Source organism: Molothrus ater, chromosome 24 (assembly GCF_012460135.2).
Source record: "Molothrus ater isolate BHLD 08-10-18 breed brown headed cowbird chromosome 24, BPBGC_Mater_1.1, whole genome shotgun sequence".
In the NCBI taxonomy this organism is placed as follows: domain Eukaryota; kingdom Metazoa; phylum Chordata; class Aves; order Passeriformes; family Icteridae; genus Molothrus; species Molothrus ater.
The window spans coordinates 6340542-6401957 of record NC_050501.2 but is presented as its reverse complement, the minus strand read 5'-3'; the positions used below and the strand labels follow the sequence as shown (position 1 = coordinate 6401957).

Below are 61416 nucleotides of genomic sequence, written 5' to 3'. Positions count from 1 at the left end.
TGCTGGCTGTGTGCATTTTTGAACTCGTGCTCTTCATATTTCCAACCACAAAAATCCCCAAACCTCGCGTTTCAATGGGGATTTGCTGAGAGCCCCAGGAACCCAAAAATGATTAAAAATCCCCAATATCGGGGTGGCCTGGTGTGCTGAGAGCCCCAAGAACCCAAAAATAATAAAAAATCCTCAATATTGGGGGGGGGGCTGGTGCTGAAAATCCAAAAATAATTAAAATAAAATAATAATAATAAAAAAATAATAAAAGAAATAAAAACCACAGTATCAGGGGGACCTGGTGCTGAGAGCCCCAGGAACGCAAAAATAATTTAAAATCCTCAATATCGGGGGGGGGGGGGGGGGTGGGGGCTGGTGCTGAGAATCCAAAAATAATGAAAATAATTAAAATAATTAAATAATAAAAATAATAAAATAATAATATAATTATATAATAATAATATAATATAATAATAATAATAATAATAATAATAATAATAATAATAATAATAAAATAATTAAAAATTCCCAATATCAGGGGGGCTGGTGCTGAGAATCCAAAAATAATGAAAATAAAATAATATAATAATAAAAAATAATAACATAAAATAAATAAAATCCCCAATATCGGGGGGGGCTGGTGCTGAGAATCCAACAATAATGAAAATAATTAAAAGAATATAATAATAAAAATAATAAAATAATAATAACACAAAATAAATAAAACCCCAATATCAGGGGGGCCTGGTGCTGAGAGCCCCAGGAATCCGAAGATGACGGAGTCACGTTCAGATCTCATATTTAGGGGAAAATGGATTTTTCCCAGGCTGGGGAAAGCTCAGGATTTGTTCTCCGAGGCTCCTGGGCCCTCTCGTGGCTGCCGGGGACAGGACACGAAGGAATTTCCTGCAATTTCCCATTGAACACCCAGATCGTGCTACTGGAAGGAGATTTCTGGGTTTGGAGTGCAGAAAATGCATCTGTTGCACATAAATGTCCTCAAAATAAAATGTTTGGAGCGGCTCCTGGGCACGGGAGTGGCAGGACATTATAAAATAATGATAATGATAAAGAACAATGATATTGAATAATAAAAAATAATAAAATAAAAATAAAAATAAAATAAATAAAAAGTAAAAAAAAAATTAAAATAAATTTGAATAAAAATAAAATTAAAATTAATTAAATTAAAGCTAATTAAACTAAAATAAATAAAAATAAAAAATAAAAGATAAAAATTTTTTAAAATTAAATAAATAAATAAATACAATAAAATAAAATACAATAAAATAAAAATAAAATAAAATAAATAATAAAATAAAATACAATAAAATAAAAATAATAAAATAAAATAAATAATAAAATAAAATAAAATAAAAATAATAAAATAAAATAAAATAAATAATAAAATAAAAATAAAAAAATAAAATAATAAAATAAAATAAAATAAAATAAAATAAAATAAAATAAAATAAAATAAAATAAAATAAAATAAAATAATTGCTCAGGGAAGCCCTGGCAGTGCCTCCAGCCGGATCCTGGGAAAACCCAGGACATTCACCCCAAATCCAACTGCAGGATTCAAAAAAAAAAAAAGATTTTACAACACAGAATGGGCAGAAAGAGAAAGCAGGGAGAAGCTGCTCCTCCTGTGTGGCTGAAAAAGGACAAAGGCCAAATTTCCAGACTCCTGCAAGTCTCAGTAAATTTAAATTTACCTGGGTTTAGAGCCCCCAGGCAGGGGAAGCTGCTGATTTAACACAGGAACCCAAATCCAGCTGCTCTTCCTCTGCTTCACTGCTGCAAAAGGAAAACCTTACCTGGAATAACAAACCAAACTCATCCTTCGTGCTTCCACATCAGGGCAGTTCAAAAAGGGGAAAAAAATTAAAAATATTTCTTTTTATCTGCAAGAAAATGTTTCTTCTTTGTAAACCCCACAGAAGGAAAAAATAAAATAAAATAAAGGATGCAGCCCAGACCAAGTGGGGAACAAGAAGGTGCCCAAGGGGGGGAGCTGGAGATAAAAATCAGGGATAAATTCCATGCTGAGCACGGGATGGGAAAGCTCCGAGCAGCTCCCAGGGGGCTCCAAAAGCACCCACAGCAAATGCACCCCTGGAATTTGGCTTTCCCTGCGCCCCGAGGGCCCTGCTCCTTCTTCTTGTCGTTGTTGTTGTTCCATAATTAAAACAAAGAAATGATTTTCTTTTCAGAACCTCCAGAGTCGTTGTTTGTTTGTGAAGTCCCAAAGCTGGGGCTGGATTTTCTCTTGGCTTTGCCCCCTCCCAACTCCCCCCCCTCCCACCCTGACCCACTGCAGAAATCCCTTTCTGTGGATGCAAACCCACATTTTAAATCTGTGTTAAATTCGAGTGTTTTGTGCAATTCGAGGGTTTCCTTGAAAACTTCTTAATAAAAACCCCAAACCCACATTTTTAATTTGTGTTAAATTCAAGTGTTTTGTGCAATTTGAGGGTTTCCTTGAAAACTTCTTAACAAAACCCCCAAACTCACATTTTAAATTTGTGTTAAATTTGAGGGTTTCTTTGAAAACTTCTTAATAAAAAACCCCAAACTCACATTTTTAATTTCTGTTAAATTTGAGGGTTTCCTTGAAAACTTCTTAATGAAAACCCCAAACTCACATTTTAAATTTGTGCAATTTGAGGGTTTCCTTGAAAACTCCTGAAGAAACACTCCAAAGTCACATCTTTAATTTGTGAGTTTCCCTGAAAACTCCCCAATAAGAACCCCAAACCCACATTTTTAATTGCTGTGAAATTCGAGGGTTTCCTTGAAAACTCCTCAATGAACCCCCCCCAATGAACCTCCCAGGGCCGGGAACCACCGGGACAGGAGGGGAGGCCGAGTGTCAATGAGAGCTGAATAAAACCAAATAAAAACCCCCAGAACTGCAGCTTTTATTGGGCAGCTTTCCAGCGTCTCGTGTACAGAACATTGCACAGCTCCAGCTCCGCTGCCCCAGGGCAGGACCACCGAGGACAGAACAAACTGCAGAGTTTGGAAATGAAACCGAGGATGGAGCCTGGGCCCTGGCCCAGCACGAGCAGCTCTGAGCGAGCCCTGATGCAGAAGCTGGATGACAGTGAAGGGGGCAAAAAAAATCAGTTTAAACCATCAAGTTTCCTCTTGAAAGGTCTTTTCCCAAGGCACTGTGAACCAGGCTGTTCAGCAATTCTCCGTGACTGAAAAAACACCAATGGGGATAGAAATATTTCACACAACAACCACCGTCACATCATCAGCTATTCTTTATTCCTTCCCTTGAACAACGCCCCTGGAATTTGTTTGGTCCTTTGAGGGGGGAAAATCAAATTATCTTCTGCAACATCCACGTGTTTGTATTGAACACATCTATAAATCAAAGCTTTGTTGGGTTGTTTAACCCTTTCACTGGAAAACTGAGGGGTTTTCCTCACTGATGAATCTGCAAATCCAATTTAATAATTAAATAAAAAACTGAGGAGAAAGGGTTCAAAACCAAGCAAAGCCCTGTGGTTTTGTTTTGTTTTTTTTTGTTTTTTTTTCAAGAGGAAACCATGCAAGAGTACATAAAAAGGCAAAATTGGCTACTTGAAAACCAAGAATCGTTTTTAATGCGTTGGCCAAGGAAAATAAATCGCAAAGTTCTGTGAGGTTCCCTAAAAATTTACACGAAAAACCAATGGGCAGTTCTAGCCAATGCTCTTTTCTCCTGCTGGAAATGACAACAAACACAGTCCCACACGAAACAATTTCATCTTGACTGCAAGAGACCCCTGGGGCACGGAGAACCTCGGCATTCCCTCATTTCTTCAGGGGCTGGTACACGGAGGCGTTGGGGTCGAGTCCAGAGGGGCTGGGCTCCACGAATTTGGAAGAATAATGTGGGGACACGGGGCTCAGAGTGCTGGTGGCCGCAGTGTAGGTGATGCTGGGCATCACTGCCATCACCTCTGCAATCTTCTGCTTCAGCTCCTTGATCTCCTGATCCTTCTGCAGGATCTGCCCTGCGAACGGCAAAGCACAGCGGCACTCAGAGCCTGAAAGCAGCACCCAGGGCTCAGAGCCTGCTCTGAAATCAGCACCCAGCAGCTCAGAGAGCATCAACCAGCAGCTCAGAGCCTGAAACCACCAGAGAGCAGCTCAGAACCTGCCCTGAAAGCAGCACCCAGCAGCTCAGAGCCTGCTCTGAAATCAGCTCCCAGCAGCTCAGAGAGCATCAACCAGCAGCTCAGAGCCTGAAACCACCACAGAGCAGCTCAGAGCCTGCTCTGAAATCAGCACCCAGGGGCTCAGAGCCTGCTCTGAAACAACCACCCAGCAGCTCAGAGCCTGAAACCACCAGAGAGCAGCTCAGAACCTGCTCTGAAATCATCACCCAGCAGCTCAGAGCCAGAAACCACCACAGAGCAGCTCAGAGCCTGCCCTGAAACCACCACCCAGCAGCTCAGAACCTGAAACCACCACAGAGCAGCTCAGAACCTGCTCTGAAATCATCACCCAGCAGCTCAGAGCCTGAAAGCAGCACCCAGCAGCTCAGAACCTGCCCTGAAACCACCACCCAGCAGCTCAGAACCTGCCCTTCCCCAGGCTGAGAGCCCTGAAATCATCACTCAGCAGCTCAGAGCTTCCTTTCCCCAGCCTGAGAGCCCTGAAACCACCACCCAGCAGCTCAGAACCTGCTCTGAAACCACCACCCAGCAGCTCAGAGCTTCCCTTCCCTGGCTGACACCCCTGAAATCAGCCCCTGTGCAGCTCCTGGTCTGTGCTCACAGCTGCATTTGGTTGTCTCCAATTGCTACAGAACAAATCTCAGCTCTCCCATTATAATTTTGCATTATTTGGATTCACAGCTGCACCAACCCCAAAGATTAATTCTATTTAATCTCGGTTTTCTGCCATTTTTTTTCTGCCTTTTTTTCATTCCCCTTCTCCAAACTCCTCACAAAAAGCAAATATTTGGTGATAAAAGTTGTTAATTTTCCAAACTCTCCCATTTCCATCATTTCTCTCTGAGTTTCCACACCACCACAGCAATTCCTGCAACCAGGTGATGGAAAAAACCCATTGCTGAAACAAAACAAAACAATTTCTCCCTCTAATTAAATATTTCTGCAGTCAAAGAACCTTCTGCAGGGAAATGAAATGCAAAGTTATTGAGTTGCTCCATGGTTTGCAGAGCTGCAAAGCCTGGCCTGGGTTTGATGTTGGTTTTCTGCTCCCTCTGGTGGCATCACCAGCAGTGCCCACACTCCCCTCACCTGCTCAGGGTTAAAACAGGTTGGATTCTCCTCAAATTTAAGTTCTATTTACTTGAGGAGTAATAAAATATTATTATTAGGATGACAGGAGAGCAGCTCAATAACAGGCTTAATTTAATTTATCTCTTTTAAAGAGAGAGTTCTTTCAGAGCTTTAAAAGATCTCCAGCTCCTTGTAACGGTTTACAAACTGCAGAAAATAACCATGAATTAATTAAAACACCTATTTCAACGTTCATTATCATGATGGGCTGGGAAGGTGAGCTCAGATGGCTCCAGCTCCGCATTCCCAAAGCTGGAAATGCCAAATTCCCTGTGAGAAACCGCAGGATTGCGTGGGATGGAAGCCCCCAGGTACCTTGGGCAATCTCCAGCTGCCTTTTGGCATCTCCCAGGGCAGAGAAAAGGTCCAGCTTGATCCTGGTCTCTGCACTCAGGCTGTTCTCCAGGTGCTGGGTCTTGTCCTGCATGGCCGAGAGCGCCGACATCAGCACCTCGGTGTCCTTCTCGTTCTCCTTGTACTTCCTCAGCTCCTGCAGGGAAAACTGGGGTCAGAATGGAGCAGTGCCAGCCTGGGGGCACAAATGGCATCCTAGGGGGGCAGAAATGGCATCCTGGGGGCAGAAATATCATCCTGGGGGCAGAAATATCATCCTGGTGGCAAAAAAATGTCAGCCTATTGAGCAAATAATGCCATCCTGGGGGGCAAAACAAACCCACCCTGAGGGGCAAAAAAATGTCAGCCTAGGGGCAAAAAATGCCACCGTGGGGGAGTTCACAGAGCAGACAGAGCCAGGAATGTTTCCCCTTCCCCAGCCTGGGCCTGGCATTAATTAAAGTGCTGGATAATTAAGGTTACCTCCACCCTGCAGGTGATTAAAGCTGTGATTAAGCACATTTGCTCTGGGCCTCAGCCCTCCACCCCAAAACCCCAAATCCCTCTCCAAGAGGCAGCTGGGGCAGGCTGGGGTGTGGGAACGTTTCCCTCAGGAAAAGGCTGGAATCACACAAGTGCTCCTGCTGGAAAAGGCCTCAGAGAGCATCAAATCCACCTAAAACACCTCCCCAAGTGCCACATCCTTGGCTTTGGACATTCCAGGGATGTGGATTCCATCCCTGCTGCACAAAAACGTGGAAAAACCTTCCCTAAAGGCCATTCCAAGCGGCTGAATAAAGGGATTGCTTGGATCTCACATCAAACCTCACTGTGCTGCAATGCCAGGAATTAAGGAAAGGGAAAAGCAGGGAGCAATTATCCTGGCAAACTGTGGCTGGGGGGGAAAAATACAGAAATATTCTACACCTTCAAATGGAGGGACAACAGTGCAAAGGGGAGAATATTAATGCCTGCAACAAAAAGCTTCTCTAACAGTCTGAAGATGCTCGTGAAATTAGAAAGCTTAATTAGAGCTGGGTTTAATTATCTGAGAGCCATGCTCAAACACTCCAGGGATAAGCCACACTTGTTGTCAGGGGTTTGGTAAATCCAGGGACAAGGAGGCTGCACCTGTGATTGGGAAACAAGTCCACAGCAGCACCAGGTGGGCTTTGAAAGGGCATTAAAAATCCATTTTCATGCAGATTGTCAGTCTGAGCACATCCTTAGCACAGAAATAAGGGCACACATTTGAGCTCTTCAGCTCTAACAAACCCAACTCTATTTGCTGCACACCTGCCACAAAGTATTTTCAATATTCAGGCACTTTAACACCAAAACAATGGCCTGGCCAGTGCTCCAGACTGCCCTGAATCAGCAAGCTTTAGTGAAATTTATGGTTTATTATAATGAGAGTGTCACAGGCTCCTTGCATGAGGGGTAAAACGCTACTGAGGGGATCCTACCCTCAGCCTACACAGACCAGGGCGTTTGGGGGGAAAAATCCCCATTTAACCAACAGAATGGTCTGGAAGGAGCCTCTGGGCCTACTGGAACCATGGAATGGTTTGGAGCCTTGAACCATGGAAGGGTTTGGATGGACCCTGCTGGATCCATGGAAAGGTCTGGAAGGAGCCTCTGCGCCCTGCTGGATCCATGGAATGGTCTGGAAGGAGCCTCTGGGCCCTGCTGGATCCATGGAATGGTCTGGAAGGAGCCTCTGGGCCCTGCTGGATCCATGGAAAGGTCTGGAAGGAGCCTCTGGGCCCTGCTGGATCCATGGAAAGGTCTGGAAGGAGCCTCTGGGCCCTGCTGGCCTCACGCTCCCAGCCCAGGGCAGGAGCTGCAGGAGCTGTGCTCCCTGGGCATTGCTGTGCTGCAGGTGCAGGGATGTGGGAGGGCTGGGAGCTCTCCCTGGGTGCTGCCCTGAGCCCCTGGAGCTGGGGCATTACCTGCACTTTGATTTCCAGCTCTCTGATCTGGTCCTCCTTCAGTTTGATGTCGATGCTGAGCTTCTTGCACTCGGTCTCCAGCTCGCGGATGCGGCTCCGCAGGGTCTCGGTGCACTCCCCTCTGCAGGGACACAGACACAGGGACAGCTCAGCAGCTGGGACAGCAGCAGCCCTCAGGGAGCACAGGCAGGCTGCCCCTCCTCGGCTGCTTGCAGCACCAACAATTCAAATAAAATAAAATCTGAAGCTTGGAAAGAAGGAGCCAGCTTTGGTGTGCCCAGCAAAGCCATTGCCCTGCAGCAATGCAGTTACTGAGTGTCACACCTCAGCTGCTGGGAGGTTTGGAATATTGATCAAATATTCAATGTTCCAATTGATGAGAGATTCACTCCTTCCTGGGGAGAGCAGAAAAGCAGGAATAATTCCTTTCAGACATTTGGAGCCCTGCAGGTTACAGTGCCCCCAGCTTGTGCTGCTGTGGGAACACAGAACCCCACAGGCAGCACTGCCCCAGCAGGAAAATTGCAGAATTATGGCCAATGTCACTGCACAAAGCCTTGATTGCCAGTTCCCAGGTGAAGGGAGATGCTCCTCTGAACAGGACACAACAGCTCTGAGAGCACACTGCAGGAGGAGCGGGTCATTTAGAGCACACTCCTCCTGTACATGTGTAAATGTCATGGAGGCACTGAGGCTCAGCTGCAGGGGAGGCATCTCCCAGGCCTGCCTTGTTTTAACACAAATGAGCCTCTCAACGCAAATAAAGCTGCCTTTTTTTTTTTTAAATAAAAGATTTTTTAAAGTAAAAGATCAAACCCAGGCTCCTCCCTCCCACCCCAAAGGCTCCCAAGGGCAGAGCACCTGGTAGCAGCAGCAAAGGCCACAGCTCGTGCTGCAGTTGCTTCTTCCAACTTCTTCCTCTTCTTTTCTTCCATTAATTGTTTTTCTACAAAGGTTCGTGCCTCCTGCTCTGCCTTTAGCTTCTTCTCCAGCTGGCTGATCATTTGTTTGTCTTTTTGTTTCATCTGTACAGCGTTGTGCAATCTGCAGGGGGACGGGGATGGGAGAGAGCTTAAAATCTGCCTGGATTTGCCTCCCATTTTAGGATTATTTAACACAAAAATCAAACTGTTGTTCCTACTCCCATATCCTTAAGAACCCCTTAATTTCCAGCTTACAACAATTCCTAATAGTGAACTGTCATTCCTACTCCCATATCTCTGCCTGAGAACCCTATAATGTCCAGATTATAATTCCTAATAATGAACTGTCATTCTTACTCCCATATCCTTGAGAACTCCTTAATTTCTCTGCCTGAGAACCCCTTAATTTCCAGATTACAGCAATTCCTAATGATGAATTGTTATTCCTACTCCAATATCCTTGAGAACCCCATAATATCCAAATCACAATTCCTAATAACGAGCTGTCATTCCCACTCCCATATCCCTGCCTGAGAACCCCGTAATGTCCAGATTACAACAATCCCTAATAACAAATTTATTCCTACTCTCGTATCCCCGAGACCCCCGCAATTTCCAGATTACAATTCCTAATAACCAACTGCTATTCCTATTCACATATCCTTGAGAACCCCATAATTTCCAGATTACAATTCCTAATAACCAACTGCTATTCCTATTCACATATCCTTGAGAACCCCTTAATTTCCAGATTACAATTCCTAATAACCAACTGCTATTCCTATTCACATATCCTAGAGAACCCCTTAATTTCCAGATTACAATTCCTAATAACAAACTGCTATTCCTATTCACATATCCTAGAGAACCCCTTAATTTCCAGATTACAATTCCTAATAACCAACTGCTATTCCTATTCACATATCCTTGAGAACCCCGTAAAGTCCAGATTACAACAATCCCTAATAACAAATTTACTCCTACTCTCGTATCCCCGAGACCCCCGCAATTTCCAGATTACAATTCCCAGTGACAATTCCGTCCTTCCCGGTGCCCCATGGCTGCCTGAGCAGCCCCAACGCCCCAGCCCAGGGGAGGCTGTTTCCCAGTGCCCATTTCCCCCTGGCACGTACTTGTTCTGCAGCAGCTCGTTCTCCTGGCGCAGCTGGCCGGTCTCCGCGCGCGCGCCGCGCTCGGCCGAGCTCAGCGAGCTCACCTGGCTGCGCAGCTCCTGCTCCACCTGCCTGCTGGCCTGCAGGTCAGCCTTCAGCTTCTTGATGTCCTGCTCCAACCTGGGGGCACAGGGACAGCGGCACCGCGTGGGGACGGGCTCCCAAGGGACACAAGGAGCCCCACAGAGGCGGCGCCATGCACCTGACAGCCGGGACCGCGCTCACGGGCGCTGAGCACGAGGGAGAGAGGAGGACCTGACTCCCTGCTTCACAAGGTTTGTTATTTTACGATATATATTATATTAAAACTATGCTAAAAGAATAGAAGAAAGGATTTTAGCTAAGAATGAAAAAGGAAAGAATCATAAAAAAAAGCTTGTGGATCGGACTCTCTGTCCGAGCCAGGTCACTTTAATTGGCTATTAATTAGAAATAACTAACATAAGCCAATCCCAGATCCACCTGTTGCATTCCACAGCAGCAGGTAATTACTGTTTACACTTCGTTCTTGAGGCCTCTCAGCTTCTCAAAAGGAAAAATCCTAAGGAAAGGATTTTCCATAAAAGATGTCTGCGACAGACTCCGTGTTCTCCAGGCTCATTTATTAATTTATTACACTGTATTATTTATTACTTTATTTGGGATAAATAAAGTAATTTTATTTCTATTTTATTTGGGGTAATCTTTAGATTTATTACTTGATTTGGAACCCAGGGAACTCCTCTGGCTGCCCTGGAGGGCTCCAGCCCCTGCCCAGGGGGCTCAGAGACCTTGGCACAGAGCCCAAGCCCCCTGTGCCTTTGATTCAGCCCTTGGAAAAAACAATTACCAACCTTTATATGGAGAATTACAAGCCGTGAAAGTTTAAGTAGAATGACAGTGGATTTATCACAGGGTGAAAAATCGATTTTTGGGGTTTTTAGAATGGGGGTTCAAGGGGCAAGATGGAGGAATCTTGGCACGTCCAGCCTTTCTCCTTCTCCTTCTCGGCCTCCCCATCTTCTGGGTGATGTTGGCACTTTGGGATTGGTTTAGAGTAGAAGCTCAGTGTCTGACACAGGTGATGGGTATTGGGAAGGAATTGTAAATATTGTACCCCTATTGTCCTGCTCCAAAGCAGGACAGAGCCACTCACAGAGATTTAATTCTGTCCTCAAATGCTGATTTGGATTTGCCAGCCAGAGCTGTGAATTGTCACCTCAACATGTTGGAGTTTTCTTGCAGCACATGATGTGCATGCCGAGTAAGAGGATGTGTTAAGTCACCCCCAGCTCAGGAGTCAGTAAATTTAGTTTTAATTGCTCTTGAACAGAGACCATCTGCTCTACACTTGAAATTGCAGCTTTGGAAAGTTCTTGAAGATCTATGTAATCTTTTTAATTAAAATATTGTTAAATAAAAACCACGTTTTGGAGGAGAGGCACTCAGCTCACTTTCACTTTCCCCCACAAATGAGGGTATTGATTCCTAGACTAAAAACACATCACAGGTGAATAATCAACCCCTTTGAACTCTGTTCCACACTTCCTGAAAGCAATACACCCCAGCCATTCTCACACAATCCTCCTCTGCTCTGCCAGCTATTGATTTGAGAGTTTTTAAGTGTCCATAAAGAAGATGAAGGTGGTTTTATTTCCTGGCCTTCCATTCTGAATTGGTGGCAGTGAGACATTAAGATGAGGAGAGCGCTCACAAAAGCCAAAAAGAGCTGCCCTTAGTGACACTCAGCAGTGCAGATGAATGGCTGGAGCCTTCTGATTTCTTAATGAAACATTTTTGGGCTTCAGGGCAGGGAAAACTCAGCCTAAAAGGCACTGAGAGATGAGCAGGGAGAAGATCCTGTGCCACTGAGGGCAGGGAGAACGAACAGCCTGTGCCACTGAGGGCAGGGAGAACGAACAGCCTGTGCCACTGAGGGCAGGGGGGAAGCGTGGGACCCCCAAGGCCGAGGAAATCCAGAGAGGTGGGTCTGGAACACCAAGAACACCCAGAGAGATGAGAGGGGGAATGAGGAGCCAGGAGCAGCCCCAGGGGAGCAGGGCTGGGCTGGGACCCCCCTCCTGCCCCAGCTGCCTCCCCAGGGCCATGGAAGTGCCCTCCCACAAGATGAATTCCTTCAGTGCCCTATAAATGGCCAAAAGCACCCTCAGACAGAAAAAAAAAATAAAAATCAACTTACAGGCAAACAGTAACAGCACAAAGCAAATACCCAGCTCACAGGGAAGTGCACAAATCACTTGGTGCTCTGCTGAGGGCAAGAATTTGCAAACCTGAGCAAATATTCCAACCTCAGCCCCAAAATGGGAACAGCAGCAGCTGCTTCAGGTGAGTGGTGCCACCCTGTGCAGTGTTAAATGATGGACAGGGCAGTTGTTGGGTGAATGAAACGCTGTTTATATAGAATTTATCATTTTAAAGTACCCACAGGGCCCTGAGCTGCTCTCCAAAAGCCCCAGCTCTGCCTGGCACCAGCAGCTCCTGCAGGGAAGCTGCTCCTTTGAGGGGGCAACTGTGGGACTGACAGGCTCTGCCTGCAGCTCCTGGGAGCAGCCTGCACTCCCAAAAAGCCAGGGATCCCAAAAAAAACCAGGGATCCCCCCAAAAACAGCCAGGGATCCCAAAAAAAGCCAGGGATCCCAAAAACAGCCAGGGATCCCCCCCCAAAAAACAGCCAGGGATCCCCCCCCAAAAAACAGCCAGGGATCCCAAAAACAGCCAGGGATCCCCCCAAAAACAGCCAGGGATCCCCCCCCCCCCAAAAACAGCCAGGGATCCCCTGTCCCTGCTGCTGCCATTGCCAGGGCTGGAAATGCTCTGTCCTGAGCTCTCTGCTGCCTGGGGAAGGGGCTGCAGGAGGGATTGGCTCCCACACTCCTCATTTCCAGTCCCAATCCTGATTTTGTGTTCTGTGCCTGCCTCCCTGGGGCAGGACACCTTGGCCATCACCCCCCTGCAGCTGCCACAGGAAACCTTGTGCTGCTTGAACCCAGGCAGGGGCTGAGCAGGAGGCACCAGCCCCTCTCTGCCCATCAGTGATGTCACCAAATTGTACAGCATCAGCACCAAACGGCCACAAATTCACATTAAAAACCTCCCAGTCTGCCTCTGCAGGTAACACCATTTTAGGAAAAGTGAAATAAGCTGTGGCAGAGCAGCTTTTGCTTCCCCAAGAATTTTCCCAGTCCAACTGCCAGAAGATGTCCTCGTTATCTGTGGGAATAATTAGTACATGAGACAGCTTGTTCACCACCTCGTGTGCCAAAGGCAGGACCTCTGTGCATACAGACAGTCCTGCCAAGCTGCACTGCCTGGCTCTCGTGTGCTTTCAGTGCAGGCATTTTAAGGGTGCTGAAAGGCAGAGGCAGGTCAGGGGTTTTGCAGTGTAATGTGCAATAAACAACAACAACAACAACAAAATAATTCTGCAGCAATTACAGCTTGGACTTGTTCCATACATTGAGGCTGTGAATCTGTTCCACCTCAGAAATGACAGGGAAATGGGAGAAGAGATGGATTTGCTCTGCACCTCCTGACAAACAGCAGAGTGCAAAGGGACCCAGGCTGATCCCAAATGGATCCCTCCAGTGGCCCCATGGCCAGGGAGCTGGGAAAGAGGAACTCAGATCACAGATTCACTGATGAAGGGATTGATAAGATTCCAGCACCCTCAGGAGAGGCCTCAGAAAACCCCAGAGGTTCCTGAGCCCCTGGGACCCCTCAGCTCCAGCAAGGATGGGGCAATCCCCAGGGATTTCCTTCCTCCAGGAAGTTCCTGTCCACAAAACTCAGGTTCTGACATTGCACCAGACACAGCAAAAAGAAAAGCTCAGCTTCAAATAGGAGCATGTGTAAAATACATACATAAACCTTAACTTCAGGACCCCTCCACACAGATCACATCAAACATTCCAGAGTCAACAACCCTGTAAAACTCCTGGTCTCCAAAACCTCCTGATCCTGCCTGTCTCCAGCCCTGCTAATCCCAAGGCCCAGCAGCAGAAGGAACATTTCACATTTGCAGAAGGAACATTCCACATTTGCTGCTGGTTACTCAGCCCAGGGCCATCATCTGTGGACACAAAAGGAAAGCAGCTCGGGTCTGCCATCCTGCTGGACACCCAGTCAGAAAAAGCAGCTTTATTTGGAAGCTGAGCAGATCTGAGCTGAGTCTGAACAAATGAGGACTTCACTGAGCCCTTTCCAGGCTCCAGCAGACTGAAAGTTTAATAACAGGAATGAGTAACACTCCTGGAAGTGGAAAAAATGATGAACAAATGCCTGGAACTCCAGGGACGGGATAATTGACAAGGTTAAAATAAAAAAGCACCATGAATTTTTAAATTTAAGTGCATCCATCCCATCCAATTTGTCAGGTGAGTTTATGCTCCCACTGGTGTGGGAGTTGCACAGCCAGGCTGGGCAGAAACAAGAGCAGGAGCTGGGTTTGGTGCTGCTGGGCTGCCTGCACAGGGACATCAGGGACAGGGAACAGCTCCAGGGATTTGTGGCACAACTCCACAGCCACACATCCCAAAACCACTCGCCTGAAGGAGTTCAATTCCCTCTCAGGGCAGAGTAAGGCCCTCCCAGAGTCCAGCTGTGTTCTGTGTCCTTCCAGCAGCTGGAATTCCCTCAGGACAGGATCTGTTTTGTTGTAGGCTCATTTCTGTGATCCCAAACTCACCTTGGGCAACTGGAGAGCACCTGCTCTGAGCTCCCACACAAGGATTTCAACAGGAAACTGTTGAACACAGCAGGTTTAACCCTCAGACCCTGTCCAAGCACACATCCTCAGGCTGGCAGCCCATTCCTTCCCTTCCCTCTGCTCAAAGCAACGTTTGGAACTGCAGCAAACTGAGCTGAGCCCTCTGTCCCTCAGAGAGGAGCAAACAGAGCTCATGAGGAGAGCAGGGCTGGCACTGAGGCAGAGCCACGTGCAGCCCATCCATCCTGCCACAGATCCCACTGGCTGCTGTCTGAACCCACACAGGTCCTATAGAGACATTAGGCATCAATTAGTATGGGTGTTTAATTGGCAGGATCCTGCCCCTCAGTTAATCCAGGTGTTTAATTGGCAGGATCCTGTCACAGATCCCACTGGCTGCTTTCTGAACCCACACAGGTCCTATAGAGACATTAGGTATCAATTAGTATGGGTGTTTAATTGGCAGGATCCTGTCACAGATCACACTGATTGGCTGCTGTCTGAACCCACACAGATCCTATACACACATTAGGTATCAATTAGTATGGATGTTTAATTGGCAGGATCCTGTCACAGATCCCACTGGCTGCTTTCTGAACCCCACACAGATCCTATACACACATTAGGTATCAATTAGTCCGGTGTTTAATTAGCAGGGGTATGTCAATCAGGGAGAGAGTGATTATCAGAAGGCAAGATAATATTTCCATTGAAGTAATTGTGTTCCCACAGCACAAATCCTCTGAGATAAAAGCCCAATTATCAAAGGTACCTGCATGGAAAACAAGCCTGATCTGCCAATTCAGCTGGCCACCGTTGATGGAGTAAGGGATAAGAGACATGGGCAGGTGGGAAATGCTGGAGCAGGGCAGAACTGTGGAACGGTTTTAGTTCCAGACATGTCTCCATGCACAGTCCCAGCCCTTTGCTCACTGCTGCTTCTCCTGGCAGCACATGCCAACACCTCTGACCTCACGGGTCCACGTCCCTGTGAACTTCCAGGAGCAGGCAAAGCTGGGATTTTCCATCAGACCCCAGAGCTGAGCTCAGCTCCACAGCAGCCCTGGCTCTCTGCACTCACTGCCTCCACGCTTGCAGCTGGAGATTAAAGCAAAAGCCAAACACTTCAAAGGAAAAACAAAAGCAAACCACCTGTTCAGGCAGCGAGGAAGCCCAGTGACCTCCCTGGAGAGGCAAGGCAGGAGCTGGCAAGGACACAGGAGCTGATTTTCTCAGGTTTTGCTCCTGCCTTCCACCAGAGCATTTCTGGTGCCTCACATCAGAGCTGTGAGCCAGGGGAGCAGCAGATCCTGAGCCAGAAACGAAGCAACCTGCTCCAGGCTGCAAAGAGAGGCCAGGAACACAGCTCTGCACATCTCCTGCAGATCCTGCCCCACCGCTGCACCATTCCGGCTTCTCTACATGATCACAAATGACATTTTCCTGATCAAAAGCAAATGAAAGCCCCGAGTCCTGCTGGAGCAAGGGAGGATGAGACAAGGCTCAGGCCCAACTTACCTTACCAGTGCATCTGGTTTGCTTAGCTGGTTATTAGGAATACAGTTTTCCATTAAGTCCTTATGTGTGCTCGGGCTCTTGCTGGCACATTTCTGTTTTTTCTCATTTTTGGAGGATGAGGAGGGGATGCTCCCGTTGGTTGCACTGTGGCTGCGGGGTGAGGAGTTCACAACCCCACTGACATTTTTGTAATTTTTGGACGAGGCAGTGCATGAGTCCTCTTTTAAGAGGTTTTCTGTACTTCCTACAAGATCATTATTTAATCTTTTACTATTGATATGGTTTTCCATATATTCAATTTCTTGTATTTTAGAGTCTACAGGTTGCAAAATGTTGTTGTTTATTCCAAGGTTGTGTTTCTTTGCATCCTTGTCCTTTTCTTTCCCTTTTTCTCGATATTCCAGCTCTGGCAACGTTGCAGAGATTTTTTTGTTGGCTGGAATGCCTCCATTGTGCTGCAGGAGTATTGAGGAATCCATATCAGATAATCCTTTGGCTGCTGCAACACCAAAGTGGAAAAAAAAAACCAACTTAGTTCATTAAATCCATCAATACTGTGCCACAGAAAGAAAAAATCATTATGGACACATCCATCATTCCTGCAGGAAACAGTCAGGATTGGAGGCTTTCTAGAAAAGAGAATCCAAAGTCACCTATTTTAAGGCTTTTTGCCTCATTCCAGGCAGGAAAGAGGGATTTAAGAATAAATACTACAGCTACACACAGCACTGACTGGCCAGACTGATGCTAATGAGGAACTGAGCACAGGGGCCATCATTCCCTTTCTCTGTCACATCAACCCCTCCAAAGTGATTTCATTTCTGCCCCCCTGAGCTCACCACCCTCCCACCAAACGGAGCCAGGAGCATTTTATAAAAAATCCTTTTGCCAGGATCTTTTCTCCTGAGAAGCTGAGAAGCTTCAGCTTCTCCATGTTTTGCTGCTTTGGAATGTGATCTGGAGAACTGTTTACCCAGCACGTGAATTGTTTTTACTTGGTGACCAATGGCAGCCACCTGTGTCGAGGCTGTGACAGTCACAAGATTTTATTATCATTCCTTTCCTTTCCTTGCCAGCCTTCTGATGAAATCCTTTCTTCTATTCTTTTAGTAGGCTTTTAATGTATCATTTTCCTTTAATATAATATATATAATAAAATAATAAATCAGCCTTCTGACACATGGAGTCAAGATTCCCATCTCTCCCCTCACCCTGGGACCCTCAAACACCCCCACAGCTCCTCCGGGGTTTATTTTCCCTTGGAGCAGCACAGAACAGAGCACACATGAAGGGATAACTTGCCTTCCTCTGCCTCCCTCTCTTGCCTTTGCAGCATCTGCTGCTCTGGGGGCAGAGCCTGCTGCAGGAGCTGCATGTAGAACTCATTCTCCTTCTGCACCTCCTTCTGCTTCCTCAGCCGCATCTTGTAGCTGACGTAACTTTTAAAGCCAAAGCCCAAAGTCACAACAGGGTAGCCAATGCTAAGGAGGGAAATAAAAAAAAGCAATATTAATCAAATATATACACAATTCATATACACATATTCATGTATGTATGAACAAGGTCCATAGAAACTGATTTATAAAGTGGTTTTTCCACGGGAGCTTTCAGGAAATGCTCGGAATATCCACACTGCAAATTCCTCCCAGCACAGAAAGGTGGCACTGGGCCCTTGTTTACACACATTTCTCATGGAATATTTCATGGCAGAATTGTGAGGGGAAAACTGGACAGCCAAGCCCTGAACCCAAATAAAAAGGCCTGCTTATTCATTTTCCTGGTGAAATAAAGGTTGCTAGGGAAAGGACAGAGAAGCACTCACCAGTGTGCTGCAAATGGACGACAAAGGTCCACGTGGAAGTTTTTTAAATCTTTAAATCTAATGGCTGCTTCAATATAAACAAAAAGTATCCACAGTGATACTGTTGGTAAGCACACACCTCTTTCTGTGGAGAGAAGGAAACAGAGACACTCAGGGACAGAGAACAGGCAGCAAGGAGTTGAGAGTTATTTTTACATTATTTCAGGAGTCTGAGGAAACAAACCTTAAAGATTTTGACCAAAAAAAAGGAAAAAAAAAGAGCAAGTTCCCATCAACTTGGATGAGCACTGAAAATGAGTAATTCCTGAGGTTGCCATGAATTAAAATATTCAATCAACTCAATAGCTACAGCTAAAACTGCCCCATCAGGTTATTCCTTCTAAGCATCAGCCCTGAACACCTTCAGAGAAGGCTTGAACATATTAATACAGCCCCAAAAGCAGCCCCAGATCCTGCAGGTATTTGAAACTGGGCAGCAAGTGGGTCCCAGCCCCTGCCCTCAGCTCCCACCCCGCTGTTATCAGCAGGGACTGAGCTGGCACAGAGCTGAGGGAGGGCTGCTCACAGCACCCTGCAAACCCTGGCATCAGGGCTGACACAACAGCTGCCACAAAGCCCCAGCCCCAACAACCTGGGCAGTGAAAAGTTACCCCAAAAAATAATTTAAATTCAATTTGATTGATTCCTAAAATGTTTTGATTGAGGGAAGGAACTGGAGCACCTCCTCCAGCTCCATTTCCTCATCCAAACCCAGGGATTTGTGAGAACAAACTCAGGGAGAAAAGGGCAGCAGAGGGGGACAAGGATTCTCCGTGGAAGCCTCAAACTGTCAGGGCAGCCTCTGGCACCACCAGCTCAGAAACTGGATCCAGCTTTGCTAACACAGAATTAACTCTGCTCACTGAAATAATCGATATTTGAGCATTGTTAACTAAATTATCAGCACATCAACTGAGTGTGGAAGAACAGAACACTGCCACAGACTTGTGCTGTGTGCTCTGTAATCGTTGAATCACTGCTGGAGAGTTTTAAAGTCAGGAATTTAATTTTCTTTTAACTGCTCTGGAATTCCTGTTCATTCCCCTCCAGTTCCTGCTTACTGGAGATGCACCCCAAGTGCAAAACAAAAAACCAAACTAAAAAAACTGCATTAAGTGAGGCAACAGCAGAGGAATTTTGTTCCTAAAAGATGGGAGATCCTTACTGAGCCCTGGAAGTTGTCAATAGAGAAAAGTTGGAAACAAAGAAGTTATAAATGGGTCAGGAAGTTGTAAATAAAGAATAATGCCCACCTGTGTGCCACACATACTGTACCCACACATAGGTGCTGGCAGCAAAGAACAGCCACTGGATTGGGATGAAGAGCAGACAGATGATGTTGGAGGTGAATGCTACACACACAAAAAATACTGAGAAGGCCTGAAAGAAAGGAGGGAGGGGGAAAAAGAAGAGAGTTTGGTTATTCCAACCCAAATGTAGTGTTTTGTATACATTAAAATACATTTTACATAAAATATCTAACAGCTATATTTTTATAACTCACCAATATTTCTAATGCTACATGTTTAATTTTAATATATTAAAATTTTATATATACTAATATAAATATTTTATAAATATATATATTTATATAAATATATATTTTATATAAATATATAAATAGCAATATTTTATATGGCTATATACATACATTTTTAATATAGACATATATACAGCCCTATATATAGATAGCATATGTCTGTGTATATATATATATACAAAAATATTTTAAAAGTCTATATCAGAGGGTTTTCTTTAAAGTAATACAGAAATTCTTGCCTGTTTACACATACATAATGTTATATAAATTTCTGATTAATTCAAACTCAGCTCAGAAATTTAAACAATATAAGGTTATATATTATTCTGATTAACTCAAACCCAGCTCAGAAATTTGAACATTATTTCTCCGTGGTGAAATTTGGATAAATCTCTATTTCATTTCCACTGGCCATAGATAAAGTATCCATCAGAGAGAAGCCCTGGTGCTGTGAGGGGGCTCTCAGTGCCACTGTCACTGTGGAAAATGGAATATTCCTGTGGAGATTCTGTGCCACTGTCACTGAGGAAAATGGGAATATTCCTGTGGAGACTCTGTGCCACTGTCACTGAGGAAAATGGAATATTCCTGGGAATATTCCTGTGGATACTCTGTGCCACTGTCACTGTGGAAAATGGAATATTCTGTGCCACTGTCACTGAGGAAAATGGGAATATTCCTGTGGATACTCTGTGCCACTGTCACTGTGGAAAATGGAATATTCTGTGCCACTGTCACTGTGGAAAATGGAATATTCTGTGCCACTGTGACTGTGGAAAATGGAATATTCTGTGCCACTCACCAAGCCCTGGTATCGGAAGGAATCGTAAACGCTCCTGATGAAGAGCCAGAAGGGCCACAGGTACTCAAACCTGAACTCCAGCACAAAATCTGCCAGCAGCACCAGGGCCCACACCACCAGGAACTTCAGGTACAGGAAGGTGCTGGGGGAAAGAAAAAGGAAATTTCAGGTCAGGATTTCCAACAGACAAACTGACTTTTTAATTTTTTTTAATTAAAATATTCCGAATTAAAACTAAGGACAACGGTATTACACAGAAGGAAATGTCAGCCAAAATAACTTTATTAAATAAGTTTAGGTTTGGGTTTTTTATTATCCCATTACAGCAGGCCTGGGCTAACGAAGCTCACACTGAAGTGCATTTATTTTCCCCAATAATCAGCAGGGTCACTGCTCAGCAGCACCCATGTCCCTCTGCATTCTCACACAGATTCTCTCACTCATTCCTGCCACAGGTAACTTCTCCCAGCTGCAATGCTCCTTTTCCAGCCCTCTCCTGCCCCTGGTGCTCAGGAACTTTGTGTTCCCCTCCTCAGCAGGCTGCAGATGTTCCCTCATCTAACACAGACTGCAGCACCAATAAACTGAGATGTATTTTAAGCCTACAGCAATTTAAAGACAGTTTGGATACTGAGTTATCGGTGTTAGATTTGAAAACATTTCTATGAAGGCAAATGGATCCCTTAAACACAAACAAACAAACAAAACCCCAGAGAAATGGAAGCACATGAGGCCTGAGACCAGGCTAACTTCTATTTTTAATGATTTCTGAGCCACATTCCCATGTTCTGAGTCTTGCATTTTGAACCACTGATGATCCTTCTTGGCAACAGAGCTTAAAAACATTCTGAGCTCATACCCAAGTAACACTTGAGGCATCAGCCCAATCCATTCTTCCAAAAAAGAAGCAAAACTCCTTTTTCCCCCAACCCCACCACCCCAGACACCTTGCTGCACTCTATTAGGTTACAGCAACAACAACAAGGGGGTTAAAAATATTTTTCTCACTTAAATCAAATGCAAATTGTCCTTTTAGTAACTTGTTTTCCCTCCTCTGCCACCCTGCCAGCACAACCAGCAGAACTTTGCCCTGGAATGTTCAGAGGGAGGTGCCAAGGGTTGGCACCTGTGCCAGGCAGGGTCGAGTTTCTGCCCTGCTCGGGGCTTTTTTAGGAACTGGCTCAGAGCTTTGGGGAAGAGACAAAACCCCAAATTTCCAGGGAAAGAGCTGGGTACCAGCAGAGGTTGGGAAATGACCGAACTTGTGCAATTCTCACCCAAGTTCAGGTGCAATGCACAGGGCTGGGAACATTCCTGGGTTTCTTGGGAGTCAGAGGTGGATGGCAGGTGCCTGAGAGTGCCCTTATCAACTGAACTGGCTGGGAAAAAATACAGCAAAAGGCTCCAGGAAGCACTTCAGTGGAATGGAAACAAAATGAATGGCACACACTTGGAAAGTTCAGGAAGGGCTTCCAGTGTTCTCAGTTCTGAGGGACCCAGCCCCAGTCACAAATCACTGTTAGAGAAGAATGGAACTGCAGTGAGTACTGCAAAACCCCTCCAACCCAAAAAACATCCCACAGCAAACCCCCTCCAATGGCCACACTGTCCTGGTGCTCCCCCAGGCTGCCTTTCCCTGCCTGTTCACAGTTCAGATCCTCACCAGAAATCTGCAAAAAGCAGCTGCATTCAGGGAATGTTCGACGCTAAAGGCGACTTTTGGGTCCAGATCTGAGGAATTCCATAAAAGCACCACAGCCAGGAATTCCCTGCTCAGTTCAGTTGTGCTGTGGAGCCTTTTCCTGGGTTACTCTCGTGGCTTTTGTTTATTTTCCTGCCACTGGAAGGCAGAGGAGACCCCATTTTTCCCAGCCAGCGAGGGCTGTCAGGACTAATGCTGCTCAAGCCTGAAGTGCCACTCCAAGAGAAAGCATTTGCTGAACAAGAGTTCTGTACCACAGCCATTAAAGTGATTTCTGATATTAAATTCATATCAATCCAAGGGCCCCGCTGACACTTAGCACCTTCTAAAGTGGAATTGGAACAATGCAACACTTGTAAGGAGGCTTTGCCAACAGCATTAAAGAGCCTATTCCTCATTGTCTGAAGGGCTCCAAAGCCACTCAGAATTCCAGGAGTTCAGGAGAGTCTCAAAGCCTCAGTCCTTGGGCTGGCCCCAGCAGGGAAGGGGCCCAAACCTCAGATCCTGCTGCCCCTGAGGTGCTGCACAGCCAGGTTTGTGTTCAGGCCAGCCCCAGCCCAGCTGAAACACATCCCCAGGAATTAAATCCCCCAGAAAACCTGTTTATTGAACAGGCTCGAGTGTATTCCACAAGGCAAACTGGAATTCTGAGGTGGATCCCAGTACAGGGAAGATTCTTGCAGATAAATCCCTAAAATCTGGGTTATCCAATTTCCTGACACATGTCAGAGGTTTAGGGCCAGGGCACAGCATATGGAGGGTGAGAAAGGAGGAAGGAAGGATGGACACATCCACGCCAGGAGAGGGCACAGGGCAGGGAGGAGCAGGGATTCCAGAGCTGCAGTTTCTCTGAAAGGTCAATTGATGGCTAATGTACACTGAATAGAAAGATTTATTCATAACCCTGCCGTGCCTCTGCTCCCCCTTTGAATTTGCAAATAAATAATTTTCCTCCTTATTCTTCCTCCCCCTGCCAGTGCCAGATGCCATTTCCTCCCCCCCCTTTTTCTTTTTCCCTCTCTTGTTCTTTGTTCTCCTTTTACTGCCCTGCAGAAGCAGATCCTCTGCCAGCTGTAAGGTAAAAACACAGCCAAAAATCCCTAGAAAAAGACCCAATCGTGCACCCCAAACCCAAACTGGGGGTGGATTAAGCCTTAATTCCACCCCACCATTATCAGCGAGGCCCCAAGGCTGGAAAGGCAATCCTGGCTTGTTCCAGCCTGACTCATCCAAGACAATGGAGTGGGAGGCATCCCCAGCCTGGCAGGGAGCCAAGGGCACAGGTGAGCTTTAAAAAGGTGAATTTGAGCATTTGGGTGAAATCACCAAATAATCCACGACCCCCCCACCTCAGGGTTAGGCAGCAGCCACAACACCAGGCAGGCTGAGTGGAGATCAGCAAATATCAAAGCTTTATCTAAAGAAACACACAAACAGACAGCTAAGATTATTATCAGTGGGCAGGAGAAGGGAAACACAGCGAGTCTGAAAGGCAGAAAACATCACTGCTGGCACTGACCACGTCAAACACCTGCCAGCTACGGGTTTGGAAAGGAACAGAAACGTGAGGAAGGCCAGGAAAGCTCCCTGAGCCCTGCTTCAGTGTCCTGGCAGGGCACAGAGGGCACCCAGCCCTGAGCTGGGCAGGAGGAAAGGGAAACAAATCCCTGCAGGGCACACAGTCAGCACCCAGCACCGTGGGGCTGGGACAGCAGCACTGCCAGCTCTGGGCTCAGCTGTGAACCCCAGAATTCCAAAATGCAGCCACAGGAGCCCCTTCAGCTGCAGGGAGCGAGAGCCAGGGCACAGCAGAGCACGGTAAATGTAGGATAAATGACACTGGAGCCCTGCACCGGAGTTCAAGTCATAAAAGGCAGCGCTGCTGCTTTGTTCCAGACCTCCAGAAAATGCTTCACCCTCTATAGGAAGCTGGTAAAATAAATGAGCAGGGGGAATGATTCTGGATTTTCAAGAAAGGCCTAAAAAAGGCCACATTCCTGGAGGTAGTGCTGATGTTTTCCTTCCAGCTTCTTTGGCTGTCAGAAACGCAGCCCTTGGAATTCAGCCCTGTCGGGATTTGGGTGGCAGAGGGAACCAGGAGCATTTCTGGGGCCGTGGCACCCAGGGACCCTGTCCTGTGCCACCAGGGCCACCTGGAGACGAGCCAGCCTCCCCTGCCAGGCACCCACCTGGCTGCCAGCCCACGGAGTGCCTGCCATGAAGGGCAATTTACAGCCCAGCTGAAAAAGCCCTGCTCTGAAGGAACATGGAGTATTTCAGGACCATTGTCAGGGAATCCATGAGACAGCATCCATCAGCTGGTGTGACAGCACAACTTCAAGCAGGGATGTGTGGAATTCATCTTGAAACTTCCCCAGCCAGGAAAGGGGGACCAAGCAGAACCACAAGCAGCAATACCAGCAGTGCAGCTGGAGGATTTTAGCCAGATCAAAGATGGGGACTGGGGAGACTTAGGAACAAGCAGGAACAAATAAACTTTAATTGCTTAACTGATGACAAGCTGCAATGAATACTTTAATTAACAATTAGGGGGTTAATGCGTGCACACTGCCAAAGGTAGGAGATGTTAAATCACTTCAGCATTTTTAAACTGCTGCTATTGTTTTACACAGGAGAAGGCAAAATTTGGAACATAAAGTGTGGAAATAAGAGACCCTCCAATTCCTACCATGACTGTGGTGGGTTTGGAGGTTAGTTGAAAGCAGTTCTTTTAAATTATACTAGAATTCTTTCCACAGATCCTGCAACACTTCTAGAGAGCATAAGTCACTGCAAAAGTCAGCATTCACAGATCATCCACACCTTTCAGTGCAGCCCAGGATTTTACATTTCTAACTCTGCTCTGTTTTTCTATCACTTCTCATAATCTGCCTCAGTTTTACACGTGCAATGAACTCTGCCACCAGAGCTTCCCTGCAGGACAATTCCTTCCTTCCCTGCTCCACCTGCTCCAAAACTCCTCATTTTCCCAGCTCTCACTCACAGTGACAGCTCTGCCGTGCTCACATGCCAAGCTGGGCAGGAGGCTTAATTTAAAATCAGGCTTAATTTAAAAACCCAACAAAACAAAGAGTTAAGTATCCCAATGCTGCTGTTTGCTCAGCCTGGCTGCTCTGCCCATAAACCCAGGATGCTTCCTCCTGATAACTGCATTTACTAGGTCTGTGTAAGCTGATGGGGACAATTAAGATAAGCTGAATAAATAAGTGCAGTAATTACAAGAATTTAGACAACTGTAGTTCTGTGAGAAGTTACCTGTATGTGACCACTGAATTATGGAGACAGAAATAACATTTAAAAAAAAGAGAAACGTCCCAGATCCATGTAGAAGAACCTCCCTCTGCTTAGAAGGGAAAAGCCTTTTCACTATTTCTCCTTTTCTGTATGACAACACTCTGAGCACACTGCTTGTTTCTGTTTAGCAAAATGCCACGTGAAACAAAGGCTAAGGATCCATTCCTGAACCAAAGCATCCCAGGAGAAGCAAAGGCAGAGGCGCCTCAGCTGCTCAGAGACTCCAGCAGCTCTCCCTGCTGCACACCCAGCTCCTGGAGCTCCTCTGAGCTTTCCCTGATTTCCCCTCCTTCTCTCAACCCCACCTTCCCTCCAGTAACCTCAAAAGCAAAGCATTTGGAATGACTTTTGAAATCCAGTTATAAGCAATTTCTTATATATTTGAATTATTCTTCACCTTGAATAATCATTTCTACACAAGGGATGCTTTTCTCTACCATTCCAGGCAGGGTTTTCCCAAAACTTGAAAGTCTGAAGCAAGAAGCTCTCTACTCTCACAGATCCACTACAAGTGGGATAAGCAGCACACTGGGACAATTTTATTCCTGTCACAGCTCCCCAGCAGCTGCTTCCCTCATGCAAAGTTAACATCTGAATTGTATGAGCTCGCTCAGGTTTCCAGGCAGTGCATTCATCAACCCCACTGAACTAGAAACAGAAATGGGACAGCAGCACATTTACTACAGCTCTCACCAGCTCCCGAGCCTCTCCTGACCCAAACTCCTGCTGACTGAGAAATGCACAATTCCTGCACCCCACAAAAACCTGCCACACTCGGGAGAGCAGAGCTGGAATCACTCCTTACACAGACACCAACCAGCCCTGGGACACAAACTTGTGAGCACCTGGAAAACACCAGTTTAGAACTGGAGCATCACATCCCTAGGACACAAACCAGCCCTGGGAGCACCTGGAAAAAACACAACCCACGTGCATCTCCCTTGAGCGCTGCCTGGCTCCGCGCCGCCGGGGTCAGGGCTGAGCCGGGCACCTGCTGTGTCCCCGGCACACCGGGCTGGGTCCCCGGCACACCGGGCCGGGTCCACACCGGGCCATCCACCCCTGCTCCGGCAATTCCCAGCCAGCCTCCTGCTCCCGTGGCTCTTAGGGCTTCCCGCCGGCAGCCCCACCAGCACGGCAAGAACAACTCTGTGAGACCCCGAGTGAGCAGCCGGGCCGGGCAGTTCGGCACCGCTGCGAGCCGGAGCCTGGGAATGCCCAGCCGGGAAAGCCTCCCCGGGCAGACCCAGCTGGGGCGGCAGCGGCAGCTCGGAGCTCCGGCAGTGCCCAGCTGTGAGACGCGGCCGGGAAACCCTCCCCAGGCGAGGCTCGGAGCTCCGGCACCACCGGGGGTGACCCAGGGCGAAGGCCCCAGCGCTGGGCGCGCACCCCAGGGCCGTCTCCGGCCGCTCCCTCCCGGCAGCACCGGCAGCACCTTGGCCAGCAGCAGCCCCGGCCCCGCGGAGTCCCGGAGGGCCCGGGGCGGGGCAGCGCCTGAGGGGCGCCGGGGCGCCATGACGGTGACAGGGCCGGGGGGCGGCCGGGGGGCCCAGGGCCGCGAACCGCCCGCTCCCGGCGCCGCGGCGGCCGCTCGGTACCTGCCGTAGATGCCCTCGGTGATGCGGTTCCGCTTGAGCGGCCGCCGCAGTTTGCTGCAGTCCGCGCTCCGCCGCTTCATCCCGCCGGCCCGGCCCGGCCCGGCCCGCCCCGCTCACGGCAGCACCATCCGCCCCCGCGGGGGGTTCCCGAGCGCGGGGCTTTTTTTTGGGTTTATTTTCTTTTTTTCCCTTTTTTTCCTTTTTTTTTCCCCGGGAAACAAAGAAATAAAAATAATTCCTGGTCCGTCCCTCCCCGCCGTGTCCCCCCGCGCAGCCGCCGCGCAGCGCCCCGCCTCCCCGGCGATCGCCAATCAAACGGTTGATCCCACCTGAGTGACAGCATGTCTGACCAATCAGCAGCGAGGAAAGGCAGAAAGACGGTAGAACGGACCAATCGCAGTGTCAGAAAGTTGAACCCGCCTCGTGCCGTCGCGTGGCACGCCCACCACTGTGAATGACGGCCCTACAACCCAGTCAGAGAGGATTATTTGTGATTGATGGTCTATCAACCAATCAGAATGCAGATTCTGGTCTCCTCCTGCCTACTGTGCTGCGGGCTGATTCCCGCCCCTTGCGGTGACCGACAGCAAAATTGTCCAATGGAGGAGAAACAGAGAAATAAAAGGACAGCTCAGCCATCCACTCGGAAACGGAAGAAGGAGGGCTCTATTTCCTCTGTCACCGTAGCACCGAGGTTCCACCTCTCCCGCTTGATTGACAGCCTCGCTGGCAAATGGGCAGTTGGGGAAGGGGACACCCCGTCTCAGGTGCAGAGCCAGGCAGTGACAGTTTGTGACGCCCGGTGCCTCCCCCACAAGGCGGCCTGCACTGCCGCTCACCGGAGAGCAAAATAACCCCCACCCTGACAGACAGGCCGCGCCAGCCAATAAATAGTGCTCCTATCTGAGTGACAAGACACTAGACCAATCACAATACAGGACGCGCGGCCCAAAGACGGCCGGTGCTTGAGATAAGCCAATCAGAGGTCAGGAGGAGCTGCTCTCGGCCAATGGGAGGGCAGTCCCTAAGGGCGGTCTGTGGGGGAGGGGGCGGGCATTCAGTGAGGGCCGGGACTGGGCGGGTCCCGCCGGCGCTGCCGCCGCCGGGGGCTGCCGAGTCACGGCCCGGCCCGGTGTTTTCCTTGTGGTGGAGTTATACTTTACAATTGGAGCATCGCGGATTTTTTTCGGTTGGAAGAGACCTTGAAGATCGCCTCATTCCATCCCCTGCCGTGGCAGGGACACCTTCCACTGTCCCAGGCTGCTCCAAGCCCTGTCCAACCTGGCCTTGGGCACTGCCAGGGATCCAGGAGCAGCCACAGCTGCTCTGGGCACCCTGTGCCAGGGCCTCATCACCCTCGTGGGGAAGAACTTTTCCCTAATAAAAGTTACTTTGTGCTTCACCCTGTCAAAGATCACCAAGCTTTGGTCCCAGTTTGGAAACATAAGCTGTGAATCCGAGCATCACCTGTCCAATGTGCCATCCTGAGGGAAAACAGGTGAATTCCTCACCTTTGGAGTGTTCTCCCTGGATGTTAACACCGATGGGACTTAGTAGCACGTAGCAAAAAAGCCTCATTGTGCCAGCTAAATTAACTCCTAAATTGCTGCTTGAGCTGTTGCCCTGTTTGGAAAAAGTTCAACAGGTTTGGCTCTGTGTGGATTACCTGTGGGTTCACAGGATTGCCAGAAAAAGGACCTGGATGTGGCTGTGGCTCTGGCTGTGCCCATGGCTGTGCCCGTGGCTGTGTCCACAGACACTCTGAGCTCAGCCCATGTGAGCCGGACTCCGTTTGGCTCCTGCCACAGCCCAGATAAGGAGCTGCTCCCTGCTCACGCCTCTCAGCCTTTTTATCTCTCACTGAGCTCCCATTGCTGGCCTCCACGGCTCCTCTGCTGCTGGTGTGAGGGCGCAGGGACAGTCCCACAGGGCACAGGGACAGTCCCACAGGGCAGAGGGACCAGAGGAATCTCTCCTGAGCTGCTGCTCCATGTAGTGCACGATGCCTTCCCGCTACCTCAGCTTCCGCTGCAGCGTGCCCTGGCTGATCCTTCTGCTGCAGGCTCTGCTTCTCCTCCGCTCCTTCTTTGGCTTCCCAGGTGTCAGTGACACCTACTCCTTTTCCAACTCCTACCCAGGTAAGCCTGGCACCCCCCTGGGGAACAGGGGGCACCCCTGTTCCCTGCACACAAGGATCTGGTGGTGAGGAGCAGAATGGTTTTATTGCTCTTTGAACTTGCCAGGAGTGCTGGGAGTTTCTTTATGTCACGGGTGTGATGGGGATCCAAGACTAAATTGTAATTTTGGTCAGTTTTCTGTTGGGGTTTTCACCTCTCAGCCCCCATCCTGATCCATTTACACATGCTGATCCATTCAGATCAGTGTGTAAAAATAAATTCAGCATTGAGGGTATTTTTTCTCTGATTATACATTGGGAAGAAAGCTCTGGAATTCTTTGCAAGCTCTAAACAATAGTGGCACTTAAATTCTTATCTGAAGGCTTGTTAGTTCATTGTAATTTTTTAATTGTTTTTTTTTTTTTTAAACCAGAAATCTGTATTAATAATTTCACTGCTTGTCTTGTTCTTTTCTGTCCTGCAGAATTCCAAGATGTCAACCACATGGTGATTTTTGGATTTGGCTTCTTCCTGATGGTTCTGAGAAGATATGGCTTTAGCAGCACTGGGTTCAACTTCCTGCTCGTTGTTCTTGGTGTCCAGTGCTCTGTGCTGGCAGAAGATTTATTAGTTTTCTTTAGGGGAGAGCAAAATGAACTTGGTTTGGGAAGGTAATGAGTTCATGTTAGAGCTGGGCTGGTGCAGAACTGCTGATTGCTCCCTGTGGGGCCCTGGGAGGGATGGGCAGAGTCACATTTGCAGGCATTTTAGAGGGCTTTTGGTTTTTGAGTGCCTTGCTCTGTGTAATTCCTTTTTACTGGCCCTGGTGTCACCCTGAGACTGAGCTGTTGTTCTTTCCTCTCTTTCTTGCAGTCTAGCGAGGGCTTTTGTGAGCGTGACTGCTGTGGTCATCTCCACTGGGGCTGTCCTGGGCAGGGCCAATCCTGTGCAGTTAATTGTGATGACCCTGGTGGAATTAACCTTCTTCTCCGTGAGCAGATACATCAACGAGACATTCCTGGAGGTACCCTGGAGGGATTTGCAGAAACGTGGGGGGAAATGTCGCTGGGGCTTTGGAGCAAAGGCTCTGTGTGGCCTGGCTCAGCCCACGATAAGCTGTGGATGTTGTGTTGGGGCAGGTCCCAGAGCACCTCACTGGGCTGCACGTGTACCTCTTTGGAGCCTACTTTGGCCTGGCACTCGCCTCCTGCTTCCCTGAGCCTCCCCCAGGGCTGGACAAGAACAGGAGCACCCCGAAGTCAGAGCTGTTCTCAGTGCTGGGTGAGTCCTGCCTGCCCTGCCCCAGCTGCATGAGGGTGGGCTTGGGGGTTTAGATGCAAAATGCAGCTCTGGACGCAGCCAAGCACAGGAACTGCTGCTGCTTGTGACAATGGCCCCTTTCCTGCCTGGCCCAGAGGCCACTCCTGCCACAGCTGGGGCTCAGTTTGCTTTGTCACCTCAGCATAAAGGCTGCTGCAGCTCTTTCTCCAGGTTCAGCACTCCCTTTCCTGGCCAGGTTGTCCCCTTGGCTTGTGGTGAGGGGCTGTGTGCCAGAGCTGAGCACATAACTTGTGTTTGAGCAGAGCTCAGGCTGTTGGTCCAGGTGGTGCACAGAGATAGAAAAGGGCAGTCCCTGCTGGTAAGGGAAATAAGGAGATAAAGCCTGGTGAAGGGTGGGGAGTGTGATACAGGCAGGCCCACCAGAGAGGAGCTGGGGAGGGACAGGCTCAGTGCCTGGGACTTTCATTCCTTTTCTTAGGGGAGCAATTTGGTGTCTTTATTATCACAGAAGTGCAACTGCCACCAGCTGAGCCCAGAGCTTCCTGCAGGGGTCCACAGAGTCTCATTCCCAGTCAGTTTGTGCTCAGTTTGGGGAATACAAAATTTCAATGCTGCTCTTTTGTGTCCCTTGGGTTCTTGTTTGCTGTTTATTTCCAGAGCTGAGCAGATCCTCATAAGAATGCTGCAGAGGATTTTGTATCTGTATTTATGACTGACTGACTGCCTGATCAATGGGAATAGGATGAATCATCTCACAAGCCCTCAGTGCCACCTTAAGTTTAGAGTTGCTGAAACGGCCTCTCCTGTCTGAGGCAGGGTTATCTGTGCCTTGGTGCACTGAAATCATGGATAGTAGCAATGGAAACTGGATTTGTGCCTCATAGTGACAATGCCTGTGTCACCTGTTAGGGGTCTTGGACAAGAGCACATCAAATGTCACTGTCAGGTGCATTGCACCAGGGTCTGGCACCTCCGAGGGGTGGGGAACACAGCATCGGTGATGGGAACAAAGCACAGCAGCTGGGAATGCCAAAGGAGCCGAGCTTGTGTTTGTGCTGGAGTCTGTGCACAGCCCCGGGCCACAGGGCCGGGTGGGACCAGCCCGAGGTGCTCTGAGGCCACTGAGGTGCCTGTCCCTGTGTCCCTGTGTCCGTCTGTCCCTCTGCTGGCTGGAATCGGGTGTGTGCCGTGCTGCCCCAGGCAGGTGAGGAGCGGTGCCTCCTGCCAGGCAGGGCCCTTGCTCCAGGAGCCTGTGCTGCCCAAACGCTGCCCATGAGGAGCAGAAGGAGCTGTTTGCATTCCTGCCAGAGGAGGTGTGACACTGCCAGCTCCTCACCGGCAGCGACCTTGGAGCAGCTCTGCTTGGGGAAAGGTTTGGGAATTACAGGGGATGCACACACTGTGGGCTGGAGCCCTCCAGAGACAGGCAGTGATGGTTCCCTGTGCTTCAGAGCAGCTCTGAGGGTCTCTTTCCTTGTCCCCAAGGCACGGTGTTTGTCTGGGTGTTCTGGCCGAGCTTCAATTCTGTCCTGCCTTCCTTCAAGATGCAAGCAGTGCTCAACACTTACTTGGCCCTCGCAGTGAGTGCTGTGGCTGCCTTCATGTTGTCTGCTCTGACCTCCAAGGATGGCAAATTCAGAATGGTAAGGATGAGGGAAAACCCTGCGTGGGGTTTTTCTCTTCAAAGAGACTTTGTGGTACTCTCAGGAAGTGAAACCTTGTCCAGGGTCTGACAGTCACAGACTCACTGAGGGGTTTGGATGGGAAGGGGCATCAAAGATCACCTCATCCCACCCCTGCCATGGCAGGGACACCTCCCACTGTCCCAGGTGCTCCCAGCCCTGCCCAGCCTGGCCTTGGGCACTGCCGGGGATCCAGGGGCAGCCCCAGCTGCTCTGGGCACCCTGTGCCAGGGCCTGCCCACCCTCCCCGGGAACAATTCCCTCCCAACATTGCATCTGCACCTTCCTCTTCCAGTGCAGAGGCACTGCCCCCTGTTGTATCCCTGCCAGCCCTCTAAGGAGTCCCTGCTCGCTGTGCTTGCTCTCCCAGGCTCAGATCCGCAGTGCAGTGCTGGCTGGAGGGGTCGCCGTCAGCTACACCGCCGAGCGCATCCACCAGCCCTGGATTGCCATGCTGCTGGGGCTGCTGGCCAGTGCCATCGCCATCCTGGGGTCTCACTGTGTCCAGGTAAGGCTCAGTCCCCTAAATGCTTCTTGGATAAGCTGTGGCAGGTTTTTTTGCAGTGCAGGATACCCCAAGGGAAGCCTCTTTTCCAAACTAGGAAACCTGCGGTGTTTTGAGCAGAGTGCAGGATTGCAGCTCCTGAGAGCAAATTCATCCTCTGGGTCTGCAACAGCTGATCTGCAATTACCAACTTGTGTTTCTGGGTGTAATCAAACCTTTTCCTCTTCCCAGAGGTGCTTTAATCCTGCCTTGAAGCTTCAGGATACTTCTGGAGTTCATTTCACTTTTGGTTTGCCTGCTGTGCTTGGAGCTGTGGCCGCCGTTGTTCTCAGAGTTGTGGAAGATGGGATTGACACACGATGGAATGAATTATCCAGGTACATAAATTCTTGTATTAAATAATGAAGATGAATAATCCTCACTGCAGTGTGCCCTGAGAAGAGTTGTTGGACATCCAGAGAGCCTGAATGTCATCACAGATACATTGTTTTATATCAGGTAACCCCTGATAACCCTGAAGTCGAAAAACAAAACCAAAAAAAAGTCATTAAAAAGGAATCTGAGATTTGAGCAGACTTTAGGTCCTGTTTTCTGTCTCCCTTTTTGCTTATGTTAAATACAGCAGACACAGGAGATGAAGGCTGGGCATGTGCCTCCCTGCAAGGCTCACTCTAGGGTTTGGGATGTTTTGAGGAGCTCAGGAGGGAGGGAGAAATGAGAGTGCAGCATGAGGGCCTGGCACTTCTCATCGTGTTCTTAATGAAACATTTAAAGAAGTTTTAATACCAAAAGAATGGAGAAAATAAATCTTCTGAAGTCTGCATTAGGCTTTGGTATGTTCCTAAAACATCTCACTGCAGCTGCAGATTTGAGAATTACAGCTTCTATGAGAGATTTTGATAGCTGCAGATTCATTCACACTGGTAATGTTAAATAAAAGGTGCAACACATCTTTTGCTTTTCAGACTGGGTTATGATGCCTTTGTTTATATTGGTGCCTTCTGCCAGACCATCTGCACTGCCTTGATAACAGGACTGATTACAGGTCAGTACTGAAACATCCCAGGAATCCCTTCATTTCCTTGGAGCAGCTCTGGCTGAGTCATCTGTGGGACAAGTGAGTGCCAGGGGCTCTTCCCAGCCAGAGCTGTTTTGCACAGAAATAACCCAGCAGCACCATTCTTTCAGTGCTGAAATCCTATTTTAACCAAGGTTTAACAGCTGCCTTCAACCTGCAGACAGGAGAGGTGAGAAGATGAAAATACTTCCACTTTTGGGTCTTGTCTTATTGACAGAAGATGCCCCAATCTGGGGCTTGTCACTTTTTAGGCCATTTGGAGCAAATGTGCAAAGTTTCAACAACGTCAGGAGCTGCCTCAGCCCAGCTGCAGCCCTTTGATCAACCTTGATTTGGGATTTTTGGGACTTTTTGCTGCTTTGGGAGCATCAGCCCTCACGTGGCTTCTGTGGGATGCTCTGGTTTGTGGCAGCTGCTGCTTTTCCCCAGCCCCTCATTCTGTCTGGGGCAACAGAGAAATGGCCAGTGAGAATTGCTGGGAAACACACCCTACAGTGATTTTGGGGTGTTTTAATTTATTTAAACCTCACACCCTACAGTGATTTTGGGGTGTTTTAATATATTCAAACCTCACACCCTACAGTGATTTTGGGGTGTTTTAATATATTCAAACCTCACACCCTACAGTGATTTTGGGGTGTTTTAATTTATTTAAACCTCACACCCTACAGTGACTTTGGGGTGTTTTAATTTATTCAAACCTCACACCCTACAGTGATTTTGGGGTGTTTTAATTTATTTAAACCTCACACCCTACAGTGATTTTTGGAGTGTTTTAATTTATTTAAACCTTTGCATTACTTTAAGTGTAATGAAGAAGGAGCAGATCTTTAGAAAACATCCAGCTGAAATAACCAAACGTTCAGTGTTTAACCAACTGTTCAAAAATCCAGAGATTCCTATCAGAGTGCTGATAAGGCAGATTGTGTTTAATACACAGGCACTCCTCATGCTAGAAACTCATCATTTTGATGTATTTTCATAATCTAGCAGCTGTTTAACGGGGCTTTGCCTAAAGCAATTCATTTTTAGTATCCCTTGATCCTGGCAAGCCTCTTTTTGTATTTAAGGCCAGCTTGAGTCAGGGGGGCTCTGCTGGAGGATTTAGGTCTGAATTTGTGTTTTGATTTGTTACATTGGGATAAATGTTGCCAAGAAACTCCTGTTCCACACAATCCTCCCCTTGCCCTGCTGTTTGTGTTTATTTTGGATCTCTCTCTTTTTACCAACAGGTTTGATCCTAAACATCAAACTGCTGAAAGCTGTGCATGTCTCCAAGTACTTTGATGACCAGTTTTACTGGGAGGTGAGTTTCAAAATGATTTCAGATTCTCTCTGGAGGAGTTCATTCAGCACCTTGATGAAGAACTCCGGGTATTTGAATTGAAAATATGGGGAATAAGGAGTTATTCCTTTTCCCAGCACATTTTGATGCACAAACAGTCCTTGGGCACCCTTAGGTGCTGATGTGAGGCTGTATCTGAATTACAGGATTAACAAATGGGTGAAAATAAGCTTCTGATCAGCTTTTCCATTGGTTTTGGGGGTTTTCCTGTGATGATTTGATATGTTCTGATACAAGAATGTTTGTGTTCACAGTTTCCCCACTTGTCTGTTGGATTTTGAGTGGAGGGTCCCAGCTGACAGACAGGACCAGGACAAGATTTTCCTCTTTATCACCAGAAAAACTGAACAGCTATGATGGGTTCAAAGAGCACTGAAATACCAATTCTCAGGCCCACAGAAACCACCCCAATGGACACTCAAAAATGCAACTGTTCCAGTTATTCTTGAAAGATACAGGGTGTGAATTCACAGATGCAAACTTCAGGTGCATTCAGCTTTTCTGCTTTGTTGGCCTTACCTTAAAACATTTTTGTAAGATATGCATTCATGGCTTCTCAATCCAAATGCTTGGAACCATTAAACTATTTTTAACTCCCGAGTTTACCAGGCAGAATGATGGATTTGGAAGTGTCATTTCTCGAGGAGCACTTCTTATCTAGCAAAGCACTCAAGTTTTTAAGCTGAATTGATTCTGCTGAAGGCCTTGACAAGCCAGGATTGGATGAGTGAGCTGGAGCAGGGCCAGAACTCCTGGAAAAACCTGGATATTGGGAGGTTCTGCTGGCCAGAGCTCAGCTGTGGGTGGTGTTCCTGAAAGCCCTGGGTGTAAAACACAGACAGAGCTCAGAGCAGCTCGGGGGGACAGCGCAGGGGAGGGGTCTCAGTGCTGCCAGCAGCCGTTCTGGAGAGCAGGACTGTGGGGACAGGGCATCCTCTGCCAGCCAACCCTGCTTGGAAGGGGATTGGTGATTTAAGTGGATCCTCAGTGTTTCTTTCTCTCAGAAATAGCTGATGTAGAAGATCTTTGAGCAGTGCTTACCTAATAAAGAGTGAAAACCGAACCGTGGCTGTTTCCCTTCCTGCAGCAGCCCGGGAGCAGTGAGGGAGGGAGCTGGTGACAGGCTGAGCCCTTTGCTGCGGCTCCCTGGCCTCATCCACTCCCTGCTGCATCAGCAGATCCCTGCAGCTCCCAGGGAATGCTCCCAGGTCTCCTTGTTCCCAGCTCCCAGAGAGCCAGCAGCAGTTCAGCAGCTGCCCAAAGCTTCTACACACAACTGGGAGTTGGTACTTCCCAGCCAGCTCCTCTTTATCACCACAGGATAAAGGAAACACTCAGGGATGGAGGGGAAAGAAAAATCCCAAACCACCACAGTTCTGAATGACACAAGAAAAGCCACACACCAGAAAGTTTTGAAATGGAAGAAATGGTTATATTGCCCAGATATAGGAAATATTTAATAAATATCTGTTAAAAGGTTGTTTAAATGCATTTTTAATAAGTCTAGGAGCGTAAATAACATCATAGAAAGAGCTGGTTAAATACATCCATATTCCACTCTCCTTTTATTTGTAACAAACATCATTTTAGAAAAGTGACTCCACTGCTGTTTGTAGGAATTTTACATTTCTCAAAAACACCACAACACTGAAGTGGACGTACAAGAGTAAAAAAAATAACCAGAGTAGAGCTGGATTTAGTGCTTCCAGCTTTCCTTGATTTCTCCTCAGCCACGATGGAAGGTTTTACAAAATGGTTTTCCAAAACTTGGGGGGTGCAGGTAAAGCCCAGGGCACTCCAGGGGCTTCACTGCCACAGATCCTCTGTGCGCCCAAACTTGAACACCAGGCCCCTGTGGGAACACAAAGGGACACCACAAATCCAGCCCCTCCTGTTTAAAACACAAGGATTCAAGGGGGATTTGCTAATGCAGCTCCTGTGCAGGCACATCCCAGTTTATTCACACAGGTGTGCTTACAAAACAGGACTTTAGCACCAACCAGGTCACAGCAACTTTCAGGGTTTTATCATTAAAATTAAATGGGAAACAAATAAAAGAGGTCAGTCTTACCCAAAAAAGATGAATGCATTCTGGAAAAACACTGCTATTCCTGGATACACCACTGGTTTTTCTAAGAGAAAAAAAAAATCTCCATAAATTTTTTGAAGCAATTTTTGAGCATATCCCAATTCTGAAATGCCATTTCCCTTGGGCTGATTCAGCAGAGAGGCTTTGGGAGCAATCTGCAGGAGCTCACTCAGTAATTTGTATTCTGGGAATAAGCCTTCACCCAGGGAATGATTCCCTTAAAACTGCAGCACTTTAATTATATCCATGGAGTTCCCAGCTGGGTTTGTAGAGGAAGTTTGTACTTAGATCAAATCCATCCCAATATCAGTAAAAATATGGGAAAGTGGAGTGTAGGGCAAGATATTCAAACTGGGCCTGCCTAGAAACCCTCTGAACACCAGTTCTAAAAATCCAGAAATCATTTAAAACACCTTAAACTCCCCAAAACCAGGCTCAGCTCTTACCTTTAACCACATAGCCCCCAAAGAGGATCCACATGGAGGCAATGAGGGAGCCAAAAGCCATCATGAAGCCAATGAAGAGCCAGATGCGAGCCCCTGCAAGGGGATGGGGATGTGCTGTTATATATAATGTACTGTATAAATTACATCACATAATATATATAATATTAATATAAATTATAAAGCAATTTTATAAACTATTTTCTATATTATATTTTTAAATGCTATAGTAAAACTATACTGAAAAATACACAAACAAAAAGCTAGAAGATATTAACAAAAACTTGTGGCTCTCTTTCCAGTCTGACACAGCTTAGCCCCTGATTAATAAAAACAATATAATAAATAATAAATATATAATAATAGATATCATACATATAATATATATAATAAATATATAATCATATATAATCAATATAACCCCTGATAAATAAAAACAATTTACAATAAAACAATCACCTATTAAATAAACAATCTCCAAAACAACAAAACACGAGAAAACCAAATAAGATAATTATGGTTTTCATTTTTTCTCTGAAGCTTCTCAGCTTCCCAGAAGAAAAAATCCCCCCAAAAATAATTTTTTTTTTATTTCAGAAAATATAAAATGAACAGGGACCCCCAGCCCTGGTACCTGTCTGGCCCAGGCAGCCCTCGCTGTAGCTGTCCCCCCGCACCTGCCCGTTGGACACGGCGTTGATCCTGGGCAAAAGGGGACAAAAGTGACATTAAAAATCTCCTTCTCTCTCTCACTGCCCTGCTGGGGTGGGGCCTTGTGTGCTAAGTGCACATCACGAGGCTGTCACCCTGATTTTTGAAGATTTTCTAAGCCTTCTGATGTTTGCATTCGTGGGATGAACTTTCTCACACGCTTCATGTAAATAACTCATTGGTTTGCGTTCTTTCACAGAGAAGGAGAAATTTGACAGAGTGTTGGTTTGTCCAGTGTCGTTGGAGAAAATAATTTATAAATACAATTTATAAATAATTTATAAATACGTTTTTAAAATTATTAAATATACTATCTAAACATACTATTAAAATAATTTATAAATATGCTATTTTATGACTTTTAAAATTTTACAACTTTTTCACGCTCACATGAGGAATGCAATGGTGGCTATCACCCCACAGGCGTGGTAGGAATGGTTGAAGTCTTCCACCTGAGGGTATTTCACAGCAGCATCGATGATGATCCACCAGCCTGTGAAAAACTGGGGGGAAAAAGAGCTTAAAATGCAGACAAAGCTTCAAATACAGAGCTTAAAATACAGATAGAGCTTCAAATACAGAGCTTAAAATGCAGATAGAGCTTCAAATACAGAGCTTAAAATGCAGATAGAGCTTCAAATACAGAGCTTAAAATGCAGATAGAGCTTCAAATATAGAGTTTAAAATGCAGATAGAGCTTCAAATATAGAGTTTAAAATGCAGATAGAGCTTCAAATATAGAGTTTAAAATGCAGATAGAGCTTCAAATATAGAGTTTAAAATGCAGATAGAGCTTCAAATACAGAGCTTAAAACACAGACACAGTCTTTGCTCAGCCTGTGAGATGGCTCTAGAAAAACATCAATATTTGAGCAGCCTGACAGCCTCCAACCCAGACCAAACCGTGACACCATCGGTTTGGGATCAAGCTGTCTGCAAGGGCAGGGATTTGCCCACTCCAGCAGTTATTGTCACATCGTGAAAAATGTGAAAAACGGTGAAATTTAAAAAACGGACGGAGGAAACCAGGCTGGCTTTTGTCAGTAACTCTGCTGCTACACACAGGGACAATGTATCCCTGTTCTTCCTTTCCCTGGAACCGCTAAGGCTGGAACAGCTTCTAAAATCATCGATTCCAACCCACCGTGGTTAAACCATGTCCCCAAATGCCACATCCCGGTATTTTTTAACCATTCCCAGGGACAGCGACTCCAGCACTGCCTGACCACCCTTCCGCGCAGAAATTTCCCCTTTTACCCAACTGGCACAACTCGAGGCCGTTTCCTCCCATCCTTCCGCTCGTAACGCGGGACAAGAGGCTCCCAAACCACTCCTGATTTTTATCTCGGGACAGAAACCCCCAAAGGAGCCCAAAGCGGGGAGCAGGGCGGGGCCGTACCAGCACCCCCGCGGCCACCGAGGCAATGGTGTTGCGCTTCTCGCCCCAGTCCACGCACTCCGAGCAGCGCAGGCTCTCCAGGAATCCGGACATGGCTCCGCGACTGCGGGAGGAAACGGCGGCTCCGTCCGCGCAGGAACCGGGGCGCGGCACCCCCGAGCCCGGGGAGCACCGGGCACCGGGCACCGCCACCGGCGGATCCCACCGGGGCACCCCCGATGCGCGCACCCCGGGCGGCCACGGGGCGCGCACCGCGCATCTCCCGCACCCCGGTCACGCATCCCCCGCACCCCAATCCCTCCATCCCTCGCGCATCCTCCGCACCCCGGTCACTGCACCCCGCGCATCCCCCGCACCCCAATCCCTGCATTCCGCGCACCTCAATCCCCGCGCATCCCCGCATCCCAATCCCTGCACCCCGCTCACCCCCCGCACCCCGGTCCCTGCACCCCGCTCACCCCCCGCACCCCGGTCACTGCACCCCGCGCATCCCCCGCACCGTGCGCGCCCCCGGCCCCGCGCGCTCCCCGCGCATCCCTCGCTCACCGTCACGGGACGCGGCGGCGGCGGCCGCGCGCAGGCGCAGCGCGCGCGCGCAGGGGCGGCGAGGGGCGGGGCTGCCGTTCGTGGGGCGGGGGGCGGGGCGGGGCCGGCGCGTGCGCCGCGAGCGCGGTTGCGTAACGGGGGGGACGTTCTGGAAGGTTCTGGGGCCGCGTTCAGTCGCTGGCGGGCGGCGGCAACGGGCGGAGGTTCCTCCGGTTCTGTCGTTCCTCTGTCGCGTTTCTATCGCCGATCGCGGCTGGCGCAGCGGGCCCGGCGCTATGGGGGTGACTCACGAAGCGGGGCTCTCCCCTCAGGACCCGTGCGGGGGCAGCCCGGCGGGCTGGAGCCGGTGAGGCAGCGGGCCGGGGCACGGCCGGCGGGAGGAGGCGGGAGCGGCCGATCGCGGTGGCCGCTGCGGGGTGAGGGCTGTGGATCGCTCACGGGTGGATTTTTATGGGTTGTTTATTTGTTTTATTCCAGGAGCGCGCAGGTGCCTCAGGGGAACCAGCGCGGGGCGTGCCCGGCAGCGCCCAGCGGTGAGTGCGGGACCGGGCGGGACCGGGAGGGCTCGAGGGGTCCGGACCGGGCGGGACACGGGCCGGGAGCGGGGGATAGCGATGGCAGCCGGAGATTTCTTTTATTACCGTCCCGGCAGTGTGACCTTGGCCCTGGCCTAGAGGTGAAATAGTGAAACTTTACGTGGAGTACTAGCGAGAGAAGTGCGTCTGACAGCTCTCCCGCAAGTTATATTTCAAATAGATTTCAGTGCGGGGGTTGGGTTTGTTGCTTAACCTCGCTTTGCACCGAGCGCTAAATAGAAATTCCGTGTCAGAGCGAGCTTCCCTTAACTGTAAACTGGTTACGTAACTCCGGGCTTAAGTCTTGTGATAAGATCCTTACCCCGAGTAACCTTTGTAGCCATAAAATGGCTGCCACTCCAGGGACAGCCATTTTAATTATTAATATAAGAATTACTGCGTCCTGTGCGAGTCACGGCCACTGAATCATCACCCGGCTTTGCACGGAGCGTTTTTAACAGCAGCTTGTTGCACACACTGCTGGGATGTGTGGGCCTGTGTGCCAGGAGTTCTAAAACAAAATACAGGCAAGATCTTAGCTGCTTTATACTTACAAGATAGTTTTATTTCCCCTCGTTGGAGTAAAAACCTGCGTGGAATTGTAGCTGAAAGCTCCTCACTTTGTAGTGAGCTGCAGGCAAATGGTTATTTTGTATCATAGATGTGTCATAGAGGGTGATGAAATATCTTGAAAATCCTTTTCAAGAATATCAAGATTTTCCTCCTTTTTGGAGGAAAAAAGGTACTGCAAAAGGAGTTATACTTAAAACCCACACAGACGTACTTCTCTCCAGAATTCCACACAGAATCGCCACTCATGGTTTGAACTGAAGCCTTTCTTTTTTCACACAACTTCGCGTTTGAGTTTTGTGGCTGAGCGCGGGAGAGGGAAGTGCCGAGCTGAGCTGTCACTGGAAGCTGGCCGGGGCTTGTTGTGGTGTTTAATCATCCCTGATCCCTGCGTGTCCCCGCGTTTGTTGTTGCTGAGGAAGTGCCCTGGTGCCGTAAGCACTGACCTTGCCTCTCTCCCTTCAGGAACAGAGACGGGGCACTGCCGAGCAGCAGCCAGAGCCGGGGCCGAGGCTGACAGCGCTCAGAAGGGCAGCGCGGGGCAGACGGCCGACATGGCGGAGTTCATGGACGACCTGAGGCTGGGCTCTCCCGAGCACCGCGGCTCTCCCGAGCACCGCGGCTCCCCGGGCCGCTCCCGGCGGAGCTGCTCCGCCTCCAGCCGCTCCTCCAGCCGCTCCTCGCGCAGCTCCAGCTCCAGCAGCTCCTCGGGCCGCTCCTCGCGCAGCTGGAGCCGCTCGCGCTCCCGTTCCCGGCGGCGCCGCTCCCGCCGCTCCCGGCGCCGCTCCCGCTCCTACTCGCGCAGCCGCTCGCGCTCCCGCGGCTCCCGGCGCTACCGCGGCCGCTACCGGCCCCGGCGCTACCGGCACCGCTACGGCCGGCGCCGCTCCCGCTCCTGGTCCCGCGGCAGGGCCTGCTACCGCCGCTCCTACTCGCGCAGCCGCTCCCGCTCCCGCGGCCGCCGCTACTACGGCTTCGGCAGAACCGTGTACCCCGAGGCCTACCGGGGCTGGAGGAGCCGCTCCCGCACGCGGTCCCGGAGCCACTCACCGCTGCACCTGAGCGAGAAAGGTACCGGGGAGGGCTCTGGGGCAGACACTGCCGGGAGGGGTTGTTGGGGCCACACAGATTGCCTGTCCTCTGCTTGCTTGGTTTGTAATGCCCGAGTGAAGGAAACCTCAGCGTGCTTGGACTAACGTGTTAAAAACTGCATTACAAATGTAATAAAACTTGTTCCTGAGAAGATTAATTGGCACAGGGGCAGGCTGTGATGGGATCAGGCCCAGCTGATGATGGCATAGATGTAAAACCTGCAGGATTTAGGCTTGAGTGGGTACGCATGGATTTTAATGTGACACAAAGCACTTTTTTTTTATTCCTCCCTCTTGTAGACAAGAGGGAACTCCTGGAAATTGCAAAAGCCAATGCTGCCAAAGCTCTGGGAACAGACAACATTGTCCTGCCAGCCAGCCTGAAGATCTCTGCTCCTGCCAAGGAGATCAAAAGTGAGAAGCAGGAGCGTGAGGAAGGCACGGAGTCAGCTGAGGTAAGTATGGAGTGTTCTCCCTGACAAGGTAAACACCTCTCAGACTTGTCTGCATGGCTGTGCTGTAGTTCAAACTCTTGAACAAAGACTTCTCCAGACGCCTCGAGGCTCTGCCTTAAGCTGGAAGCACAGAGAGCCCTCTCAGAGGTGGTTGATCCCCGAGTGTCCAGTAGGGACAGCTGGGGAAGGAGAGGAGACTTGTTCCTTTGACTTGTTCTCCTCATGGGACAATTCCCATGAATTCCACTGGTTTATGCCTTTCTGACCTAAAACCAGGAGTCTCCTTGCCAAACCTAGTGAATAGCCTGAGGTTTTTGGGGTTTTTTTTTTTGGTTTTTTTTTTTTTTTTTTTTTAAGGTTAAATCTTTCTGCATTTTTTAACTGTTAAAAGCTTTTCATGTGCAACAAACTGTTTCCCAGAAATTCCATACCCAAGCACACAATGCATTTTACATACTTTATTTCTGTCTTATAGAAATCATGACTATGGTTCCAGACATGAGGAAGAAAATCTGGTGGTAATTAAGGGACTTTGTGGGCTGTAGCTGCTGTGAATTGAAGGGAGGGAGAAACTCGAGCAGCTTAAAGTGAATTTTAGTTTGGTTCTGTCGTGGTGTGTTCCCCTGAGTCACAGTAAATACAAACCTGCAGCCACTGCCTGGCTCGGGTGCTGCTCTTGCAAAGGGAAGTGAATTTGCTGAGGGTTTGACACAAACGGTGCAGGCATCCCTTTCATAAACATATGCAATATATTCCAGATGTTGAGAGAGTACAGAAGAAGAGGCCTGCATCCCTTGCAGATAAGTTGGTTGTTGTTCTCCAGAGGATGGGTGTGCAGAGCTGCTGTCCCTGCTCTGCTGGGGCCCTGAGCCCTCTCTGGGCTGAGCGGGGCTGGAGCTGCCTCCATTGCCCCAGCAAGGGGCACAGCTGCACCCTGGGCTCAGCCCTGCTGTGCTGTAGCTTTACAGCCACTTTAGATGAAATGTGAACCACTCCACAGAAAGCTGTGCTTGCCCTGGGTCAGGGATCCCCTCCTAAGCTGTGTCTGCTCTTCTTTAGCAACCTGGGAGTGCAGCTGAGGACGTGAGCAAGGCTGGCATGGAGAGAGCAACCATCCAGAGGAGCATTTCCTTCAGCCCTAATGTGAGTGATGCAGCCCCAGCTCGGCCTTTTCCCAAACAATCATAATTTCACGTCTGCTGATGATGTCCCTGCAGGAGTTGGTAGAGCACCCTGAATACACCTCAGTGGTGTGTTTGAAAGAAGTGTTTACCCTCAACCCAAACAATTCAAAAGTGGAACTAGTTTAAACCACAGCTTATCTCAGGTTACATGTTCCAGTAATGCAAACACAGGACTCAGGGATTTCTCCTGTGTTTAGTGCATGTGATTGATACCAGAGTAGGCATCAGGAATTCCAGGAGGTGGAGAGAAAGCATTATATGATTTATAAGACCAGCACAGATAAACCCCTTGGGTTTAGCACCTTTTCTTACAGGAAATCTCTTTTTTTTCCCCCAGAACACAATGGCCAAGCCTGCCCTGCAGAAGCCAGTGAGCCACACTGTGGTTAAGGAGCCAGTGGTTTCTCCAGCCAGGGAGGATGACAGGAAGGGAAGCCCCTATGGGCAGTGGGTTCCTGTCAAGAAGGAGGAGAAGAAAACATTCCTGAACTTCTCACCCAAAAGCTCCCTGTTCCGGGCACGCTGAGGGGAGCCCCTGCCCCTGCAGCACTTGACACCCTCAGCACAGGGGGACACTCATGAGGGCTGGAAGACTTGTTAATACTGAGTATTTATTTTGAGGTCTTAATTTTTGGAATCTTAGGTTTCTCTTTCAGATAGAGAGCACACAGATCCAGAAGCCACAGATGGGCATCTTGTGTATATTTGTAAATATTTTATATTGCTTTATTGGACTAGAACTTGCAGGTGGGTAACTTTTTCTAAACCATAGTTGAGTAGCTGTCCTTTGCACACCTGGATTTACCTTGTGTAACTGTTTACTTCAAGTGAATAAAGTTTAGTTTTGCACTGGATGTGTCAGGCGTTAGGCCTGAGTTCATGTGGTTATTTCTGGGTTTCCTTTGCACTCCAGCTCCTCTCGAGGTGCATCACAGGAGAGCTGTTGCATCATTCCCAAAGTGGATCCTGCCTTGATCTTCCTTCCCTGGGTCCCCTCTGGAGGTGGGGATTGTGGCTGCCTGCCACGGGAATGGCTCCAGTACAGGCTTGTGTTTATTTGGTTCAAGATCAGCCTCCCTGTGAGGCAGGCAGGGAAAGGGCAGGAGGGGTCCAGACCTCTGCTCCAGGAGAAAGGAGTTCAGGAACACAAGGAGCTCTTGCATGGACTGGGAGTAACTGGTTAAACTTGGCTTTTGTATAAATAGATTATTAATAAAATAAACTGACTTGGACTGCTCATGTCTGAAAGCTTCTTTAATTAGCCCTTGAATGGGCGGGAGGATTCTGTGTCTATCCTGTCCCTGTGGCTGAGGCTGCACAGCTGCACTGGCAAGGGCAATCCCACCCTGGAATTCCTGAGGGCCAGGGGGAGCTGCCTTTCCATGGGAATGGCACTGCTGCTCATCCTGCTGGCACACAAAGCTGAGGAAAACAACTCCCAAATTAGACCAAAGAGTTTATTTAGAGCATGAAAGGCAGAACCTGGCTACTGCTGCAGCCAAAGCTATTTACAGCTGAATTCTGCACATTGTTCAGCACAGGAAACTCCACTGAGCTGAGAGAGCAACAGCTACAATCGACTTTTGATACAATTTAAAATAGAAACGGCAACGGAGGAGCCAGGAGTGAGTTGGGCCAGGCTCACACAGGCCAGGCTCTGAGCTGAGCTGTGCCAGGCAGGCTCACACAGGCCAGGCTCTGAGCTGAGCTGTGCCAGGCAGGCTCACACACAGGCCAGGCTCTGAGCTGAGCTGTGCCAGGCAGGCTCACACAGGTCAGGCTCCGAGCTGAGCTGTGCCAGGCCAGGCTCTGGGCTGAGCTGTGCCAGGCAGGCTCACACAGGCCAGGCTCACACAGGTCAGGCTCTGAGCTGAGCTGTGCCAGGCAGGCTCACACACAGGCCAGGCTCCGAGCTGAGCTGTGCCAGGCAGGCTCACACAGGTCAGGCTCCGAGCTGAGCTGTGCCAGGCCAGGCTCTGAGCTGAGCTGTGCCAGGCCAGGCTCACACACAGGCCAGGCTCCGAGCTGAGCTGTGCCAGGCAGGCTCACACAGGCCAGGCTCACACAGGCCAGGCTCTGAGCTGAGCTGGCTCAGGCAGGCTCACACGGCCGTGCCCCTCTCCAGGTTCTGTTTGATCTCAGCTGTGTATTTCCCATAGAACCTCTCTGCCTTCTGGTTGAACTTGGCGTTCCTCTCGTTGATGTAGTCAATGTCGGCGTCATCGTTGTAGGGCCGCCTCCTGCTGTACTTCTCCCTCTTCTCGATCCTGTGGGGCACAGGGGCTGAGCCTGGGTCTGCAGCACCCCCTGCCCTGCCCTGCCCCCTGTGCCCTCCCTGTACTCACTGCTTCTCCAGGTCTGCCACCATCCTGTCCACGCCCTCCTTGGAGGGCACATGGGTGCCGTGCAGGAGGCTGTCCGAGGTGGGGTACAGGGCCTCCCCGCTGTGGGAGAGCACAGTTACACACCTGGCACTGCTGAGGCTCCTGGAATCCCAGCAGGGACCTCCCAGCCCAGCCAGTGCCCCCCCTACATCCCAAACTGCTCCATGCCCTGTCCCACCTGGCCTTGGGCACTGCCAGGGATGCAGGGGCAGCCACAGCTCTCTGGGAAATCTCTACCAGGCCCTCAACACCTTCACAGGGAAGTCTCTTCCCAATATCCAACCTCAATCTCCCCTCTTTCACTCTGAACCCTCACCCTTCTCCTGTCCATGTCCTTGTGGTTTCCCTGCTTTTGCCCGAGCTCCCCTGTCACACCGCACTCAGCTGTAGCACTCCCAGACTCAGGTGACAAATGTCAGCATTAAACCCAACAGAGGGACCAGCAGGTGCCTCTGGAAGATACAGAACCCCCCAGAAATGCCAAATCTGTCTGAGCACAAACTGGGCAGGTCTCAGTCCTTAAAGCAAGCTTAAAAACCCCAAACCCTGCTCCAGGAAGTGCCTGATTACAAACTGGAACGTGACCTCACTGGGTGAACAACTCCTCCAGCTCAGCAGTGCTCGGCTGGGAGAAATGAACCTCATTAATTACCCCACACCCCTCGGGAAGCAGGAGATTACAGAACAGGCAGGAGGGAGTTCAGGGTGTGCTGAGCCTCAGAGATGCCACAGGGACTGACAGCAGGACTCACTGCTGCTCCTTGAGCTTCTCATACTGCTCCAGGTCGGGCTTGATCTGCCGGGTCAGCCGCTGGTACTGGCGCAGCTGCGCCGCCGCGTAGTCTGGGTTAAAAAGGACAGAAATTGTTGGCTTTTACAGCAGTATTTGACATACTTTATAGCATTTGTAATGTATTCTGTAGATTTTTTATATATATTATAGCATTTTTAATGTATTTTATAGCATTATTTTATGCACTTTACACAATTTTAAATATATTTTATACAATTTTTAATATATTTTATCACATTGGCTTTTACAAGTTATTACTGACCACAAAGATTCTGCTATAGAAAAATTTGTAATCCCTTTTATCTGCTTTTTCTATAGTGTAATCTGTCACTTTATATATAAATAGCATTGTTTTATGTATTTCATAGCATTTTAAATATATTTTATACAATTTTCAATATCACCTGAGAAGCCCAGGTCAGGATTTTTCTTCTTCTTCTTCCTCTCCCACCTCTCGGCGTCCTCGGCGCTGACCTCCAGCAGCTTCACCCGCTCGTAGTCCTCACCCCTGGCTGCACATTCCTGAGAGAGCAGATTTGCTAATCCCAGCTCTGCACAGCCCAGCCCAGCTTTGGTAATCCCAGCTCACACCCCGGGCTCTGGGGGAGTTCTTTACCTTCTTCTTCTCCTGCACCTGCAGCTCCCACTCCAGCCGAGCCTTTTTAGCTTCCCAGTTCGGGGGCAGCTTCAGCCTCTTGTCCTCCTCCACCACCTCCTGGCTGTTCAGCTTGCAGGCCTCGTACTGGAACCAAACAGGGCAAAACTCCAGCACAGAGAGAGAGAGAACAAACCCGAGGGGAACAATCCCCAAACTGAACAACCCCGAACCCCGGGAGACCGAACCCACCCCGAACAACCTCAGAGCAATCAGGGCTGGAAGGGACGCCTGGAGATCGCCCAACCCGACCCCCAGAGCCAGCCAGGCAGTATTTGGGCCCGGTTCTGGTCCCGTACCCGCTTCATGTGAAGCTCCCGGAACCGGCGCAGCCGCTCCTCCCGCCTCTGCTCCGCCGCCGCCGCCGCGGCCGGGCCGGGCTCTGCCTGCTCCTCCTCCTCTTCCTCCTCGCTCTGCAACGAGCTGCACTCAGCCAGGAGCCCCGGGAAGAGCCGGGACCCCCGTCCCACCCGATCCCGTCCCCGCCTCACCCCAACATCAGCCTCGGGCACCCCCAGGCTGCTGAGGGCCGACACCGCCGCCGCCATCGCCCCCCGCTGGCACTTCCGCCTTCCGCCGCTTCCGGTGCTCCCGGCACTTCCGGCTTCCGGCGCGTCCTGCAGGGCGCCCCCCAGCGGGCGGGAGGTGCTGCCGCCGCTGCTGGATTCCGGAATTCTCCCAAAATGCGCAAAATCCCTCAGGAGACCCAGAACAGGGCAACGTCACAGGGAAAAAAAAAAAGTTTTGTTGCAATTTCTGAGCGGAGCAAGTCCAGATTTCCGTGGAGCAGGGTTTGCAGCGGAGCCGCGGCCGCCCAGCAGAGGGAGACAAAGCCCCGGCCATGAGGCGGCCCTGCCTGGCCTGTGCCCCTCAGCTCCGCTTCCCTCCTCTGCCAAGGGATTTAAAACACCACAGAACTCCTCTGCCCCCCTAGCTCTGCTTCCCTCCAATTAAAAACACCCCAGAACTCCTCTGCCCCCTTAGCTCTGCTTCCCTCCAATTAAAAACACCCCAAAACTCCTCTGCCCCCTTAGCTCTGCTCCCCTCCTCTGTTTAAGGGGTTAAAACCACCCAGAACTCCTCTGCCCCCTCAGCTCCGCTTCCCTGGGTTTAAAAACACCCCAGGACAGCCCCACCCTTGGGGTCTCCCCCAAACAATTAACCCCGATATGAAAATGGGCCAAAACTTATGAAAAGTGAAAACTCTGACTCAGATCCATCTTGGGTGTAGCCATGGCCAGGGTCTTGCACTGGCCCAGGTGCATCCTGTGAAGGATTCTTAATAAATACATTTAAATATTTTTAATAAACCCCTACTTTACTCCTTTAACTCTGTCCAGCCCCTGTCCCAGGTGTTGTCTCCAGCCATCACTGCTGAGGGTGCCCAGCCTGGCCTGGCCCAGCAGGGAATTGTCCCAAATTCCCAAATCCCAGGGCTCCTGCCGGGCTGGCAGCGAGTACAGGCAGGGCTGCTCTGGCTGGCACTGACATTTATTTTATTTTTAGATTTCAGAGTGTTTGTGTTTCTCACAGCTGCCTCCATTGTCTCCTCCAGCTCTGCCTCCCCTGCAGGGCCGAAATGAAATGAAAAATTCTAGTTCCATGTAGAACAGGGGCTGGAGCTCGGAGGAACTGACTCATCTCGGGTGGATTTGGGCCCCTCAAAGGGGAACATCCTGGCCAGGCTGGGGAGCAGCATCCCTTATCTGCCCCCGAGCTCTTATCAGGGATCTCAGGGTGCAGCTCCTGGGCTGGGGCAGGGAGAAAGGAGAGGCCTGGGAGATTCCCGGAAAAATAATGGGAAAATAATGGAAAAGTAATGGAAAAGTAATGGTGACAGTGTGCCAGAGGTCATAGAGCCTGGGACCCCAGAAGTGTGACCCCCCAGCCCAGGGGACAGGGATATGGAGGGGTTGGGTGTGCAGTGCTGTGATTTAGGCGTGTAATTTCATGTTTTGGCTGTGCAGTTCCAGGGTTTGGGTGTGCAATTCCAATTTCATGGTTTGGGTGTGTAATTCCATATTTTGGGTGCGCAATTGCATGGTTTGGGTGTGCAATTCCACGGTTTGGGTGTGCAATGCCACAGTCCAGACCTGCAGTGCCACAACTTGGACCTGCACCACCGTGGGTCACACTTGTGTCCCCACACTCTGTGATGGTCACTCTGGTGTCCCTGAGCTGTGATGGTCACTCCCCTGTCCCCACACTCTGTGATGGTCACTCCCATATCCCCGAGCTCTGGTGGTCACTCCCCTGTCCCCACAGCTCCGTGGTGGTCACTCCCGTGTCCCCGCAGGTCCCTCCTGTCCCGGTGCCCAGCCCAGCCCTTCCTCCCGCTGTCCCCTCCCGGTGTCCCCGGTGCCACCAGCCCGTGCCACGTGTCCCTCGCGTGTGAGCCCCGGCCCAGCCCCGCAGCTGCGGGAGCCGCCGGCGTTTCCTGCCCGAGCGAGCTCCGAGTGCTCCGCAGCTGCTGCCCCGGCCCGGGCGTGCTCCGAGCGCGGCGGCTGCGGAAGGAAGGAGCCCTGGCGAGCAGGGGATGCAGGCGGGGCTGCAGGCGGGGCTGCAGGGATGCAGGGATGCAGGGAGGGATGCAGGGATGCAGGGAGAGGTGCAGGGAGAGGTGCAGGGATGCAAGGAGGGATGCAGGGAGAGGTGCAGGGCTGCAGGGATGCAGGGAGAGCTACAGGGACTCAGGGATGCAGGCAGGGTTGCAGGGATGCAGGGAGAGGTGCAGGGATGCAGGGAGGGATGCAGGGAGAGGTGCAGGGATGCAGGGGTCCAGAGATGCAGGCAGGGCTGCAGGCAGGGATGCAGGGAGAGGTGCAGGGCTGCAGGGATGCAGGGAGAGGTGCAGGGATGCAGGGAGGGATGCAGGCAGGGATGCAGGGATGCAGGGAGAGGTGCAAGGATGCAGGGGTCCAGAGATGCAGGCAGGGCTGCAGGCATGCTCACCCCACTCCCAGCCCTCATTAGCAGTGACAACAGGGCACCGATGTCCCCAGCCAGGTGGGGACCCTGCCACACCTTGGGTGTTTTGGGGGCACTCCTCTCTTTTAGTTTAAAACTCCCCCCCTTTGGAACCCCCATTTCCCCCAGCTGGGGATCCAGACCTGGGGCAAATCTCCCTTGGGGCAGTGCCAGGGGTTCCCTCGGGGCTGGGGGCCCTGGGCTGGCTCCAGTGGGATCCTGGGATCAGCCCCCCCGGGCAGCCCTTGGGTTAGGGTTACACCTAACCCAGCACTGACCTGAGTCAAGAAAAATAAAACCGGGCCTGGAACTTGCACAGGACCCAATCAAACTTGTAATAATAACATTAATCCAGCAAAAGGGGGGATCTGGACTGTGGGGAAATTAATTAGGGACAGAACTTATTGTGTGTGGTCATTAACCAGGGGGAAATTTGGAGAGAGTTTGGTTTTTAGGTGGAAGAGAAGCTGGGTCTGTGTCAGGCCGGTTCCTCTCCATCACAGGCTCCTGTTTGTGTCCTCTTGGGTTGCAATTACAATCTTTCAGATCAGACACAAAATCATTGGGCTGGAGAGCCAGAAGTACCTGGCTAATGGGATTAACAGAAATTAACCTGGTTACGTGGGGACTCCATCGAAAATGAGAAAGTGCTGATGGCCAAAATCAATTCCTCCCCAGCCAAATGACTGCAGGCCCGGCTTAGGGTTTCAGTTTAATGCTCAGCCCTCCAACAATGAGCAGGGTGGGATTGAATTAGGTCCTGATCGTGGAGTTCAAATGATGGCAGTGGTTTGTCTTTAATGCCAGCAGAGAGCCGGGGGGAAAAATGGGAAATCCTCCCTGCTTTCCCTGGAATCACAGGGAGGGTCCTGCTGGGTGTCCCTGTGGTGGGCAAAGGGGGAAATCCTCCTTGTTTTCCCTCTGGAATCACAGGGAGGGTCCTGCTGGGTGTCCCTGGTGCTCTCAGGAGGAGCTGCCTTGCCCAAGCCCCCCCTGCCCATGCTCCAGCCCAGGATCAGAGCTGGAATTGGGGCAGTGGGCTGGGGACAGTGGGGTGGGGTGGATTGGGATCCATGGTGGGCTGGGGGAATGGGGTGGTTTGGGATCCACAGCAGGCTGGGGAAGCAGGATTGCACAGTTTGGGATCCACAGTGGGCTGGGATGGTTTGGGATCCAAGCAGGATGCACAGTTTGGGATCCAGAGCAGGATTGCAGTTTGGGATCCAGAGCAGGACTGCAGTTTGGGATCCACAGCAGGACTGCAGTTTGGGGTCCACAGCAGGATTGCCCAGTTTGGGATCCAGAGCAGGATTTCTCAGTTTGGGATCCACAGCAGGATTGCAGTTTGGGACCCACAGCCCCTCGGGCCGATGAGCCCCAGCTCCCCAGGCAGGGCCGCTCCTTTGGGAGCCTCTCGGAGCCCGCGGCGGGGGCGGCTCCGGTCTCGTCCTTTCCCCTAAAAGCCGGAACCTGGCGGGGTTTCCTGGCTGACAGCAGCGCGGTCGTTCCGGTGCATGGGAAATGAGGCAGATTTGGGGTTTTATCGCACGAACCTCCCCGTGCCCGTGTCCCCGCGGGGACACCCGGCCGATGTCCCTGTATGGGGAGGTGCCAGCCCGGCTGTGCCTCACCCCGCTGGGATGGGGGAGCGCCCCAAACCTGCAGGGATGGAGAGGCGGGCGTGGCCACGCGACAAGTGACAATTCATCAATGTCCCCAACGCGGGGAGGTGGACCTGGGGTCCTGCTGGCGCTGTTGAGGGGAAGGAGGAGGCCGGAGGGAGCTGGGAGAGGGACAGGGACAATCGCGGTGATGCTGGAAGGGATCCCAGCGCCTCGGGAGAGCCGGGAGGGTGCCCTGGGCGCTCAGGATTTGCTCAGGATTTGCTCAGGATTTGCTCAGGATTTGCTCGGGATTTGCTCGGGATTTGCTCAGGATTTGCTCAGGATTTGCTCCTGTCCCTGCCGTGGACACCCGGCGGGAGCACCCCCAGGATGGAGCCATCCCTGGAGGGCAGCAGCCCCTCCGGGGGCCCGGGGAGGGAGGATAACGTCACGTTTCCCCCGGATCAATGAAGATTTTGGTTCGGGAGTTATTAGCCCGGTGTCATAAACTATCTGAAAACCACAAAAGTAAAATAATAAATCTCCCTGTTTGCCTCCTGCGCGGGGTTTTTAAGTAGCCGAGTCCCTCCAGGCAGCGGTTCGATATCGCAGCGGACACAAATCACCGAGACAGAGCCGGATTTTGGGGAATAGCGGTCGGGCTTTGCTGTTTTCCAGCACTCGGCCGTGGCCGGGGAAGCTCCCCCGGGCTCCTTGGGCAGGGCCGGGGGGAAAAAGGGGAAGGGGGCGCTGAGGTGGCTCCGGGATGTGTCCCTGTCCCACAGCGGGGCAGTTTGGGTGCCGGGGATGTGTCCCTGACCCGCAGCGGGGCAGTTTGGGGGGTGTCTGGCATGGGAAACACACCCCAGGTATCATTAAAGGATTAAAATGAGGCTGGTGCTGGTATGGGGTACGGGGATCCATAGGGCAGGATCTATGGGGTACAGGGGATGTGTGGGGTACAGGGGATCCATCGGGCAGGATCTGTGGGGTACAGGGGATCCATAGGGCAGGATCTGTGGGGTACAGGGGATGTGTGGGGTACAGGGGATCCATAGGGCAGGATCTATGGGGCAGAAGGACTCTATGGGGCAGGGTTTCAGGGTTTTTCCAGCCTGCCTCGGGCTCTCCGTGGGTTGCCCCCCATCCCAGCGGGCTCCCCCTCGAAACCCACCAGAATCAACCTCTCAAAGGGAAAAATAACCCCGACAAAGCAAACCCCGATAAAATAACCCCGATAAAACAAACCCGACAAAACAAACCCGACCAAACAAACCCCGACCAAGGCGATTCCGGGCCGGGCGGGTTCCCTGTGCCGGGGAACGGCTCCAGCAGCGGAGGGAACCTTCCCCGGGAGGGAACCGGGGCTCGGCGAGCCCGGCCGCGCTCCGGGGCACCGGTAATTAGCGCCGGGCGTTAATGAGAGCGGCTCGCAGGGGAGGGACGGGGCTGCGCTGTCCCCTCTGCAGGGACACGGTGGCACAGGGACCCGTGGGGCGCATCCCGGCCCCGGGGAGGCCCCGAGCCCGCCCCACACGCGGCCCCTCTCTCTTGGCAGGGCCGGGAGCGGCGCTTCCCGTCCGGACACCTGGGACTGGGAACCCCCACGCTGTTCAAAGGGACGGAGCCTCCTCCCTGCCCCGCTCCCTCCGTGCCCCCGGGCCACCCCCGGCTCGGGGTTCACAGGCCGGGGAAGCGGGAGGAGGCTCCGGGAGCGCAGATCGCGCTCGCCATGCGCTCCCCAGCCGCCGGAGCAGGATGCTGGCCCCGGCTTCGTGCCTCACACACCATTCCCCAGCGCGGGGAGGGCTCTTTGTGGCTCTGCAGCGGGATGGAAACAGGTGCAGCTTCCTGGGTTTCTGCTGAGGCGCGATTTTGGCTCCTAAAGTGTTAAGTGAGTGCTAAGCCCCATAAAATTACCCTTTCAGCTACTATTTCTGCACAAAAGGCTCTCTGCGAAGAGATATGCCAAAGCATCTGATGAAGTAATATGTCTATTCTCATTTGTGACATTTATTATTAACAGGGAAAAGGAAAAAAAAAAAAAAACCAAAAACACGAAACCAACAAATCCCAGTCAGAAAGAACTCTTAATTGAAGCACCATTGTGCCGTGGTAACTGCTATTAAATTAATCTGCTGCATTCCTTTCCACCCACACACTTTAAAACTTCCTGGTTATAATTAGAACCATCTAAAACCAATTTGACACTCCTCGGATGATGCAGTTCAGCTGCTTAATATGGTGAGACTTTGGTGAAAGGAGCGGAGCAAGGCTGCGAGCAAGCTGGGGCTGCTGCTCCTGCCCGGGGATCTCAGTTCCAGGGGGAATTCGAGTTTAGCTCTGCTCCGAGGCTGCTCCGTCCCGCCCGTCCCACGGGAGATGCTCCTGCCCCGAGCATCCCTCACCCAGAGCCCCCCCGGCTGCCGGGCAGGCGATTTTGGGAGGTTCGTGTTTTGTCTTGGGAGCCCCTCGAGCTCTGCCGTCCTTTGTGGCAGCTGGGGAAGGCACCGAAGGCAATAATTCCCCGATGGAGAAGCGTCGGTGCGGTCCGGTGTGGGGAAAAGGCACCCGAGAGCGGGGCTGAGAGGGGATTTTTTGGGAATGGGGGCATTGAGAGGTGCGGGGATGCTGCCCAGCCCTGCCCCAACACTGCCAGCCTCGGGGTGAGGAAATCTCTGAGGATGCTCATCCAGGGCTGGGTTTGGGGAATGTGCTCTGGGACCTGAGGTGCGAAACCGCCGCGCCGGGCCGAGGAGCGGCGCGGGTGTCACTTCTGCAATCGCGTTCCCGCTCGCCGCCTTTATCTGTCATCCTCGGAACCACCTGGGTACCATTTGATGCTATCAGGGCCGCGCCGCGCTCCCAGCACATCCCGGGCGGCCTCGGGCAGCGCCGGTTCCCCCGCAGGCCGGGAAGGTCCCTTTAGTCACGGTATCTCCGCTGTCACCTTCTGCTTCCTTCTGCATTTGGCTTTCGCTCCTCGCCCATGTGTTCACCAGGGCTCCGCAGCTTCCTCACCCTCCGCTGGGGCCGCTTCCTCCCGCCCGGGACCTCGGGCTGTCCCCGGGGCCGGGATGGCTCCAGGGACGCGGAGCTTTGGGTTCCATCCCCGCTTTGTCCCTCGAGCGTCCCCGTTCCCTCCGCTGCGCTTCCCGCTCGGCCCTCGGGATGCGAAACACAGAAAATGCAGAAATTCGGGGCTGCTGCGAGCCCGGGGGCTCCTGGATGCGTTTATTCACCCCTCGGCAGGGGCTGGGACAGCTCCCGGTGCTGCTCGGAGCTGTCACCAGCTCCAGCCAGTCCTGGGGCCCTCGAGCCGTTCCGAGCGGGCCATTTGTCCCTTTCGGGGCCAGCCTTGCCCTCCCTGCTCTCCCTCGTTTTCCGTCTCTGACCCCCCGAGCTCATCCCCGTGCCCGAGCTGGGGCCGTGCCAGCGGTGCCAAGGAGAAGGAAATCCAAACCTGTGGATTTTGCCCCAAACCAGGCCCCTGCTGTGGGACAGGACCCCGGCTGGGGAGCTGCAGCCGCCGGGTCCCTCCGCAGGGCCGGGCTGGCGTCACTGCCTGGGCACATTCTCCTTGTTTTGGTTGGGTTTTTTTGTTTATTAAATACACAAACTGCAGTTTTATACATTTTGAGTTTTTTCCCTTCTTTCGCCCTGGAGCACGATCAACCCCCCAGAGCCCAGAGGTTATTTATGCTTTTGTCTAATCTCCGTCGCTTGGCTTTGGGTTGGGCCGTTCTTTTTTTATATATTTTTTTTTACTTTATTTTACTTTATTTCATTTTATTTCCCCCCCCGCCTCTTGCTACTTCGTAACTTTTTCCCAACTTTGGAAGCGCAACTTTGGAGTGGCCAAAGGCAAAAAACCAAAACAAGGATATTTCTGCTACCCTGTTAACTTTGCAAAAATGCTGCGTGCCTGGAGCGCGGCGGGGCGGTAACGAGAACCAGGGGCTGCGAGCTCCGGCCAGAGCGGGTAAAATTAGCCCGGGGGGCGGAGAGGGGGAAACGGCTCCATCCTGGAGCCTCGCACCCAGATGGGCCCGGAGGCGGCGAGGGGGTTTGGGATTCACCCCTGTGCGCGCTCCCTTTGCCTCCTGCCCTGCAAACCGAGCCCCGGGATTCGTCCTTTGCCTCCTCCCCGAGCCGGGACATTTCTGCTCCCCCAAAAGTGGGGGGCTCGGTCCCGTCCTGGGTGTCACAAAGGAGGGAGCGGCCTCTCGCTGTCCCGCACCCCGCCGGGACACCGCGGCCCCCCGGGGCAGTGATCCCAGAGCTTTATTCCAGAGCTTTATTCCAGAGTTTTATTCCAGAGCTTTATTCCAGAGCTTTATTCCAGTTTTATTCCAGAGTTTTATTCCAAGCGTGCCCCGGCAGGGAGGCGTCAGCTCGGCGCGGTGGCTCTGCCCGCGTTTGTCACCGTGGCCGGGCTTTGTCTCTGTCACCGCGGCCAGGATTTGTCACCTGCGCCGTCCCTGCGTGTCCCCACGGCAGCCCCAGCCCCGCGGCCGCAGCAGAGCAGGGTTTTGTCACCTGCAGAATGCGCTGGTGCCACCCGGATTGGGGGCTGCAGGGATAAAAATGGGATTAAAGACGATCCAGGCTGTGGCGGGGTCCTGGTGTGGGGATTTGGCACTTTCTGGGGGTTTTGGGTGTTTCTGAAGCACCTCGGGCCGCGCTGTCATTTCTCCACAGAAATGTCCTTTAAATAGAGGTGGAGATGGGGCTGCGAGCGAATGGGATTCGGGAATCGCTGCTGGATCGGGGGTCCGGGTTGAGAATTCTGCTGGAAATGGTTTGGGCACCACAGACCGTAATTGAAGGGGATAATTAGCGCGACAATTTGCGTTAATTAACACCAGGACGGAGCGGGATGGGAGGCGACGATGATGAGGATGGCAGTGATGCGGACCTGGCCGTGGAGCACGGAGGGTTTGCCGGTCCTGCCGCTGGGGGGACAAAAACAAAAAAAAAGCCCAAACAAAAAGGGAAGAAGATAAAAGAGCCAAGAGCGGCGATGGGAGCACGGAGGAGCCGCGGAAGGGCTGGCGCTGCTCCCGAGCTGCTGCCAGCACCAGCTGGGGAAGCTGCTGCTGCTCCTCGGGGCCGCTGCGATGCTGAAATGGCTCAAACGCTGCCCAGATCCTCGTGGGACAGAGCCCTGGGAAAAGCAAAGCAGCAGAAAGGGGGAAATTGGGAGGCTGGGGAGCGGGGCAGGATCGCGGGAGGCTCTGCAGCCCTGGCCCCGCCGGTCTTGGGGTGTCGGCACAGGTGGGGGAGCAGCAGCTGAGCTCGCCTGGGGATCCCTGCACGGCCCTGGAGCTGCAGGAGAGGAAAAGCTGCCCAAGGGTGATCCCTTGGACCGGCTGGAGCCTTCTGGGCCAGGCTGCTGAGGGGCATTTCTGACCAAAAGTTAAAGGTGAGAAAGCTCCGTTCCGAAACGCTGCTTTAAGAGCAAATTTAAATGGATTTTTTTTGTTTTGTTTTTAGAGCAAGATCTCAGGGAAAGGAGAGAGCCCTGCAGAGCCTTTGGGCGCCCCAGTGCAGCTCCTGCCCAGCACAGAATCACAGAATCACAGAATGATGAAGTTGGAAGAGACTTTTAAGATCATCGAGTCCAACCTGTGCCCTCACACCTGAACCAGACTATAGCACCAAGTGCCACGTCCAGCCCTTTTCTAAACACATCCAGAGATGGTGATTCCACCACCTCCCTGGGAAGAGCATCCCAGAACTTTGTTATTCTTCCAGCAAAAAATTTCTCCCTAAGATCCAACCTCCACCTTCCCCGGCGCAGCTTGAGGCTGTGTCCCCTGGTTCTGCCCGGGCTGCTCTGAGCCCCGTCAGGGAAGCGTTCCTTTTGGATTGGCCATTTCTTTGTTGGGTCAGGGAGGGCCCCAGGGGGCTGGAGAGGCTTTGCCCCCAAAGCTGGCAGCTCCCAGAGGCTGTCACCCAGCGGGTGACACCGCAGCACTTAGCGGCCTCCTGGCAGCCCCAGATGGATTCCTTCTCCTGACTTTTCTTGAGTCGGATTCTCTCCATTTGCTCTATTGATTTGAATTTTAAAGTGAGGGGATAATGCTGGTTTTAATGCTGGTTTTAATGCTGTTTTTATTGTGGCGAGTGAGGAGCTGGTGGGGGCGTGGGCACTGCGGAATAAATGGAATTATTGCCGTGTTTTGGTGAACCTGAAGCTGCTGTGGCCGGGGCTGAAGGTGATTTGGGGGTTTCCTTGTGGCACTTTGGGGTGGTGGGATGAGCTTGACCCTGGTGGGAACCCAGTCCGTGCTGGGTGTCCACAAACCCAACCCAACCAAGCCCTGCACACCTTGGGTGGCTCCCACATTAAATATAAATGGGGAGAAAATTACCTTAATCAAGTCTAAGCAGAATTGATTAATATTTTAGTAAAAACCTCACGCTGGAGTTTAACAGACTGGTTAAATCTCAGCTGGAAAAACCACTGTGGTTCCCCACCAGCTTTGGTTTTTTTTCTCTCCTTAAACCCAGCCTGGTTTCCAGGGCCCCTCTTTGCCTGTGGGGCCTGCACTGGGATTGCTGGGGAGCTCTTTGCCCTTTAGCTGAGCAAATTATCAGCGGTTGAAAAAGGCCCCTTCTCCCCCTCCCGGCTCCCTTTTATAGGTACAATAATCAGATAAAATATTTCTGGAAGACTATTTACAAAATCCCCCCATCCCCATCAATCTTACGGTTAAGAAGGAGCGGAGGAAGAAATCTTAACCTCAAGAAGCTGCTAATGCAACCGAGCTCTTTAATGGTGGGGTGGAGATCTTCTTTTTTTTCCTGCTGCCATTACTATGGAATACATAATAACATCAATAATTAAATATAAATTGGATTTAATATTTTATGCTGGCGACATGTAATTTACACTCTACCCGAGAAATCAAAAGGTCACGTCTGAAGTGAAGGCAAGGAGGGAAAGGGAGAGGGGCTGGGCCCTGAGATGGGTCTGGTGTTGGGAGCAGGGAGGGCAGGGAGAGCTTTGTTTGGGGTGAAAAGCGAGGAGTTTGGGCTGCACTGCAGCTGGGGGGTGTTCCTGCTCTGTCCAGCTGGTTCCTGCTCTGGGCTTGGTTTTAGGGGTCTGTGGGATCCCCATCCCTGCCGTCCGGGCCAGCAGAGCTCTCCTGCATCGATTGCTGGGCACCAGGGCAGCTCTGGGTGTCCTGCCAGCGCAGCACAGCAGCTCCATTAACACGAGGTAATTCAGGAACTGCCCGGGCTATTTCTGGAATGGGCCCGTTTTCAGTCTTTTATTGCTCTCCCTCTTGGGTCGTCGAAGATTTGGCTGATTTTCACATCCATACCCAGGATTTTGTGCCCAACGGCCCCAGCTCTCTTTGCCATGGGATTTACATCTTTAATTAATTAAAACCAGGAGGAATCCAGCCTTTCCTGGGGGCTCTCCAGGCCTGGGTCTGTGTCCCCTGCCTGGGCTGGTGGCAAGGGACCCAACCTGGAGCCACGCCTGGCGTGGGGACGGAGGATTCCTCCCCTCTGATGAGCTCTTGCTCATCAGGGCTGTGGGCAGGGAGGTTTGGGGCTCCTCGGGGCTGCCCAGCACAGGTTTCTCTGCAAGCGAGGCTTCTGCTTTTTTAAAGGTTGTGCAACACATCTGGGCAAAGCCATTCCTGATTCTTCTTCTCCTTCTCCCCCCCGAGCGGGTTCAGCTGGGGAAGTTGGGGGGAACCAGCCCTGGGGGTGGTTGGGTTTGGGGTCTCACCTGGCACGAACGTGGGTGGGGAGGCAGGTGGAGGGGCTGGGGCTGCTGGGGATGTGAAATTAAAGTGGAATGCGGAGAGGGAATAAATCCTCTTTGTGCGCTGGGGAGGGGATCTGGCTCTCTGCTGGGGCTGGGTGGGGTTTGGCTGCCTGGGGAAGGGAGGGATGCCCTTTAGGGAGACTGGACGGGCCAGAAAAACCCCCGGGTGCACCCTTGGGTGGTCCTTGAGGGGGGACAAAGGGACAGCAGCACCCACTGCCCTCGCCGGGCAGCCTGGCAGGCAGAGCTGGGAGGGCCTGGCTCTGATTTTGGGTCTGTTTTGCCCAGATTCAGTCACTGCCATCGCATCCAGGAGGGTTTGCTGCCCGTGGCCGAGGTGGGAAATCCTCCCTGAGCCCGGGGTTAATTGAACGTTCGTTCGTTTGCTTTGGTCTCCGTGGCCAAGTGAAGTCAAAACCCCACAAGAGCCGAGTTTCCACCCCTGCAGGAGCCACAAACCCCCTCAGATCCCTCAGCAGTGGGCAGAAAATGCCAGATTTTGTTTGGCAAAGCCACAGCTGGGGCAAAATCGGCTCTGTTTGGATCTTCTCAGAGCCCCTCAGTGGAGCCCAGCCCCGGTGGAAGAATTTGGGAAAGGCTGGATGGGATGGGGCTGGGAGCAGCCTGGGATGGTGGGAGGTGTCCCTGCCAGGGTCTGGATGGGCTTGAAGGCCAAAAACTCCCATAATTCTGTGAAAAGGAGCTAAGCCTGCCCCACACCCCGATCCCTGCTGGGATTAATCCTAATTTGGCTTTCAGCATCACCTTTTAGGGCACAGCTCCTTTGGGGACCCTCAGCATTTTGGTGTCTGGGCTGAGCTGCCCCCAAACCACCCAAGGCTGAGCTTTATGGAATCATTACCCTTTTTACAAGGCTTTGGAAGGCACTTGGACAAAAGAGCCACTTGTGTTTTGTTGGGATTTGACCGGTTTTGATCAAAAATGGGGCGGCTTTTTCCACCTCCTGCCCCTTGCCTTGATCAGCACCTGCCCCGGGAGGAGGAAGCATCTAATGAATTGCAAGAGGATGGGACTGGCCCTGCCCTCTCGGGGCTCCTTCCATGGATTTATTTCGTTTTTCCAAGTCAAGCATGGAAAATCTTCATAAACCCTGCGCCCTTGCAGCTTCTGGTGCCCCTGAAAGTGGAAACACCTGGTTTTCAAAGGGCACTCCTGACTCTGGCTTGCTCTTAATGGCATATTTTGATTTTATGGGTGGGATAATGTGACTGGAGGGGGCTGGCTTGCTTGGCAGAGGAAAAAATGGGATTTTCTGGGGCTTTGAAGCTTGGAGGAGGAAGTTTTTGGGTGGGAGGGGAAGGGTCTCTGTGGAGGGTCAGGGCCCTCCTCTGCGTGCCCCTGACCCCTGTAGAGGCTTTTTGGGGACACAGCAGCGACAATCTCACTGAGAAAGAGCCAGGAGCCACCTCAG

General features: G+C 50.9%; 5 protein-coding genes across 10 annotated transcripts; 2 read left to right on the top strand and 3 right to left on the bottom strand.

Annotated features, from left to right (window-relative positions):
- Positions 1–3248: 3248 nt before the first annotated feature.
- Positions 3249–26970, bottom strand: MACO1 (macoilin 1). The gene is made up of 11 exons (XM_036397012.2): positions 26722–26970; positions 20107–20248; positions 19018–19144; positions 17726–17849; positions 17206–17384; positions 15904–16402; positions 9642–9800; positions 8447–8629; positions 7586–7706; positions 5616–5790; positions 3249–4004 (listed from the first exon to the last, which is right to left on the bottom strand). Exons 1-11 carry the CDS (start codon positions 26799–26801, stop codon positions 3802–3804), a joined length of 1992 nt encoding a protein of 663 aa, XP_036252905.1. The 5' UTR covers positions 26802–26970; the 3' UTR covers positions 3249–3801.
- A 1389-nt stretch (positions 26971–28359) lies between these two features.
- On the top strand, positions 28360–35707 carry RHCE (Rh blood group CcEe antigens). The gene is made up of 10 exons (XM_036397024.2): positions 28360–28859; positions 29323–29509; positions 29712–29862; positions 29978–30119; positions 31605–31762; positions 32172–32309; positions 32538–32683; positions 33272–33351; positions 34617–34690; positions 34984–35707. The coding sequence occupies exons 1-10, from the start codon at positions 28724–28726 to the stop codon at positions 35008–35010; spliced, it is 1239 nt and encodes a 412-aa protein (XP_036252917.1). The 5' UTR covers positions 28360–28723; the 3' UTR covers positions 35011–35707.
- A 432-nt stretch (positions 35708–36139) lies between these two features.
- On the bottom strand, positions 36140–39998 carry TMEM50A (transmembrane protein 50A). Of its 4 annotated transcripts, none has more exons than XM_036397087.2 (7): positions 39918–39998; positions 39372–39474; positions 38363–38475; positions 37896–37963; positions 37265–37357; positions 36801–36861; positions 36140–36581 (listed from the first exon to the last, which is right to left on the bottom strand). In XM_036397087.2, exons 2-7 carry the CDS (start codon positions 39462–39464, stop codon positions 36536–36538), a joined length of 474 nt encoding a protein of 157 aa, XP_036252980.1. In that variant the 5' UTR covers positions 39465–39474; positions 39918–39998; the 3' UTR covers positions 36140–36535. The 4 variants fall into 4 exon arrangements, with proteins under 4 accessions (XP_036252980.1, XP_036252981.1, XP_036252982.1 ...); XM_036397088.2 differs by lacking the exon at positions 39918–39998 and adding an exon at positions 39871–39894; XM_036397089.1 differs by lacking the exon at positions 39918–39998 and adding an exon at positions 39798–39819.
- An 80-nt stretch (positions 39999–40078) lies between these two features.
- RSRP1 (arginine and serine rich protein 1) lies at positions 40079–44646 on the top strand. The gene is made up of 6 exons (XM_036397030.2): positions 40079–40263; positions 40395–40450; positions 41528–42133; positions 42454–42608; positions 43668–43751; positions 44130–44646. Exons 1-6 carry the CDS (start codon positions 40193–40195, stop codon positions 44316–44318), a joined length of 1161 nt encoding a protein of 386 aa, XP_036252923.1. The 5' UTR covers positions 40079–40192; the 3' UTR covers positions 44319–44646.
- Positions 44647–45557: 911 nt separating this feature from the next.
- SYF2 (SYF2 pre-mRNA splicing factor) lies at positions 45558–48203 on the bottom strand. Of its 3 annotated transcripts, XM_054517235.1 has the most exons (9): positions 48116–48203; positions 47924–48037; positions 47586–47711; positions 47374–47491; positions 46929–47019; positions 46138–46236; positions 45892–46059; positions 45810–45835; positions 45560–45765 (listed from the first exon to the last, which is right to left on the bottom strand). In XM_054517235.1, the coding sequence occupies exons 1-7, from the start codon at positions 48170–48172 to the stop codon at positions 45894–45896; spliced, it is 771 nt and encodes a 256-aa protein (XP_054373210.1). In that variant the 5' UTR covers positions 48173–48203; the 3' UTR covers positions 45560–45765; positions 45810–45835; positions 45892–45893. The 3 variants fall into 3 exon arrangements, with proteins under 3 accessions (XP_036252964.1, XP_054373210.1, XP_054373209.1); XM_054517234.1 differs by having other exon boundaries at positions 45560–45835; XM_036397071.2 differs by having other exon boundaries at positions 45558–46059.
- Between the last annotated feature and the right edge of the window lie 13213 nt (positions 48204–61416).

Excerpts from the sequence above, each read along its gene's own strand:
- RHCE (XM_036397024.2), top strand. The coding sequence starts at position 28,724 with ATGCCTTCCCGCTACCTCAGCTTCCGCTGCAGCGTGCCCTGGCTGATC. Across the intron at positions 28,860-29,322 it reads CTTTTCCAACTCCTACCCAG|AATTCCAAGATGTCAACCAC; the intron begins GTAAGCCTGGCA and ends TCTGTCCTGCAG. Across the intron at positions 34,691-34,983 it reads ATGACCAGTTTTACTGGGAG|TTTCCCCACTTGTCTGTTGG; the intron begins GTGAGTTTCAAA and ends TTGTGTTCACAG.
- RSRP1 (XM_036397030.2), top strand. The coding sequence starts at position 40,193 with ATGGGGGTGACTCACGAAGCGGGGCTCTCCCCTCAGGACCCGTGCGGG. Across the intron at positions 42,134-42,453 it reads GCTGCACCTGAGCGAGAAAG|ACAAGAGGGAACTCCTGGAA; the intron begins GTACCGGGGAGG and ends TCCCTCTTGTAG. Across the intron at positions 43,752-44,129 it reads GCATTTCCTTCAGCCCTAAT|AACACAATGGCCAAGCCTGC; the intron begins GTGAGTGATGCA and ends TTTTTCCCCCAG.
- SYF2 (XM_036397071.2), bottom strand. The coding sequence starts at position 48,172 with ATGGCGGCGGCGGTGTCGGCCCTCAGCAGCCTGGGGGTGCCCGAGGCT. Across the intron at positions 48,038-48,115 it reads TGCCCGAGGCTGATGTTGGG|AGCGAGGAGGAAGAGGAGGA; the intron begins GTGAGGCGGGGA and ends AGCTCGTTGCAG. Across the intron at positions 47,020-47,373 it reads TCCTGACCTGGGCTTCTCAG|ACTACGCGGCGGCGCAGCTG; the intron begins GTGATATTGAAA and ends TTTTTAACCCAG.
- TMEM50A (XM_036397087.2), bottom strand. The coding sequence starts at position 39,464 with ATGTCCGGATTCCTGGAGAGCCTGCGCTGCTCGGAGTGCGTGGACTGG. Across the intron at positions 38,476-39,371 it reads CGGTGGCCGCGGGGGTGCTG|TTTTTCACAGGCTGGTGGAT; the intron begins GTACGGCCCCGC and ends TTTTCCCCCCAG. Across the intron at positions 37,358-37,895 it reads GGGCTGCCTGGGCCAGACAG|GGGCTCGCATCTGGCTCTTC; the intron begins GTACCAGGGCTG and ends ATCCCCTTGCAG.
- MACO1 (XM_036397012.2), bottom strand. The coding sequence starts at position 26,801 with ATGAAGCGGCGGAGCGCGGACTGCAGCAAACTGCGGCGGCCGCTCAAG. Across the intron at positions 17,850-19,017 it reads ACAGTATGTGTGGCACACAG|AAAGAGGTGTGTGCTTACCA; the intron begins GTGGGCATTATT and ends TTCTCTCCACAG. Across the intron at positions 17,385-17,725 it reads CGTCCATTTGCAGCACACTG|CATTGGCTACCCTGTTGTGA; the intron begins GTGAGTGCTTCT and ends TTCCCTCCTTAG.